This window comes from Arachis hypogaea, chromosome 16 (genome assembly GCF_003086295.3).
Source record: "Arachis hypogaea cultivar Tifrunner chromosome 16, arahy.Tifrunner.gnm2.J5K5, whole genome shotgun sequence".
Taxonomy (NCBI): Eukaryota; Viridiplantae; Streptophyta; class Magnoliopsida; order Fabales; family Fabaceae; genus Arachis; species Arachis hypogaea.
Genome location: NC_092051.1, coordinates 136020979 through 136092692, shown reverse-complemented (window position 1 = coordinate 136092692; position 71714 = coordinate 136020979). Strand labels below are relative to the sequence as shown.

The 71714-nt window shown below is 35.9% G+C and overlaps 6 protein-coding genes across 8 annotated transcripts; 3 read left to right on the top strand and 3 right to left on the bottom strand.

The window, feature by feature from the left end:
- The first annotated feature begins 1432 nt into the window (after positions 1-1432).
- Positions 1433-8385, top strand: LOC112755165 (uncharacterized membrane protein At3g27390). Its single transcript, XM_025803086.3, has 10 exons — positions 1433-2060; positions 2642-2750; positions 2850-3045; positions 3136-3272; positions 5776-6064; positions 6585-6691; positions 6784-6925; positions 7021-7216; positions 7297-7537; positions 7636-8385. Exons 1-10 carry the CDS (start codon positions 1967-1969, stop codon positions 7868-7870), a joined length of 1746 nt encoding a protein of 581 aa, XP_025658871.1. The 5' UTR covers positions 1433-1966; the 3' UTR covers positions 7871-8385.
- Positions 8386-19630: 11245 nt separating this feature from the next.
- LOC112755166 (ubiquitin-like protein 5) lies at positions 19631-23666 on the top strand. 2 transcript variants are annotated; one of them, XR_011874577.1, is made up of 7 exons: positions 19631-20007; positions 20089-20408; positions 20635-21231; positions 21753-22093; positions 22189-22389; positions 22550-22759; positions 22865-23666. XR_011874577.1 is itself a non-coding variant. In XM_072221276.1 (3 exons), exon 2 carries the CDS (start codon positions 20172-20174, stop codon positions 20391-20393), a length of 222 nt encoding a protein of 73 aa, XP_072077377.1. In that variant the 5' UTR covers positions 19659-20007; positions 20089-20171; the 3' UTR covers positions 20394-20408; positions 20635-20832. The 2 variants fall into 2 exon arrangements, 1 of the variants encoding a protein (XP_072077377.1); XM_072221276.1 differs by lacking the exons at positions 21753-22093; positions 22189-22389; positions 22550-22759; positions 22865-23666 and having other exon boundaries at positions 19659-20007; positions 20635-20832.
- A 598-nt stretch (positions 23667-24264) lies between these two features.
- On the bottom strand, positions 24265-27122 carry LOC112755164 (uncharacterized). Its single transcript, XM_025803085.3, has one exon. It carries the CDS (start codon positions 26877-26879, stop codon positions 24483-24485), a length of 2397 nt encoding a protein of 798 aa, XP_025658870.1. The 5' UTR covers positions 26880-27122; the 3' UTR covers positions 24265-24482.
- Positions 27123-38220: 11098 nt separating this feature from the next.
- LOC140180266 (uncharacterized) lies at positions 38221-40856 on the bottom strand. The gene is made up of 2 exons (XM_072220721.1): positions 39475-40856; positions 38221-39391 (listed from the first exon to the last, which is right to left on the bottom strand). Exons 1-2 carry the CDS (start codon positions 40854-40856, stop codon positions 38221-38223), a joined length of 2553 nt encoding a protein of 850 aa, XP_072076822.1.
- Positions 40857-43013: 2157 nt separating this feature from the next.
- Positions 43014-49860, bottom strand: LOC112755162 (NAD kinase 2, chloroplastic). 2 transcript variants are annotated; one of them, XM_025803082.3, is made up of 8 exons: positions 49331-49860; positions 46185-48140; positions 45632-45753; positions 45377-45518; positions 45062-45286; positions 44856-44930; positions 44432-44543; positions 43014-43454 (listed from the first exon to the last, which is right to left on the bottom strand). In XM_025803082.3, the coding sequence occupies exons 1-7, from the start codon at positions 49541-49543 to the stop codon at positions 44472-44474; spliced, it is 2805 nt and encodes a 934-aa protein (XP_025658867.1). In that variant the 5' UTR covers positions 49544-49860; the 3' UTR covers positions 43014-43454; positions 44432-44471. The 2 variants fall into 2 exon arrangements, with proteins under 2 accessions (XP_025658867.1, XP_025658866.1); XM_025803081.3 differs by having other exon boundaries at positions 44432-44533.
- An 11399-nt stretch (positions 49861-61259) lies between these two features.
- On the top strand, positions 61260-63061 carry LOC112757634 (protein FAR1-RELATED SEQUENCE 5-like). Its single transcript, XM_025806189.1, has 3 exons — positions 61260-61954; positions 62060-62151; positions 62598-63061. The coding sequence occupies exons 1-3, from the start codon at positions 61260-61262 to the stop codon at positions 63059-63061; spliced, it is 1251 nt and encodes a 416-aa protein (XP_025661974.1).
- Positions 63062-71714: the final 8653 nt, after the last annotated feature.

The following is a 71714-nucleotide window of genomic DNA, read 5'->3' as shown; positions in this document are numbered from 1 at the left end:
GGCCTCCAAACTCCACATTCTTACATCATGTCCACTTTTAACCACGTGGTGTATCTGGTTTCAACCCCATTGCTCGACTTTCCTCAAATCATCAAACCCTCAACTTCGATTAATTCCCATCGTAGTCGAAGGTGGATCTCGCTATAGCCAAATATTCGAGCCATTAATTGTATTTTGACCTCCTATGAATCGTAGTTGAATTTTTTCATAGGTCAAAATTCGTACTAACAGTTATAATTTAGGGTTCAGCAATAACGAGAATTTGTTATTTGGTATCTAGGATATATAGATTTGTTATGAAAGTTTAATTTTTAAAGTTTATTTGGTATTTTTCTAAAGTTTAAAGTAATATTAAGGGTGGGTGTGCGGTCGAAGTGGCCGACTGTTCGGGAGGAAAGGGACAGGCAGGCAGCTGAGGGTGCCCTGCGTCCAGGGGGTTCGGGGGCTCCCGTGGTTCGTGGAGGCCGTCCATCAAGAAAAAAGGATGGGTGGGCTGCCAAGAGAGCCGATCGTCCCATGGATAGGAAAGGGGCGGGTGTGTGACCAAGGTTGTTGTTCGTATGAGGAAAAGGGGTAGGCAGGTGGTTGAAGGGGCCGTTCGTCTGAGAGGGAAGGGCAGGTGGACTGTCAAGGGAGCCGAATGTCCTGAGGGAGGGAGGGGTGAGGCGACAGGGCGGACAGGCATGCAGTCGAGTTTGCCGTCCGTTCAGGGGTGGGAGAGGGAGTGAATTGGCAACCAAGTGGGCTGTCCGTTTGGAGGGGAGGGGACATGGAGGAAGATCTTCATTTTAAAGAAGATAAATATTGATAAAATTACAAATTTACCTTTGGATTAATAAAAAAAATAAAATATTTAAACACATTAACGTAATTTTATTCTGTTATGATTTTCTCTCTTCTAATTTTTTTCTTCATCCAAATAAAAAAAATCACTCTATTTTTTTTTAATTTTTTCTTTATCCACACAACACATAAAAAAAAAATCTACTTTTCGTTTTATTTTTTTTCATTTTCTTTTCTTTTATTCAACAATAATATTATTTTTATTTTGTAAATACAATTTTTAATTAATTATTCATATTATCAACAAGAATTTAATACGGTTGAACTTTTATTTATTTTTTATTTGGGTCATAGTAAATGTTTTATATTATAAGAAAAGAATTAAAACATTTTTTGTTGAACATTTTAAAATTTCTAAGATCTTATGTATATATTTATTATTCTGTTTGTTATAAATTTACTTATTAATATTGTCGACAGTTTTAAGTTTATTAACATTTTTTATATTATCTTTTATATTTTTCATTTTATTATAATTTTATATATATTTACTTAATTATTACTTGATCAAACAATTTGACCAATAATCTGACAATTGAACCTCTAATCTAAATATCTAATAAATTTAACTTTTAAAATTTTAACAAATGGCTCACACGTGACTGGAAATTCCGGACAGCGCAACTCCGCTCTTTTTCTTCAACTCTTATTTGCTTTCGCTCTAAGCACAAAAAGAATAATAATTATGGTTTTTTTCCTTTTAATAAGTCCCTGAAGCAATGGCTAGGAGTTCGTTATGAGGATTAGGCTAAGCATATTATGAGATACTGATTCCTACAATAAGTTTTCTGTTCATATTCCTCTTGTACTTTTCAGGTCCAAACCGCTATTTCCACAGTACCAGAATAACTACAATAATAGTATAATAATAATACAACTCCTTTGTGCACCCTTCAAGTTATAATAAAGATTGCAGATTCAACTACACGCCTGTTGTTCTATCTTTACTGCAAAAGAGTGGTTTCTTGATTCTCGGTTTTCAGTTTTCAACTTCTTTTACTGCCACTGAAGGGAAATAGTTCGGAGTTTTGGATTTCCTTTTAGCAGAGTTGAATAACAAATTAGCAAGATGAGGGCCAGTTTGTGAGTGTTCTGGTTTTTTCTTTTCGAGATCTGGGTTAAAATGGAACCTCCTACGGGATTCTGTGCTACTTTGTGGAGCTTCATTCGGTTTCTTCCTTTCTTCATTGGGCTTTTGCTTCTTGGCACCATCAAAGGTGAATCAATCTAATCACACTTGTTATTGTCTTCTTACTTTTTTATATTTAATAGGTTATATTTGTTCCCTTAATCCCTTTTGTCTTTTTGTTTTATGACAAATTGTTATTAAATTAATGGGAATCAAGCATAATACTGTGAATGAGCACAAGAGATAATTGAATAGAAACACATTGTTTTACTAGAAGAATAATTTCGTCATAGTAGAAGTGAAATTAAGGGTTCGAATCTTAATCTTAGTAAAAGACTAAGAATAATGATTGACAAACATGTATCTAATGTTTCTGGATCAAATTATTTAATATTTCAGGGTTAGTTTTTACATTCTCTGTTGAGCAAAGCTAAGGAATCTTAATCTGAGTTTAATTTCTATGTAGTGTTACATTGACGTCCTGTTAAGTGCTGCCATGAATGCAAAAGTAGTTTTGTTTTCATATCTTAACATCTTGTTTGCTTGATTCATTCCACAAGTAACTGTATGTGCAAAAAGCTACTTCCATGATGTATTAGGAAAGAATCGAGTGAAGAATATGATTGTAAGTTGTAAGCCTTACTTACCAATGCTTGAACTGAACTTCAGGAATCCTTCTCTGCCCATTGATATGTCTACTAATGACAGTTGGGAACTCTGCTATCATTCTTGGACTCTGGCCAGCACATCTTGTTTGGACATATTACTGTGTTGTGAGGTGCTTTTCTTGGTTGCCACTTTTTCAAACTCTTTCCATTGATATACCTATTATATGTAATTTTAATAATTTTCTGATACTGATTTCCCTGATGGACAGTGCTAAACAATTAGGGGCTGTTCTGAAGCTTGTTATTTGTATATCTGTGCTACCGGTGCTGCTTATTTCATGGCCAATTGTTGGAATTGTTGGAAGTTTTGTAGCTGGAACAGCCTATGGATTTCTTTCGCCAATATTCGCTACCTTTGAAGCTGTAGATGAAGGAAAAGAGGACAAACTTTTCCATTGTTTTGTTGTATGTTTTGTCCTTTCCCTGTAAAAGCTGTTTTGTTGTGAAGACTGTGATCTTGTTATCAATTATGAATACTTCATGCTACGTTCCCAGGATGGTACGTGGAGCACTATTACAAGAAGTTGCATGGTTGTCAAGGATGTAAAAGATGTTTGTTTCCATTCTTATTTCTCGGTTATGGACGACCTACAACAAAAGGGACCACCAGATGTAAAATACTATGAGATCAGGTTTGGTCATTGTATCCACTCTATCTGTTTACATTTTTGTTATTATGTCTCAGATTTTTTCTGAATCATTGTACTTCTACACACATCTGAGCCCTGCTCTTGGCTGCACGATGAATGTAAGACATCTTGATATAGATCTGTTTTTAGTTTATAGAGAAATCTTTTGCATTTAACTAGTTTATTTAATGTTAATCTAGCCTAGAGGTAGCCCCTTCCATGGCACCGACAACCAGGCTCTTATACCATTGTTAAGTATCAAAGGAAAGTGGGAAACCACACCTTAAAAGCTAGCTGTTAAGGAGGAAGAAGAAGTGAAGAACCACTTTCTTTAAATACAACATCAAGCATCCCGTATTACCCGATGTGGTACTTTGCACACCCCATAATACCCAAATTCCTAACACTCTTGAAGGGAGATTTTGCTTGTAGGCCGCTCTTAAAACTTCCCAGTATCTTATATTTTCAAATTTAGTATTGTTTGGGACTTGGGTATTATGGGGTGCCCAAAGTCCCACATCAAATACTATGGGATGCTTAATGTTGTATTTAAGAGTGGTCTGTCCCCTTTAAAGGCTAGTTTTTAAGGTGCGGTCCTCACTTTCCTTAGATTCTTAATAAGGGTATCATAGCTAGGTTGTTGGCAGCACAGAAAAGACTACCTGTAGACTGGATTAAGGTAAATAATGAATATTGATAACCAATAGGTGATTGGATATCTCCAGGTCGAATTTGGATCCTCTAAATTTTGGATTTCACTTGAGAGAGTAAAGTGTGATCTTACCCGTTGAATGTTTTCTCTTGGATTTCACTTGAGGGAGTAAAGTGTGATCTCTTACCCATTGAATGTTTTCTCTTGGTCCCACCTATGGAATAAATGGTGAGAGATCACACTTTACCCTCTAAAGTGAAATTCAAAATTTAGAGGATCCAAATCCCTCTTGGCCAATGTCGATAGAATGAAGCCACCATGGACGTAGGCCCTCTAGGGCCAGTGTCAGTGTCTTCTTAGGGACTTGTGGTATTAAGGGACGCCCAAAATCCTATGCTTGATATTGAATTTAGGAAGAGTGGTTCTTCCTCCTTAATAGCTAGCTTTTAAGGTGTAATTCCCACTTTTCTTGCGTACTTAAAAATGAAAATAGAGTGGGACCAGCTGATGTAACAAATAGGACAGCTGGAAAAGTTAGCGGGAACAGCCTGAGTGAGAGATGAATTCTCTTATAAGAGAGAGGATTGTAAATGTATATTCTCCAATGCTACCTTGTTCTCTACCTCAGTATTTGGTCCTTAAATTAATTCATCAAAGACTTGGAAGAGTATCACCCTAATATCTTTGAGCTCCTCTGTTTCTCATCCACTCTCTCTTCTATAATTCTTCTTAAATTTCCTATTCTTTCTCTTTTGTTACTGCCTAGTCTTACATGTAGATATAAGCAACTGGTGTCCAATAGGTATAAGAATATGTGTAAAATCGATGTAGGATTAGAAAGAATGCCAATGTAGTGCTTTTCCTCTTGCTGTATGTGTATTTCTGCATAAACTGTTTGAAAAATGAAAGAATAACACTTTGAATATTTGAGGTACCCACAACCCTCTCCTAATTTGGTTCTATTCCAACTCCCTGAGATGTTCCTGTCACTATCTGTTCCAGTGCCCTTTATAATTCCCAGCTCCTCTGGTCACAGAATTCTCTCTCACTTGCCAGCTGGATAGGCTAGTTACAGAACCCATCCTAGTCTATGATTCATTCAGCTACAACTAAGTCCCCTTGTTATTATAGTTGAATAAGTTCCTAACAGCACACAAGTTGATTTTGAGTTAAAAAGGCTGTAAATTAAATTTAAAACCAACTAAAATTGCTTTCACTTGATCCTCGAAAGGAACAACTACCCTATCCACTATCTTGTTCTTGAAATATACGTTATCCCTTATCCACTATCTACCTTGAAAAGACACAGTAGTTTGCCCTTAGTTTAGCTGCATTGGTCTGGTGATATTTTAATATGGATCATTTGCATGCCAAAATTATAACAAAGCTGCAGCAGATTTTCAAAGAAGATACCCATATAGGACGTGGTTCGCAAATGGCAGATTTTGGGTGTAGGATACCTTCTGTTTCAGTTGAAGTTCCAATAAGCAAGAAAAAACCAAAGTATTGAAACTTTTACAGCCAAAATTATTCTTTCAATTAATTATTACCATTTTTACCCAACATGGCAAACCAGTGAGACTTCATTCTCCACTATTCTTTGCATTTTGTGTGTCAGTCATATCTTTAGTATATGATATATTTTACATGAGGTTATTTGATGATACCAGATTTAACATGAGCTTTTTGACCATCCCTCTTCAAAAGCAAATAAGTTATCTGTATTGGTGGATTCTAGGTACTTATTAAAGCATAACAAACTTGTGAATTCTATTGAAAACAGGTAGAACGAATCTAGTATTGTTCCACACAGACTAGTATGTATTCTTTATTTTGAAATTTCATGTTGTGCAGGCTGCTTTATCTTCCTGGTGCTGCAGTAGCTGCAGCTATTGGAATCATAGTTGATGTGCCAGTTATATCAGTTGTTGCTCTATGCAAAGGCCCTTTCATGCTTATTAAGGGTTGGCACCGATTGTTTCATGACCTCGTTGGCCGTGAAGGTCCTTTTTTGGAGACAATATGTGTACCTTTTGCTGGCCTTGCTATCCTTCTATGGCCATTGGCAGTTGCTGGGGCAGTTCTGGCATCCATGATGGCAAGTTTCTTTCTTGGTGCATATGCAGGTGTTATTGCATATCAGGTGAATGTTCATATCCACTTCCTGTGTACTATAGGCATAAACAATTATGTTATACTTGAGTCAAAATTACAACTTTGTTGCAATTTAGTGGTAACCTTATTTAGTTGGTTCTGGACTGATAAACTAGTGTTGTGATTGTACGGTAAAAACTAAATTGTGGAAGCAAAAATTGTGGATTGGAAGGCATAGCATTTGTTGTTTTATACATCACAGCGTCTAATTTTGAGACTGTGTTGTTCCCCTTCCCTTATATAGTACATGATAAAAATAACTTGCAAACCCAAAATGCTTAAATATGTTAGCTATGGCGGGTTGTCTTTTGTACCATCACATGATAAAAACAAAACTAACATAGCAATATTTTAAACCTTGGTGCAATGAAGCTTTACAAATTCCTTCCAAAATTGTATCTTTAAGATGATAATGCCTAGTGAAACATCCTCAAGGCATACATAAAAATCATCATAAAGTTTCATTTATGTTGAGATGAAGTACATTCATTTGTTCTTTGACAAAACAGGAGTCTTCTTTCGTGTTGGGCCTTCGATTCATCGTTGCAGCTATGGCCCTTTATGATGAATACAGCAATGATATTCTTGACATGCCAGAAGGATCCTGCTTTCCTAGGTTTTATTCCACTCCCCTTCTATTTGTCAATGTGACTAGCTTGCTAAAGCTCTTGTCTTGAGTTTTTCCACAAGTGATACTTGATTTGATAGGCCTCAATATCGGAAAATGGTTGAGTCATCAAAGAGAACTGCACATTCAAATTCCTTCTCAAGACACAGCGGCTCCTTACGAAGGGCGCCTTCTCGTTCATCATCAATAAAAAATAATATTGTTGAGTTGAAATCACTTGAGGTACGCTTTGTCTTATTTCGTATCCTTTCCAACGATGCACAAATTAAATATTCGCCTGTTTGAGGGTCTCTACTAATGAATCGTCATGTGTGTAGCTGTTGGATGGCTTATTTAAGGAATGTCGCCATGTTGGAGAAAAATTGGTTTCCGAAGGTCTAATAACACCTAAAGACATTGAAGAAGCTAAGACTAGTAAAGGGAGTCGAGTTATAAGTATCGGCTTACCTGCATATTGCCTTCTCCAGGGGCTGTTGCGCTCTGCAAAAGCTAATGCCACGGGTATATTGATAAGTAAGTGGAAATCTGAACTCATGCGAAGAATATTTTGTTATAACCAAGTTGAAGAAATTTTGTTTGCTTCCTCATTGTAGATGATAGTACCGAACTGACTACCACAAACAGACCAAGGGAGAAATTTTTTGAATGGTTTCTTAATCCTCTTTTGATAATTAAAGAACAAATCAGAGCAGAACAACTTTCTCCCCTAGAAGAGGATTACCTATGCAAACTAGTACTTCTGAGTGGGGATTCAGAGAGGTTGAAAAATTCCAGTACTGCTCCAGCCCCTGAATCTGAGGTCAAACGTGCTGAGCTTGATGCATTGGCTAGAAGGTACTTATCACGCAAAAGATCAGTTACTTTTATTTTCCTGATGATCCATTAAACAAGGCTTTGTTTATTTGTTTCTTTTTCTTTTTTCACATATTTAGACTTCAAGGGATCACCAAATCTATGACAAGGTTTCCAACCTACAAGCGCCGCTTCGATGATCTTGTAAAACAATTGTCGGATGACTTTGCTGAGAAGCATGGAGTGAAAACAATGACCAGATCAAAGAGCGCATTTGCTCGGATGGTTAGCTTCAAATCCTTAAGGGGACCAAGAAATAATGGTTCCAATCAAGGTTCGGAAGATGTAAAAGATGTAGAAATAGAAGGCCCTTGATTGAGAATTCCATGCTATTATCATTAACCCAAAGAAACAAATTAGGTTATTGCTCACTTTAGTCCCTGTAGGTACATGATTGTATTATTTTGGTTCCTGTAGGATTTAACGAGTCAAGATAGTTCTGTTGGATAGCAAACATGAGTGAAGTTAGTTCCATTAAAGGACTAATTTAAATCATGTTTGTTCCACAATTACTATTTTGATTCATTAAAATCTATAGAAACCAAATGATTCACACGTGTATTTGTAGAGACCAAAGTGAACACAAACTCAAAGAAACAAAATATCATGCCGCAGGTGTACAGTAGTCTTCAACTCCATGTTGGATAGAAGACTGAAGTGTAATTGATACACTTGTTCATGTTACTGAAACGTATTTCAGCATGAGTGATGATGCTTTCATGTTGAAAAATGAAAAGTATAGGAATGTACCAATTGATTGATCATGTATTCATGTTTTTTTAGACCATATGGCTGTGATCCAAAAGTCAATGTATAACAGTTTTGTAGCATATATTGTCGCTAGTAGGATAATGCAAACTGAATCACACGAGTCCCTTTAGCAGCGTAATCATTTTTCATTATGTCTGCCTATGAACTGCTTGCGGTGAAAGCTAAGGGAGCGTTCTATAATAGTTTTTTCCTTTTCTTTCTTCTCCTTTATTTATTTATTTATTTATTTTTTTGTGGACTGGTATGTTCCAATTGTGTTACGTTGTTTCTAGCTCATGCTTGGAAATTTTTTATTTTTTTCATAAGTAGATGCAGCCATTCTTCAATGTGTATGTTGTGTATGTTTATAGGGTTTTGATTTCCAAGTAAATAATAATAATAAAAGGCCCAGGTACAAATAAAAGGCCCAATCCGAAGGGTTGAGCCTCACCTAGCACCGACCTTCCTCCTACGAAGTCGGTTCTTATCACGACTTACCCTAAAGAAGTCGGGGACGAGGGTTAGCTGGCAGATAATCACTCGTTTAAGTGAGTAACTGCCCCTAGAATCTCTCTAACCACTTCCAGGAGCCATATCTCAACCTCCTTAAGATAAAGGGACGGTTATCACCCTAAAAAAGTGGCACTACTTCAACGGTGGTTATTGGTTTACCATTATAAATACACTGACACCTCTCAGGTATCGCTAAGTCCCAATACTCTCTAGACCTGCTCACACCCTTGCTGACTTAGGCATCGGAGTGTCTTTGTAGGTACCACCCCCATCTCTTGGAACTCACAACTCAGAGGCGGCTCCCAAACGTAAACCAAGTCGTAAGACCACACTCCTCCTGCGCTTGGGCCTCCCAAACAAGCCCAACCACTGTCCAATTCTAGGTAAGCCCCGGAACAAAATTGATCTTGAGTCTTACAATATTTTTTAGCTATTACAACATGTACTACAAATAACACTAAACAAATATTGTCTTTACTAATTAAAGACAACACTTAGGGTCGCTCTACTGTACAAATGCAATTTTGTACAGATTTACAGATATACCATCTCCTTGTGTCTTCTGTCGACACGTGTTGTCTCCCTTGTGCGCCGCTGGAGCAGGCTTTCAGCGAGGCGTGGCTGTGTGGGTGCTCAGTTGCTCACGGGTGGGCCGAGTGAGCCGAGGTAGTTGCGTGAAATGGAACGGGGTTTGTGTGCGCCGGATTCCGTTGGTAAGACATTTGCGTTTTGGGCTTAAGTGGACGCAAAAAAAAAAAAAACAATGGATGAAGAAAAGGCAACTAGGGTCTTCACCTCACGCCTCTCCTCTCAGCAGAGCAAAACCTAGCTCCGTCTACGAGGGTCGCCGCCACTGGTCTGCTCGCTATCGCTGCTGGTGGCGCTTGGGATCTGCGTGTGTTCGTCGTGGTGAAGCTCGCTTCCTAGTTCGCAAATCGCCAGTTGCTTCGTTGCAGCGGTGGAGTCGTTGTCCCCCGGCCCTTCACCCTGGTCATTGGCGTTATCTCCGCAGTTGCTTGTCATTTATGTTCAGTTATTCTTTCCGTAAATGATTAGCAGACGCATCTTCATGAGATCAAAACAATTTTTTCGCTTATGTCATTCTAGGTTTGCTAGAGTAGAAATACATAATAAGCATAGTATTTTTTCGAACATAATTGATTTCTTGTTCTTGGTTATGTCATTGTTTATATGTGAATAAATAGTTGATGTAAGATTAGTTAAGAACTTAAGATAACCAATCTTTTACTGTTGAAGTCGTAATTGTGGGATCAAACTGTAGGAGTAATTTTTTTTTTTTTTTTTTGCAGGAAAAATATGAGTGAAAAGGCAAAGAATTGAAAGAATAAGCACTGTAATTACAACATGGACAACTATAGAGAATTTAATTTTAACATGTGTATGATGATGCTGGGTTTTAAAAGGTCTTATTGCTATGGGTACTGCTAGCAAGGTAGGCATGATAAATGAATATATAGATGTTGAGATGGCACTTCCTGGTATTGCCCATGTAGGTTTTTGTCATCTTTTAGTATGCACTTTGATGGTTCATATGTTCTCCATGGAAATTGATTTAAGCTGTTAGTTCCATGTGTTGCATTGTAAATTGCTTGGTTTATTCAGAAAGGAATGTTCTATGCTTGATTGCCTCTGAATATTAGAGTTGTTGTAGAGTTAAAGACTTGTTGCACTCTACTAAGCATGGGTAACTTCAAAGATAGTAGACACATGGATATGGTAAATCCAAAATTTTGTTTCATAGGGGACAGGCCATATATGTAAATTATAATGAAGCTTGTGAATGAATTATAATTAGATATTAATTTGTTGTTGATATTATAATAGACATAATTTTTTTTTCTTTTTTAATTTCTGTGATTAAAATCTAAAAAGGATTTTTACTCTCATGTTAACAATTGTGCTGAGAACTTTGTTGTGCCTAATATGATGTATAGGCTATTAGTTTCTGTTTTTAAGTTAGTGAAGAAAAGTTAAAATTGGTGAGTTTTGTTAAGGAAAGGAATACATTGGGTAACCTTTATTTTCACTCAAAATATCCTGAAGACCAACTGCCAACTGTTTTCTGATTTTACTTCTACTCGTCACCAATACTATTTTTACATAAGAGGCATACTCACATCTACACTAATCAAAGTAACATTTTCTATTGCCTTCTTTTAATTAGAAATAATACTTAGAATACAAAAAAAATGTCATCTGAACACTCCACATCAGATTAGGGGTTTAACATTCAGTAATTATAACGTCAACCAGTAACGGATATAGAAAAATTTTTGACTTTTGGACAAAAATAAAATACGAAAATATTAAAATATTTAATCTTAATGTATTTATATTTTTGAATCTTCACATATATTAGTTAGACAATAATATAATAAATAACTGTAATTAATACATCTAAAGTATATTAACTTACAAATATTTTTTTATTGTAATTTTTGGGCAAAATATGTCATACATCTATTATTAATACTACAGTGCATAATTGCATATTTAATATTAGTTAAATCACATTTACTATATTAACTTAAAAATATTTTTTCTGGTCACATTTGCTATATTCATTTGGGTGATATACTCTTTCATTTTTTGTTCAGGAGTCATAAACTTTTCAATGATATATTCCTCCTACATCATGGTTTTCACTATCCATAATAACACAACCGAGGCCTTATGTGAAATTTTTTGGTCTCCCGGCCCAAGCACTGCAACAGCATGCTTGGCTCCAACTATCCGTTTTGACATTTCCGAAAAAAAAATAAATAAAAACCCAACGGAGCCATCCACCCTTCCAGCTTCAGCAGCTCGGCTCCGTACCGTTCTACACAGACTACCACGCTGCTCCCAGTTGCATTCCTCTTGGACACGTGTCATTTCTGATTTCTTCCAATTCGAATATCTGTAAATCTTTATATAATGAAATCTGTACACTATAATTATCCCAACACTTAATATTTGTTACATAGAGACAAAGCTGTTATAATTTTTTTTAATAACACACTATAAATATTTTCTTTGATCAATTAAGGTACATATAAAAAATGTTATTTTTGTAAATTAAACAAACAACATTTATGATATTTATATATTGTTTTTAAATTTTTAATAAATTTTTCGTTATAAATATTGTCAAAAATAAATTAAATTTTTTTTTTTAAAATTTTGACCTTCTCTCCAAATACTTTAAGAAAAAATACTTTTTCTTTCTTTTAAGTTAGCACAAAATACATCCTTATAGTTTAGGAAAATTTTCACATATACCAGCCACTTTATTAATACAGCCGTATACCATGTACGATTCGGTGGCCAGTAAAATTTTTGTCCTCTTGCATAATATGTATTGACGAAAAAATCCACAAAAGGGCAGAAAAAAGACACCAAAGGGTAATAAATTTATGGCTAAATGATGATTTGTATTGGTAAGTCACTGCATTAGAATAAACTTTGGAAGGTTGAGAGCTGATCGGCTATGTAAATTAAATCAGGTGTGTATGTACATGGAGTTTATTGGTTTGTAAATGAAAAAATAATTAAATAATAAAGTAGGCTGAGTTATTTTTTACTAATATTGATGCATGCTTAAAAAAATAGATAATTTTTTAATTAGTATTCTAATACGTTATAATGACCCAGAAAAATACATAGGTTATAAACAATAAATTGAGAATAATATAGTAAATTCGTTTTTTAAATTTTTTGGTCGAAAAGTTTAATTTTCAACAAATTTTAATTATTAAATTAGTTACTAAACGTATTACACAAATTAATTTTCATGTTAAATTCTACAAAAAATAGACAAATCAACCTTTATTATTATTTAAAGAAATATTAGAAAGTCATAAAAATTTATTATTTTTTACCATCATTTAATTATCTGTTCAATTTTTTAGTTTAATTTTTTTAATCTAATAACCGAACAATATACTTTTAAATATTAATGACTAAATAATGACAAAAAAAATAAATTTTGATAGCTTTTTAGTATTTTTTTATTATTTAATAAAAATATGAACATCTATATAGACAAATAATTTAATATAAAAACTAATTTTTCTAACAAAATAAAACTTTAAAGAATGATTTGCTAATTAAAATTTATTAGAAAATTAAAATAATGTTTCATAAAAATTTCCTTAAATATCGATTCAGTCAAAAGTTAATTAGCACTAACTTACTATGACCAAGACTAGTAATTTTGTTCAATCTAAGGTATGATGACGAATAATTTTGCATCCCAAATAAAACTAGTTTAATAAAATTTTGTTAAATCAACTGTTATGTTTCATGTAAAGTGAATTTGCTTCTATGATCATAAACATGTACAATGTTTACTTGTTTTTGTCAAAGGCAAGTTTTTTATTTTTTGTTATTAGGATCTCTATAGGAAGCACCGATACGACACGCGATACGGACACGACACGACACGGATACGCCGACACGTTCTTTTTATAAAAAATTAGATACGACACATTTAGGATACGTTGTGAATTAAAATTTAAATAATATATTAAATTAATAAAATATCATATTATAAATATAAGAGAAAATATAATTGCATAAAAAAGTCTAAAAATTATGCAATTATTAAAAAAAAATAAAAAATTTCAATCTACTCTTGCCATCTCGCTAACAGGAAATGTATCAATTTCTTCTCCTCCAAGTCCATCATCCGCAAATACCACAGCTTCTATGTTTGGTTCATCTAAAGATAAATACAAAACTTCACTCAGATCTGGACTGTTGTCATCAACTCTGACGTCCCACATGTTGGTATCTCCTTTTTTATAATCTTCACTCATTTTAGATAAAAGTCAGAGATTAGTATGAACATATACCAAATCTTCAGCTCTAGAAGGATTCAATTTGTTTCTCCTCTTAGAATGAATGAATGAATATGTGCTCCAATTTCTTTCAGAGCATGATGAAGAACTAGGTTGAACAAGAAGTTTTAATGCAATTATTTGAAGAAGAGGGGCAGAAGATCCATAATTAGACCACCAGGATTGTGGGTCTAACTCCCATCTATTTGCAATTGAGTCAAAACTAGAAAATACTCCTCCAAACATAGAGAATTTAGAGAACTCAAGAGCAACCTTCTTCCTATCCTCAATATCAGGAAAGTATCTTCTTAGACACTTATTTCTCTCCATAGAAATTTCTTCATCTTGATGAGGAGCAACTCTATTTGGAGCTTCTTGAAGCCAGTGTGGACTATAATACCTATACAAAAGAAAATAAATATATAACAAAATCGGATCGGACTCGTTCGGATTCGTGTCGGACTCGTTCGGATTCGTGACAGCTTTACCAAAATTTTGCACCGCAAAAAGACACGCTACCGATACGCTCGTTTCAAGTATCCGTCGAGTATCGGTATCGGATTTGTGTCCGACACGGATACGCCGACACCATAGGAGAATCCGTGCTTCCTAAGTCTTCCACCGCTTAGTGGAATAGATACATTGGTAATGAATTAGTCATGATATTAATAATAGTAAAAATTCAACGATAATAATAACTCACATTATAATAATTAGACTAAAATCTGCAAGATACACAAAAAAAAATTTATAATATAAATTTAAAAATATCATATTATCTATAAATTGATTAAATAATATATAAATTAATATTAAATTTAAAAATATTATATAAAGTATTAATTTTATGATTTGTATATATAATTCAATATAGTTATTCAAATAGAAGAAAATATGAAGTGAAATATTATGTATTTAAAAAAATATAGGTATTTAATATTATAATCATACAAAATTACATATTCATTTTTTATTTTTATTTTTATATTATTTATAATTAACAGACTTATTAATCTTCTTATATTGTGTTCGCTTTCAGGCATCATTAATAAGAGGGCTTCTTAACAATAACTTTAAAAAATTACTTTTTAATTATAACTTACAACTAAGGTTTTAAAAATTGGTTTGAACCGACTTATCGAACCGTAAATCGATAGAAAAAAATGAATTGGTCAAATATCAAAACTAAAAAAAAAATAAAAAATAAAAAATCATCATTTAACTGTTGAATTGGCTAGAACTAGTCGGTTGAACTGAATCGTGAATCGACCAGTTCTTAAAAACGACGTCGTTTTGGATGGCTTTAAAAAAAATAAAAACTAACACGTCAGTGCATTACTCCCTTGCTGTTTATTAATTTTTGTTGTTGATTGTTCTTGATTTCTGGTTCTATTCAGTCTGTTGTGCTGTTGGTAATAGTATTTTTTATTTCACTTATGGTCTTATGGATAATTATTTGATTTCTGGCTGTGCTGCTACTGTTTTTAACTTTATGAATGATTTATTGATTTCAATTATTGATAATAGTATTAATCAAAAAGTAATTGCTGATGATAATAATACATCTGTGAATAATAATATGTCTGTCAATCCTTCTATTTCGAATGATGTTGCTAATCCTATTTAGATATTTTTTTGTACTATCTAACTTTTGAGTTTGTATTTTGATAAGATCATATGGATTTGGTTGATGATATTTCATGTACTCTTTAAATTTTAAAAATATTTTAAGATTTATGTTACATTATAATTATATTTTAAGATGTTTATTTATTATTTTATTTTAAAATGATTTGTTCGGTTGAATTATGGTTAGACCAGTAAATTAATAAACCAATAAATAGAGCAGTTTGATGACCGGTCTGGTTTTCAGAACCTTGCCTACAACCGATTGTGTTACCCTCTTTTTCGTTTACTTGTGTTACTCTTTTGCAGATTTTTAGCAAATCTAGGTAGTTTGATATATAGTGATCTGGGAGCCAAACTTATTCCTCTTATACTTATCAATTTTTTGAAAGTGCATCAAAGATTCTTTTAATTGATTAAAATGACAAAGAAAAATTTGAAAAGTAAAAAAAAATAACTTTAAAAAATAAAATAACTGAAAATGAACGAGATGACATTTAATTAAAAAAAAAAGCAAGAAACTATCTTCAATAAAATTGAAGGACTTTAAAATCAAATACAAAGTACAAAATTAAAAAAAAAAAATAAAAGAACAAACTTGTTGAAAAGATAAATTTGCAAAAAGATAAAGGTTATAATAAATTGAAAGTAAATGTAAAAGACATGGAAGGAACCTTAAAAAAAAAGTTCTTAGCAAACTCAAAAGTTCATTAGAAATATGAGAGTGCGAGAGTGTTTTCTGAAATAAGATTTCAATCTCTGTTCCTTCCAATCTTCATCTATTTATAAGACTCTTCGACAAATTTAGTTCAAATATATTTTCAACGTGCATTAATCTTTAGATAATCGCGCTTTGAATGATATGAATAACTGCTATCAATTATCTTCACTCATCAATCTTTTTTTATAAGACTTGTCGATCAACCTTACCTCTCTCTTCGATGAATCCCTTTAGATGAAAGAACCTATCAAAGATACTTCTATTTGTTTTATATTTTACTAACTGCTACCTTTTTTTTTTTGGTATTTAGTTACCTTTCTATTTTGTATGGCATGTTACCCTATTTTTTCAGAAAATGCTATGTGTCTTTTAAAATTTAGCCTTCAATCAACTTTTTAATTCAAATAATATTATTTAATTAAATTTTGATTAAAACACATTTTTAATTTGTAGATAAACATGTTAGTAATTAGTCACAAAAAAAAACATATTAGTAATTAAAATTAATTTAAATTTTAAATATTAGAATTTCTCTAACTTTTTACCCATTTTATAGAGTAGTTATTTTACCATTTTTCCATTTTCTTTGTATGTTTTTCCTCTCTCTTGTAAATTCTCTTCTTCTTCTCTTTCACGTTCTTTACAAAAATCTTTAGAGAAGAATATTACTCCTCTACAGGTAAATTTACTGGTTTATATTTAAATTTTTTTTATTATTATTATATGATTTGTTCCTATTTCGAATAACTTGCATGCTAACTCAAAACTCATTCATCATCATTGTCGAATGAAATTTTAATAAGATTATATCAACATTTGAATTAAACGATAAATGAATTATCAGTCTATGCATCAATATTCTTTTCTTCTTCTTTACTTTATTTTCATTCTTTCTTTTATTTTTTTAATCTTTATCTATAAAATGATTAGAGAAGACCACCAATATAAAATAATTAGACCGAATTAAAGATAAATAAAGGAGCAATTGCAGATATTCGGGAGAAAAAAAGATAACAAATAAAAATTTAAGAGTAATTACCCAAATCAGTCCCCGAGAATTTTAGAATTGGACATTTTAGTCCTCAAGAAAAATTAATACATATATCAATCCCCAAGATTTTACTCCGGCAGACAAATCAGTCCCCAGTTCATTTTCGGGCAGAGTAATTACCCAGATCAGTCCCCAAAGATTTTAAAAATGGACATTTTAGTCCCCAAAAAAACTAATGTACAAATCAATCCCCAACGTTTCTCTCTGTTAGACATAATAGTCTTCCGTCCAAAAATAAAATAAAATAAAATTATTATCATTATTATTAATTGCACAATAATATTATACTATATTTTTTGTATTTTTTGGACATAAATAATGATAAATTTATTCATTAAATTCTTATATATATATATATATATATATATATATAGCCACTCAATAATAATAATAATAATAATAATAATAATAATAATAATAATAATAATAATAATAATCAATAAAATTATTAGAGATTATTTTATAAGAAATTCAAGGTTAAAACCATTTGATATTTTTATATTTAATATAATCAAAAGATGTTCTATTTTAAAAAATATGTTTATATTAAAAAAATATGTATTCAATATAAATCTAAATTAAAATATTTTCTTTTAATATATATTTTTTAATACAAACATATATTTTTTTTACATATGATATCTTTTGATTATATTAAATACAAAAATATCAAATGATTTTAACCTTGAATTTCTTGTAAAATAATCTCTAATAATTTATTATTATTATTATTGAGTTACTATATATATATATAAGAATTTAATGAATAAATTTATGATTATTTTTGTCCAAAAAATACAAAAAATATAGTACAATATTATTGTGCAATTAATAATAATAATTATTTTATTTTATTTTATTTTTGGACGGAGGACTATTATATCTAACAGAGAGAAACGTTAGAGATTGATTTGTACATTAATTTTTCTTAGGGACTAAAATGTCCATTTTTAAAATCTTTAGGGACTAATCTGAGTAATTACTCTGTCAAAAAATGAACTGCAGACTGATTTGTCTGCCGGAATAAAACCTTGAGGATTGATCTGTGTATTAATTTTTTTTGGGGACTAAAATGTCCGATTCTAAAATCTTTGGGGACTAATTTGGGTAATTACTCAAAATTTAATAAAGGTTTATAGTTTTTAACAATTTTTTTATTGTTAATTGGATTTTGTCATTACTTATTTAAACATTAACGCTTTTAAAATTATTAAAATGTATGTTCGTAAAAATTATTTTTTTCAATTGTAACAGATCTAAAATTATTAAGTTATAAAGAAAATATTTTTGAAACACATCCAATATCATAAATCTAAAATTTAAATTTAAACATTAAAAATAAAATTAATTTTTTATATCTTATTCGATAAAAACTCATCTAATATTTCTCTTTTTTAATAGTTAGATTTTTTCGTTACTTTTTTTTAATATTAACGATTTTAAAATTATTAAAATGTAAGTTCCTACAAATTCGTTTTTGTTTTTAATTATAACACATCTAAAATTATTAATTTATACACAAAATATTTTTGAAACACATCTAAAGTCATAAATTAAAAATTTAAATTTAAACATTAATTATAAAATTAATTTTTTATATTTTATTCGATAAAAACTCATCTAATATTTCTTATTTTTTTATTATTTGTTGGATTTTATCGTTACTTATTTGAACATTAACGCTTTTAAAATTATTAAAATATATGTTTGTAAAAGTTGGTTATTTTTTCAATTATTACACATCTAAAATTATTGACTTATATACAAAATATGTTTGAAACACATCCAAAATCATAAATCTAAAATTTAAATTTAATCATTAAAAATAAAACTATTTTTTTATATCTTATTCGATAAAAACACCTCTAATATTTCTTATTTTTTATTAACATTTTTAAAATTATTAAAATGAATAATTAAGCTAAATTTTTTAGATCTTATTCAATAAAAGTATATCTAATATATTTAAAATATTATCTCTTTTAGGAATTTTAGATGTGTGTTTTGATAATTAAAACCCTTAAAATTTTTTAAAATTAAAATCTTCAATTTTACTGAATTTAATTTTTGAATGTGTATTTTAAATGATAATCTTTTAATAATTAAAAATGCTAAAACTGAAACAGAAATTTAAATTTTAAATTTTAATTTTATTTAGTTTGTATTTTAAATATATATTTAATTTTAAAAAGACATTAAATCTATTTAAATGTATTTGTTTTAAATTTTTTTAATTATTATAATAAAAAACTGAATAAAAAATTACTTTTAAAAGATATCTAGTCAATCTGTATTTTTTCTTGACCCACATTTTTTACTTTTACACTGGGTTTAGCCCACACAATTCGACAAAAATATGGGCCCATTATTTCCATAGGCTGCAAGTCCCAGCCTACAAATTTTCTCTCAAGCTTAACTAAGGAAAAGGACAAAAATCAATGCAATTGTCTATAAAGTCATTCTCATAAACATAAAACGGGTTAAGGAAATGACCTGTGCTAGAATCTACCTACACTCTCTGTTTCAATGGTCTACCGCATTACTTAATCACACATCTCCATCATCTGAATATTATATTATAAATCTCAACGTCTCTGCACACTGGTATAGCAATAAGGCAATAAAGTACAATGGCATATGTGAAAACCTATCTATAGTTTATATATAATTTACTGATTCAAATCTTTATCGAGTTCAAAACAAAATTCCAAGCCTTATTTTCAATTAGAAACTCTAAAGTCACCCAAAAAAAAATTAGAAACCCTAATCCCATCCATTTCGAAATCCTCATCGTTGCTTGTGAAGCTGTGTTCCTCTCTGCTCGCGTCGCCGTCGTGCTCGTCGCTGCTCGCATTGACGTCGTACTCGTCGCTGCTCGCATCTCCTCATCGTTGCTTCTGAAGTTGTGCTCCTCTCTGCTCGCGTCGCCGTCGTGCTCGTCTCTTTCAGAGTAAGAAGTTTAAAAATTTTATCTTTTAAAAAGTTTTTTCAATCAAAGCTATAATCAACCCTTCTTTCTCTCTACTCACAGACTCAAACACAAAGGCGGGGAAGAAGGCATTGGGGATTAGGGTTTCTTCCGAGTTCCTGGGAACGATTAACCAAGAGAAGAAGATGATCGAGGTGGTTCTGAACGATCGATTGGGGAAGAAGGTCCGCGTGAAATGCAACGATGACGACACCATCGGAGACCTGAAGAAGCTGGTTGCAGCTCAGACAGGAACGAGGGCCGACAAGATTCGCATCCAGAAGTGGTACACCATCTACAAGGATCACATCACCCTCAAAGATTACGAGATCCACGACGGCATGGGTCTCGAGCTCTACTACAACTAAAATCCCTCTTCAAAGGTCTCTTCTTTAGGTCCCCCATGATTTTGCCTTTATTTAACAATTGGCTTGTTAGAATTTACCTTTGCTGAACATTGTGGATTCATAATTTTGTTCATCACTAGTAAAGGCTATTTCTTTGAGGAATTGCCCAATTTATGTGCTCATGTTATTGTTTCTGTGCATGCTGCTTCCTTGAACGGTATAATAGTACTTGAGACTGATCTTTTGCTGTTGTTTGTTTCAGGTGCTATTAATGGCGTAATATATAGTATGTGCTGGGAACTGGATAAATGTGTCAAATGTAATTTTTGACTTGCAAAAGACCCCTTTGATTGGAATAATGTACATACCCGAATGATATTGGATTTAATTTGCTGTTGGAACAATCTGTTACTTTGTTATATAATATATATTTGACATGTTCTTGTTTGATTCGTATTAATTGAAACCTCCCCTTTTTGTCTTCCCTGCATAGTGTGCTTAATTACAATTTTTGTTTGATTAGACAATCTTTTGAGGTATTGTTCTTCTAACTTTTATCTAGAACAAGAACATACTTCATAACTGAGAAAGAAATGATGGTTCTGTGGCCTGTAAATAATCCGTAGTTTCTTATTCAATGGTTGCTTCCCGATATATGGTTCTGTTGTGCATGCTTTAAATTGTTATGTAGTAAGGTTTTCTGTTGATGCTGCTGTGGGGTTCGTTGCTGAGCATGTATGTCTGAGATTTTGTTGGCCTTGCTATCCTTCTATGGCCATTGGCAGTTGCTGGGGCAGTTCTGGCATCCATGATGGCAAGTTACTTTCTTGGTGCATATGTAGGTGTTATTGCTTATCAGGTGAATGTTCATATCCACTTCCTGTGTACTATAGGCATAAACAATTATGTTATACTTGAGTCAAAATTACAACTTTGTAGCAATTTAGTGGTACACTTAATTTAGTTGGTTCCGGACTGATAAACTAGTGTTGTGATTGTACGGTAAAACTAAACTGTGGAAGCAAAAATTGTGGATAGGAAGGCATAGCATTTGTTGTTTTATACATCACAGCGTCCAATTTTGAGACTGTGTTGTTCCCCTTCCCTTTTACAGTACATGATAAAAATAACTTGCAAACCCAAAATGCTTAAATATGTTAGCTATGGCGGGTTGTCTTTTGTACCCATCACATGATAAAAACAAAACTAATATAGCAATATTTTAAACCTTGGTGCAAGGAAACTTTACAAATTCCTTCCAAATTTGTACCTTTATGGTGATAATCCCAAGTGAAACATCCTCAAGGCATACATAAAAATCATCATAAAGTTTCATTTATGTTGAGATGAAGTACATTCATTTGTTCTTTGGAAAAACAGGAGTCTTCTTTCGTGTTGGGCCTTCGATTCATCATTGCAGCTTTGGCCCTCTATGATGAATACAGCAATGATATTCTTGACATGCCAGAAGGATCCTGCTTTCCTAGCTTTTATTCTACTCCCCTTCTATTTGTCAATGTGACTAGCTTGCTAAAGCTCTTGTCTTGGGTTTTTCCACAAGTGATACTTGATTCAATAGGCCTCAATATCGGAAAATGGTTGACTCAACAAAGAAAACTGCACATTCAAATTCCTTCTCAAGACACAGAGGCTCCTTACGAAGGGTGCCTTCTCATTCATCATCAATAAAAAATAATATTGTTGAGTTGAAATCACTTGAGGTACGCTTTGTATTATTTCGTATCCTTTCCAATGATGCACAAATTAAATATTCCCCTGTTTGAGGGTCTCTACTAATGAATCGTCATGTGTGTAGCTGTTGGATGGCTTATTTAGGGAATGTCGCCATGTTGGAGAAAAAATGGTTTCCAAAGGTCTAATAACACCTAAAGACATTAAAGAAGCTAAGTCTAGTAAAGGGAGTCGAGTTATAAGTATCGGTTTACCTGCATGCATATTGCCTTCTCCAGGGGGTTGTTGCGCCCTGCAAAAGCTAATGCCACCGGTATATTGATAAGTAAGTGGAAATCTGAACTCTTGGCAGCCTTTGGTTTTCTCTTCTCTCTCTTCCACCTTTTGTTTTAACTCGTGAAGATTATTTTGCTATAACCAAGTTGAAGAAATTTTGTTTGCTTCCTCATTGTAAATGATAATACCGAACTGACTACCACAAACAGACCAAGGGAGAAATTTTTGGAATGGTTTCTTAATCTTCTTTTGATAATTAAAGAACAATTCAGAGCGGAACAACTTTCTCCCCCAGAAGAGGATTACCTATGCAAACTAGTACTTCTGAGTGGGGATTCAGAGAGGTTGAAAAATTCCAGTACTGCGCCAGCCCCTGTATCTGAGGTCAAACGTGCCGAGCTTGATGCATTGGCTAGAAGGTACTTATCACGCAAAAGATAGTTACTTTAATTTTCCTGATGATCCATTAAACAAGGCTTTGTTTATTTGTTTCTTTTTCTTTTTTCACATATTTAAACTTCAAGGGATCACCAAATCTATGACAAGGTTTCCAACCTACAAGCGCCGCTTCGATGATCTTGTAAAATAATTGTCGGATGACTTTGCTGAGAAGCATGGAGTGAAAACAATGACCAGATCAAAGAGCGGATTTGCTCGGATGGTTAGCTTCAAATCCTTAAAGGGACCAAGAAATAATGGTTCCAATCAAGGTTCGGAAGATGTAAAAGATGTAGAATCAAAAGGCCCTTGATTGAGAATTCCAAGCTATTATCATTAACCCAAAGAAACAAATTAGGTTATTGCTCACTTTAGTCCCTGTAGGTACATGATTGTATTATTTTGGTTCCTGTAGGATTTAACGAGTCAAGATAGTTCTGTTGGATAGCAAACATGAGTGAAGTTAGTTCCATTAAAGGACTAATTTAAATCATGTTTGTTCCACAATTACTATTTTGATTCATTAAAATCTATAGAAACCAAATGATTCACACGTGTATTTGTAGAGACCAAAGTGAACACAAACTCAAAGAAACAAAATATCATGCCGCAGGTGTACAGTAGTCTTCAACTCCATGTTGGATAGAAGACTGAAGTGTAATTGATACACTTGTTCATGTTACTGAAACGTATTTCAGCATGAGTGGTGATGCTTTCATATTGAAAAAATGAAAAGTATAGGAATGTACCAATTGATTGATCATGTATTCATGTTTTTTTAGACCATATGGCTGTGATCCAAAAGTCAATGTATAACAGTTTTGTAGCATATATTGTCGCTAGTAGGATAATGCAAACTGAATCACACGAGTTCCTTTAGCAGCGTAATCATTTTTCATTATGTCTGCCTATGAACTGCTTGCGGTGAAAGCTAAGGGAGCGTTCTATAATAGCTTTTTCCTTTTCTTTCTTCTCCTTTTTTTTGTTTATTTTTTTTTGTGGACTGGTATGTTCCACTTGTGTTCCATTGTTTTTAACTCATGCTAGGAAATTTTTTATTTTATTCGTAAGTAGATGCAGCCATTCTTCAATGTGTATGTTGTGTATGTTTGTAGGGTTTTGATTTTGAAATAATAATAATAATAATAAGAATAAGAATAATAATAATTTCTGAATTAAATTTTGGGGGGAAAAAAGAAAACTACCATCACATCATACATGGTCCTTAAATATGTAGTTAACTGATAAATTCACAACATTAGTTTTAGAATATTTGGTTTCTATCCCTTGCCATATCTTCATTTTCTTAAGTGAGGGAGAATAAGATTCTTAGGCACAGTGAGATCAGTGAAGATATCAATGTTATTCTTTGATATTTTAATCATGACAAGTGTACTACTCAAGGATAACGTGTTTTGGCAGCATATTTAAACAATCATTTTGATTATAATGCCAACTAAAAGAAAAACTAGGACAGAAACAAAAATTTCTCTAAAGGAATGTACTTATCTTGCAACTAAACATTTGATTATGATTTGAGCCATAATTTCACAGAATGTGCTGACTTCCAGATTTTGCTCACATATGGAGAAGAAATATTACAATTCTTTCCCCTTTACCCTCTGAGAATAGAAAAAGCTCAAACAACAACAAAGCCGAATATACAAAGGTCGTAAAATATCTGATTATCCTATTCTGTACTAACTAATTCAATTCTTGTGACTGTGTGTAAGAAATTTCACTTTTATCAAATGGTTTACTTCTCCCGGAAACATCAGCCAAGTTGTAGAATTCTTTCATTGCTTTTCTAATTTGCACCTTCCTCTTTTTATCGAGTGGACGTGGTCCTAAAGAACTTAGATTGATGGTAGCACCATAAGCCTCAGAGGATTGCACAACCAAGTCATAAGCTTTTGAAGAAAGGATAAGGCCTTCACCTTGAGCTCTCATATACAACTCATATGCCAGCCTAGGCTTTCCATCATTCGAAAGTGCCTCAATCAACATTTCATAAGTGATCTCATTGGGAGAGATGTTTTGAACTTTCATCCGGTGAAACCATTCATATGCTGCACTACTCATACCATTTCGTGCGCAACCACTAATAATTGCATTATATGTAACTACTGTTATCTCAATTCCCAATGTTACCATCTCTCGGATGATTGCATCTACTCTACTAAAATTTCCTTGTGCAGTATAAATTGATGCCATGATTGTGTAGGCATATGCATTTGGTTCAACCCTAACTTTGATCATATGGTCCCACACACGGAGAGCCTCGTCGTAGAGTTTTCCTTTCTCAAGAGCACTCAACAAAGCCCCGTACGAAATCACAGTCGGTTTTTCACCATTTTCCACCATCCTCTTAAATATTTGCACAGCAGCAGTAGTTTCTGCAGCCTTCGAACAGGCCATAAGAACTGAATTCCATTCCCTACTTCCCGGTTTTAGGCCTTTATCTTCCATCTTGTTAATCAGCCTCACACCCCATCTCCAAATTCCTTTTTTCTTGGCTGCACTGAGAAGGACATTGAAGTGAGAGGTTATCAATTCATATGACAAGTTATTTGGCTTTGGTCCTTTGTCCAATAAGTCTTCATATATCTCCAAAGCAGCCCACCACTTTTTTGCCTTCCCCATCAACCAAATTACATGATTGCAGACAGACAAGCTGATCTTATCATACCTTTCCCTTATCCTTGTGTATACCTCTCTGATAACAATATAGTGGTCTTCACGAGTACAAGCCCATGCAAGTCGCTCAAGGTCAGCACGCCCCAGTGGAATTCCAGCATTGTCCATATCAATGAGAAGCTTCAATACATTGTTGCTCGAATTATCATGACTGACAAGCCAACGACGCATTACTTGATAGCAAACACGGATTGTAAACTTCTCAAGCTTTATTAACTCACTCTCCCAATCTTCACCATCATCATCTCTCCCTATTCCACCTTGTCGATATTTTTCTTTGAAGTCAACAAAAAAGTTTAGAGCTCCATTCCCATCTTCCATTCTTCGATATGCCAGCAAAGCTTGAGAATAGGATACTGGAGACGGGATAAGGCCATTTCTATGAATTTCCTCAAGCATATCGAGCGCTTTGCCAGCTTCCCCTTTCTCAATGTAAATAGCCATCAAAGTATTATATGTCACAACATTATAGGCGATTCCATCTCGTGCCATTTCATTTAAAATGGTCTCCATTTCATCAAATTGTTCAGACTGTTTAACAACACCTAACACGGCATTATATATGTAAAGATTGGGGCCAAAAGAACCATTAGTTTCTATCTTCCTCCTCTTCATCCAATAAAAAAGAATCAACGCAGAATCCATTTTCTTGTCTTGACCAAAACCCTTTATTATGGTTGAATACACCTGAAGGGGCAACTCCCCCTTGTCCTTAAGAATATCCTCCACGTCCTCAACCGTCTTAGCGGACTGCAAGGTTGTTGCAAGTGCTCTCACATCAACCTTAACATCACTCTCTTCTCTTCCATCCTCCCCAGCATTGTTATCACTCTGAATCTCTTGTTCATAGTTGATACCTTCGCTTTGATCCGAATTCGAAGAGTACACACCCTCTGACTCACTGCTAACTGAGGAACCATCAGCAGAAACTGCCTCCTCCTCAAACAACTCAGTTCCACTGCATTCACCACCATGCATCTCTTGCTGACAGTTAATACCTTCACTTTGATCCGAATTCGAAGAGTTTGCCCCCTCAGACTCGCCACTAACAGATGAACTGTCAATAGAATTAGTCCGCCCCTCCACCAATTCATTACCAATAATACCCTGATCCTCCAGCGTCCACGCCATAGGTGTAACAAAATTCACTTTAGAGTATCCAAACAAAAACCCTAATCTAAAATCAAAATTTGGGTTCCCAGTACATGATACAATACTGTAACCACTTGAAAAGCTTTTTGAGCATCGAATATCACCAATACATGTTCTACGAGACAGAGAAAACACAAAACCAAGCTTCACCATTCTTCTCCTATTGGGAGAAGGACTAGATTCAAATCCCGCAAAAGGAGAAGGAACCAACGAGTGGTTACCTTTAGAAGGAAAAGGGCTTAAAGCGTGCATATTCTAGGTGAAATTTAGAGGTTGAAATAAATGATTATGAAATGAAATTGATTGAGGAAGCAGCATTAGATGATGGTTTCATAGTCGTACCTTCAAATGAGGCTGGTCCGAATCAAAGGAAGAATTGCAGTGTTTCCAGCAATGCTGGCTTCTTCTTAGCCATTTGTTTCAAAGGGATAAATTCGAATAGAGAAAGCCCCAGCAAAAGCAATTTAAGCAAGTATGGACTATTTTAAATTTTTATCGAACAATTTTTGGATATTAAATCCTCTAAATATATTAAAATAAATATTAAAATAGTCCATACCATCTTTAATGTTGTATATTAAAATTATCTATTAAAGTTAACTAACAGTATAAAATAAATATTAAAATATAATTATATAAATATATAATAAAAATAAATTAAATCACATATATATTTATATATAAATATATTAATAATTAATTTTAGTAATTAATTTTAATATATAAATAATATTTTTAATAAAAAATATATTTATATTTTATTGTTTTTCTAAATCATTTATTATAAACTTCAAATATTAAGATCTGACAACAGTGTATTTATTATGGAAACACTTTAAAATAGAATTTTAAATTGAGAAAATATAGTCACAAAAAAAAAATTGAAAAAGTATGAAAAGCCAATAAACTTAGTGTATAATATGTACAATAAATTTAAAAAAAAAGGTATTTTAAAAATTAAAAATCAAATTCTTAATTAATTATTTAATAATTATTTAAATTCAGATTTTGAAATTTAAAAAATTAGGATTAATAATTAAATTCATTCACACTATGTGTAGTAATTCTAATCTCATAATAACCGTCGAATATCCCCTTCTTTTCGTGCCACCGCACCTTCACTTTTGCCATTTCACCCTGTCCACGCCGACCGTGCCGCCAGAGGAGACTGCCGACACCACCGAAACCAGGCCTCATGCACTTGTTCATCCGTAGCGGAGACGGATCCATCCGCAGCCACATCCTTTTGCCGCTGCAACACCCGTCGGACATGCCGTTGCTACTACAACCACGTGCCAACTCTCGTCGGAGTGATGGTATCGGGATTCATGACAGACCTGATCGGGATTCACTCGATCTTCGGCGCTTTCGTGTTTGGATTGATAATTCCGAAGGGAGGGAATTTCGCGGAGAGGCTGATAGAAAGGATCGAGGATTTCGTGTCTGAGTTGTTGTTTTAGATGCTGGAAGTTCAATTTACTAGGTTTTTAAATGGTTATTTTAATTCTTACCTGGATGGTTATTTTATTTGATTTAGTTTAAGTATATACAGTTAACAAATGCTGGATGGTCATTTCAATAGGTAGTTAAATGATTATTTTAATAACTATATAGATGGTTGTTTGATGTCCGGTGAAAAAGTTTTTAACACCGAAGAGGTAGGATGATTAATGAGAATAGGATAACAGACAGTTGGAGGAACAGAAGAGGGTGTGGGTAAATTTTATTGGTAAATTAAAGTTGGCATGATTAATTTTTTTAAAATAATTGTTTGAATTTTTTTTCTTGTATTAAATCAAATTTAAAACTCATTGTACACATTATCAAGATTTTTCATTATCTCCCTAACAAAATTCTTTTAAATTATCAACCCATTTCACAAGCTATGAAAATCTGAAAATTTAATTTCTACACCTCAAAAGCAAGATATATCTTTAAGACTTTAGAAAAACATTCAAACCGACGAATATCTTTTGGCTACAAAACATGAATATGTTGAATAATTTTTCATTTGAAATAAAAAAAATTCATTCTATTACTGCCAATACAAGACATTTTACTATATATTTATATTAAAAGCATTGTATTAGTGAAAAAAATATACACTTCTTGCATTTGTAAGGAATCAACTTTTCGGCGAAGAAAAAAAAATCGAATATCATTGTCATACTCTCACTATATATACAAATCAAGGAATCCTAAACAGAATTTAAAAAATTGAAATCTTACGCCAATGGAGAAGAGAGTTATTCCAATAGGAGTTGGAATTTGTCCATTAACTGCATGAGAGGTTAAGGCCAGTGAAGTTATCAAATGGTAGAGAGGATAATGTGGTTTGGAAGTTTGATAGTAAATGTGTTTTTTTTACTAACTCTTTTATGCAGGTCCTACAAACGGAGACTCTGTCAGATGAGATAACGAGCTACAGTTTCACAAGTTCAATTTGGAGAGGAGACGTACTTCCGAGAATTGAGCTTTTTGGATGGTTTGTGCTTGTTGGTAGAGTTAATACCAAAGAGAGGCTGAGTAGATTAGGCGTTATTATTCACAGTGATAATACATGTGTATTATGCAAGAAGGAGATAGAATCTGTTCAGCATTTATTTCTCCTGTGTGAACTAACATGGCAGGTGTGGTGCATTTGGTTGAGGTCTTTTGATAGAGATTGGGCTATTTCTGGAACCATAAGAGAACTGTTTGAGTGTTGGATTGGCATGCATAATCAAAAACAGGAGCAGAAGACGTGGCTGACTGGATTCTTTGCAGTGATTTGGAACATCTGGTTGGAACGTAATGCTAGGATTTTTAATAACAAGGAAGCAGGTGTTGAGATCATACAAAGGAAGACATTTTTGAGTTACAAAGAATGGACTGGCAGTGATCCTTTGAATTGTTGATGGCAATGCCGGAGATGACAGGAAATTTATGAATTTGTATGCAGTACTGTGTTGCCCGGTTTGTTTTGCTCCACTCTAATGTGTTGAGCTTTCTTTGCTTCAAAAAAAATATCTTTCTTTTTAATTGTTCGTCTTAAGTTTTGTTTATTTTCTTTCACTAGTTGTACACTTTTCATATCTTAGAATACTTGTTTTTAAGTTGTTTATGATTTAGATTATATTTTGTAATTTTGTAATATGTAATAATAGATTAGAAAATACAATCTGAGGAATTGTTACACTTGATAATATTTTGGAATGAGAATCTCAAATATTATGAGTATATCTTATACACAATTTCATTCTTTGTAATATAATTATTAGAAACCATTTTGATGGTTTTCAGTGGCTAAGAGAAGGGGGTTGAATCTTAGTCCTTTTTCACTTGATAACACTTGCTGATCTTTGAAACAACTTCTGGAGACTTTTTGTCTTTTTGTCTCGTAACCAGCCACGAGATTTTTTCTTTTGTTTCGTACCCAACCACGAGACTTTTCTTTTTGTCTCGTCAAACAGCACGAGATATTTTTCAGTTTTATCTCCTGTGTAGCAGAAACAGAAATGGAGTAGAAGAGAGAGAAAATTACACCCAGATATATCCTGGTTCAGCTGCTAAGTGCAGTGCAGCCTACATCCAGTCTCCATAAAAAAGATGATGAAATTTCACTATAATCATTCTTGATTACAAACACCAATTCTCCCTAAGAACTACCCTTCCTATCCAGGACAAGTCCAGAATCTAAATCCAATCCTGAACTTGACTTGGTTATTGCCAAGCTTTTACTGCAAAGTGCTAACCCAACTTGTAAGGGGATTCCCACAGAATCATGAAACACAACACAGATGTACAAAAGACCTCTAAGGACATCTATGGCTTTTTCTTTTAATTTTGTATGCTCTGCCTTTTTTCGCTCTATGGCTTTTTCTTACAAACCTCTCTGTATGCCTTTTTCTATGAGACTCAAGACAGACAAAATTAAACAGAAAATTACAAAACAGAAAATATTGAAGGAGAAGAACTTCTGTTAACTTAGGTAGCTATGAGAACTCTGTGCTTTGCACTCTCACTCTTTCTCCTTGAATCAAACCCTGATTGTTCACCTTTACTTATAGGGAGAAACCTCTAAGGTTGAAACCAAACAAACCAAGCCAATCTTCTTCTTCTTCAAACAGAACTGGTTCTGCCAGAGAGAGAGAAGAGATAACCCATGCAAAACCCAACATGCAATTACCTCTTGTCCTTCCTTGGTCACCAATCTTCATCAATCCAAGCCCTCCATCCTTGCCTTGTTCTCCAAGGTGAACTCCTGGCCCTTGATGCTTCATCTGCTCCAATCTCTGCCTCTTCCATCACGTAGCCATTGTAGCTACCTCCTGTGGCGGTTGAGTAGAATCAGAGACAAGCCATCCCTCCAAGGATCTTCTTCTCTGACCGAAATCTTCTCTTCTATTTTTGGTATGGAGAAGTCAAGATCTCTTCACCAAATCTTACCACAAGTGATGAGAATCTTAGCCACAGCATACTTTTAATTTTCTTTTTCTTGCCATCATTGTGATGGTCTTGTAGCGTGCATCTTCTTCTCTTCGGTGGCTAGCTTTAGCTTCCATGGTTTGCTGTGTAATGACCGAAAAGAGAAGAAAGAAATGAGAGAGAGAGGAAAGAGAAATTATGAACAATAATTAATGAAACAAAGAAAGAGAATAAAAGTGAACTAATTTTCCACTCCCTTTGCTGAGTAGCGTGTAGCTTGATGATGTCCATCAAATCAAAGACCAATTCTCTCTCATGTTTCCAATGCATGTATTAACTTCACTTTAATAAAATTTGAATTCCACTACATGATAGAAATGGATTCCGTTGGAAGCTAGAAGCAATACATTTGCTTTCTCTCAAAATAGGTTTCGGACCAAGCATTGGATAATTTATCAAAGATTATATTTGGGCTTATAGCAACAAAATTCAATCTCACCCAATTTCCTTTTTATTTCGGACCAACTTTAATGGTCTAGTAACAAGTATTTAAATTGGGTCTGTATCACAAATTCTGACCCAAATAACACAGCAACTATTCAGCCATAGGATCAAATTAATTTTGTATCAATGCTGAATGTGTTTTCAATATGATTGGGCTTGCAACACTTTTCTTTTATTTTCGGCCCAAACAGAACCTGCATAGCAAAAATTAATTTAATCAACATATTTGAATTGAAATTAAATTAATATTTTCGTAATTAATCAAATTAATAATGTTTAGTCATCACAAATGTTATCTTAGAATTTTTCAAACTCATCACATTTTTTATATTTTATTTGGATCCGCTCGTTAAGACAGACTAAACCGTAATTCTCAAATTTTACAAATTTCAGTCGCAAAAAGGTCAAAAAATTATTTGAAGAGAAAAATCAGATTCTTACACAAAAAAGTTCGAAAAATGATTTTACGAAAAATCATATTCTTATATTCTACCCTTCTTAGAAATTTTGAGGAGAAATTTTGTCCTCAAAATTTCTGCTTTGAATAAGGAGTTACAGAAACATTTAAGTCATACAGTATAGTTAAGGTTCTTTGTTTTTTTTAATACAAAACAGAAAAAAAAGGCAAGAACAACAAAAAAAGTAAAAAGGCATAAAAAAGTGTCGCAATAAAAAGAAAAGAAGAAAAATGAAAATAACGTAACAAGAGGTAAAACATGAAGCCTGAAAATGAACTATGTGATTCAGGTGCATATTTGTGTGAATCATTTTGATCTAACTAATTACTTATTAGACCAACTTGACTTTACTTAGTGGTTCGTCCGAACACTAGGGAGGCCGAGCTTAAGTGCTTCCGAGTGAGTTAACACCGAAGAGGAAGAGCTTTGCGTCGGCCGGAAGTCAAACACTGCGGCGGGAATACCTGCACAAGATATTCTGATGCTCAAGTCAGTAATGATTCTCAGTGAGTGAGTTAAGAGTAAAGAGTGGAAAAGTGAGAGTGATAGAACCTGAGACCTAGCCGAGCATATTAGCTAGGTTTTATAGGAGTTGGTTTTTACCCGTTGGTGGATAAGTCCTAGTTTGTAGGTTGGTTGAGATATTCTATTTTGGTGCTATAAACCAGCTGAGCACGTTTCTTATTTTCAGTTGGGTGATTCAGCTTCGGTCCTGGTCATGTGCCGAGATTTTCGGACGGCTGATGCGGGACCGAGCTTTATTATGCACGTGTCTTTTTATTCGAATGGGTGAGGCCGAGCTTATCAGCTGACGTGCCGAGCTTGTTTGATGTGACATCAGCCTCAGATATTTGTGTGCCGAGAATTCCGGGAGACCGAGGATGTGGGTGACGTATCATAGCCCCCAAGCTTGCCTTGGTTTGGACAAGACTAAGGCGAGCTTTGTACACTTCGGATGGCAAAATCCTCGGTCGCTTTATTTGTTATGTGTGTCCCTTACAGCCCCCAAGCTTGTCTTAGTTTTGGCGCATTTTGTGTTTTGAAACGGTTTGTATCATTAATTTCCGGCGTCGTTCTTCGTGCGTTTAATGAATGATTGATTTGATTGTGCTGCGCATTCCAACGAACCCCTGACCGTCTGATTTGCAGAGTGTTGATCGTGGGTTTTTTGATGGCTTTGATTAGAGGTTAACGTTTCGTTTCTAACTGCTCCTTTTTCTGTAATAAACGAGGCTTTTTTTTCCTTTAGTTTTTGATGTTGGGAGCTTCTGCATTTTGGAGAAAAAATGAGCCAGAAAGGTGAGTGTGGATTTTGAGTTTTTATTTCTTTCCTCCTGCCTTAATTTTAGTTTTCTCTGCCGTATTTTATGGAAGAGGGAAATTCTGGTGTGGGTAAGGGCGATATGTATGGATGGGTTGATTCAAAGGTCAAGGAATATGTGTCTCAATTTAGTGATAAGGAGGCAGTTGACATGTTAGGCTCTAATGTCTGGGTTAGGAGTGGGAGTGGGGTAAGGATAAAGATACTTCCCTGTGATGCCAATGACCGGGTCTTCCATTGTCGCGACGATTGGGCTTATTTCTATATGTATAGTTGCCTGTTTATTGAGTTGGGGGTTAGGGTTCCGTTTACTGATTTTGAGTGTAGCGTTCTTTATTGGTTAAACTGTGCTCCTAGTCAACTTCATCCGAATTCCTGGGGGTTCGTTAGAGCTTTCGAAGTGTTGATGGATTTTCTTGAACAGCCGCCTTCTCTCCGTTTGTTCTTTTCTTTATTTCAGGTGAAAGGGGTTGATCGGGGTGTTTGGGTTAATCTAAGTAGTTATCCTCGTCGTGCGATTTTTGGTCTTTACAAGTCTTCTTTTAAGGACTTCAAAACTATGTATGTTAAAGTGAGGAGTGTACCCGAGGAGTTTCCTTTCTACCTTAATGAGTACCTTGTTGAGAGGTTCCCTTTATTTTGGTGTTCTGAACCTATGCAAGCTTTAGATGCGGATAGGTCGATTGATGATCAGCTTATGATGGAATTTTTGTTTGAAAAGTTGGGCCCAAAGGGATTGTTATCCGTGTCGGAGTTGTTGAAATGGGACACAGATAGGGTGGCTGTTCTGAAGTATTTAGGTAATTTAATTGTTTTTGGATGTATTGTTGTTTTCTTCTCGCTCGTTCTTATTGCTTTTGTTTTCTGAATAGGTGAGAAGGCGCCGACGATCACTACTGCTGGTCTGAAGTTGTTCTTCAGTCAGCGAAAAAAGGCTGAAAAGGAGGGTTCGACCACCAATGCTGAGAAAGACTTTGTTGTTCATCCTGAATCTGCTCTTAAGGTTAAGCGCAAGAGAGGTCATGTGAAAGAGAGAGTTGTTGAGGCTTTCTTGGAGAAAGGGGAGTCTTCCATCGAACTCCGAAGGGTGGAGTCAGTGTATGAGTCTCAGAAGAAGTTGCATGGTTATTCGGAAGATATACATAGTCGGTCCTTATGGGGTAAGTTATACCCTTTTTCTGTTATGGCGGATGAACTTTGTTGTTTTCCGGAAGACATGAAAATGATTGAGGATATCGGACATGTGGGAGTGAGTCGCTTTCTGCAGGTAAGTGTTATAATTTCTATTTTCGTATCTTCTTGCTTTGGTGTAGTTTTAATATGTTTTTTTCTTGTCTTAGGTGATTGGTGCGCGTATCGTGGCTGATGGGCGTGCTCAAGAGCTCGCCATTGAGAAGGAGAATAAATCTGCCTTGGATGTCGCTAAGTTATCCTTGGCTTTGGAGGAGAAAGAGAAAACCATCTCTGAGCTGTCTTCTGAGCTGTCTGAGGAGAAGCGCCTTCGGCTTACTTCTGCGGAAGAGGTAAGGACTACTAAGGTTGAGAATGATCGCTTGGGGTCAAGGGTTAAGGAGTTGCAGACTGAAGTCTACGAGGCCTTTGCACAAGGGTTTGAACGTGCTGTTTCTCAAGTGCGGGTGCTGTTTCCTGAGTCGGATGTGGATAAGCTTGATGCGACGAAGGTGGTTGTGGGTGGGCAGCTTGTGGAAGACGAACCTGTTGTTGCTGATGAAGGTGAAGGATCCAGCATTGGTGACAAAGTCGAGTAGGCTCTTAGTTAAAATTTGTGAGCTTCGTATGTAGTGTTGTGGTTCTTTTAGAACTTTTTTGCTTTTTTTTTTTGGGTAACTCCGAATATTGTTATCGGTAGTGATACTTTTGTTTCCGAGCATATAGCTCGGCTTAATTATGAAAAAAGGTTGATGTTTTGGATGAATTTATGATTATGTGTTGGAAACAGTCGTATGTATGTATTGAAGATGGCCTAAGCCATTCTTTGTTTAAGTGAACTTGTCAAAAATGTGAATAGATGTTCTAATGTAGTACTTGTCTTTTTGAATGGAAGCGCTTTAAGATTTGTTTGATGATAATGTTTGTTTGTACTTCTCCCGAGCATTATGCTCGGTATGCGCGTGTTGTTTTCCGAGTATGAAGCTCGGATTAGTTTGTTAATTGGAAACACGTTGACTTATTTTTATGGTGAAAGTTTTCCGAGGAATATGTGATGCTAGGGTTCCGAGGATAATGCTCGGATAATTTGGAGCGTTTATCAACTGAAATGTATGCTGACTGTCAGGATGAAAACTGTTTTGATTTCACAGTAAGTTGTATTTGTACAATGATTTGTTGCGTCCGGCCTCATTAAAACCCTTTCCGAGTAAAACCCTTGTGTTTTTGGGAAAAAACCTTCGGAGGGAAAAAGAGTACCATTATTCGCTATTATACAGGCTGTGTCATGACTGATATTCCCTTAGGGAGGAGACGTTCCATGTTCCTGGGAATTGTTCTCCTCTAAGGGTTTCTAATTTGTAAGCCCCCTTTCCGAGGTTTTGGAGGACTCGGAAAGGTCCTTCCCAATTTGCCGCTAATTTGCCATGTGATGACGGTTTTCGAGCATCCTCTGTTCGTCTGAGTATGAGGTCTCCATTGTTGAAGGATCTGTGTACTACTCTTTTGTTGTGTCTTAGCTCTAGATATTATTTTCTGGCTCGTTGTTTTATGGCGGAAATGTCCCTTTCTTCTTCTACAAGGTCCAATTCGGCTGTCCGAGCTTGTTGATTATTTGGTTGATTATATAGCTCGGTTCTTAATGTTGGGATGCTGACCTCTACTGGAATGAACGCTTCTGCGCCATATACCAATTTGAAGGGAGTTTTTCCTGTGGCAGATTGAATGCTAGTGTTGTAACTCCATAGAATTTCTGGAATGAGGTCGGCCCACTCTCCTTTAGCTTCCCCGAGCTTTTTCTTTAATCCCTGCAAGATAATTCTGTTAGCTGATTCAACTTGTCCGTTAGTCTGTGGGTGCTCTACTGAGCTGAAGTGATGTTTGATGTTAAAATTTGTTAGAAAGGTGGCGAGCTTATGGTCTGTAAATTGTCTTCCGTTATCCGAGATTATTTCTCTTGGGATACCGAATCTGCATATGATATTTTTCCATAGAAAAGATCGCACTTTTTCTGCTGTTATGTGCACTAGTGGTTGTGCTTCTATCCATTTAGAGAAATAGTCGATTGATACTAAGAGGAACTTTACCTGGCCTGGCGCTTTCGGAAAAGGTCTGAGGATATCCAACCCCCACCTATCGAAAGGCCAGCTTACCTCTATGGTATGAAGCTCCTCGGCTGGGGTCTCTGAGAGGGTGGCGTGCTTTTGACAATTATCACATGCTTTGACCTTAGTGATGCAGTCCCGTTTTATCGTCGGCCAATAGTATCCTGTTCGCAAGATCTTTGCTGCTAATGCTCGGCCGCCGATATGGTTGCCACAGACTCCTTCATGCGTTTCAGCCATAACTTCCTCGGCTTCCTTATTGCTGATGCACTTGAGTAGTGGTTGTGAATGTCCTCGCCTGTATAGGGTATTTCCGAGCACTGTATAGAAGCTTGCTCTTCTTCGGAAGAGCGGCAAGTTTGGTTCGTCATTTGGCATAGTGCCTGTGTTGATGTAATCGAGAAAAGGTGTCCGCCAATCTGGGACCTGTGTAATGCTCAAAATTGTATCCTGTTCAAAACTTGGTTTGTCAAGTGTTAGCTGGGACAGTGCCGATGTGTTTTCGGCTTGCCGAGTTGTGGCTAACTTAGATAACACGTCGGCCCTGGTGTTTTGTTCTCGGTTTACATGAATAATATCGAATTCTTTAAATTTTGAAATTAGATCCTTTGTTATGAGCCAATATTTCTCTAACAAAGGATCTTTTACCTGGAATTCGCCCTTTATTTGATGTACCACTAACGAAGAGTCGCAGTAGGCTGTTATTCAAGGTATTTGTAGTTGTAGGGCGAGCTTTAGTCCGGCGAGTAGGGCCTCATATTCTGCCTGATTGTTGCTTGCGTTGAAGCGGAACTGTAGTGACTGCTCGGCCACCACTTTGTCTCCTTCTTTTAGTAGTATCCTTGCTCCACTGCCTTCTTTGTTTGATGCTCCATCCACATGTATGCTCCAACTGACCTCTGTATTATGTGTGTCATTGGTCATCTCCGATATAAAGTCGGCTAGAACCTGTGACTTCAGTGTTTTCCTTGATTCGTACTGAATGTCGAACTCGGAGAGCTCGACCGACCACTTTATCAATCTGCCAGCGAGCTCGGGTCTGGTTAATATCTGCCTTAGCGGTTGGTCTGTTCGTACTATGATTGTGTGGCTCTGGAAATAGTGCCGCAGTCTTCTTGCTGTGGTGATTAGTGCTAGCGCCAGTTGTTCTATCTTCGGGTACCGTGTTTCTGTTGGTTGTAGTACCCTGCTGATGAAGTATACTGGGCTTTGCTTTCTTCCTGTTTCTGTTACTAAAACCGAGCTTATAGCATGGTTAGATACTGATAGGTATAAGTACAGTGGGTTACCTGTCTCTGGTTTTTGGAGGATTGGTGGTGATGTCAAGTGTTGTTTAAGTTCGGTAAAAGCGTTTTTGCATTCGTCTGTCCAGTTGAACTTCCTGCCTTTAGAGAATGTATGGAAAAGTGATAAGATCGGTTTGCCACTGCAGGTAGGAAATGTGACAGGGCGGCTATTCGTCCTGCAAGTTGCTGGACTTCCTTTACCGTTTTTGGGCTTGTCATGTTCAGTATGGCCTTGCACTTTTCTGGGTTGGCCTCGATGCCTCGAGATGTTAACATGAATCCCAGGAACTTCCCTCCATGTACCCCGAACGCGCATTTGTCTGGATTGAGTCTCATGTTATATGCTCAGAGTTGCTTGAAGATTTCTACTAAATCGTCACAGTGTGATCCCTGCATAGGTGTTTTGGCTACCATGTCATCTACATAGACCTCCATATTGCGGCCTATCTGCTGCTGGAATACTTTGTCCATTAGCCTTTGGTATGTCGCACCTGCATTCTTTAGGCCAAAGGGCATTACCTTGTAACAAAAATTCCCATGTTCTGTTATAAAAGCTGTTTTGCTTTGGTCTTCTGGGTGCATTAGAATCTGGTTATAGCCAGAGTATGCATCCATAAAACTCAAAGTTTTGAAACCAGAGGCGTTATCAACTAACTTATCAATACAAGGCAATGGGTATGCATCTTTAGGACAAGCTTTGTTTAAGTTTGTAAAGTCGATGCACATGCGCCATTTACCTGAGTTTTTCCTTACCATTACCACGTTGGACAACCATGTGGTGAAGCGAATTTCTCTGATGAAACCTGCATTGAGGAGCTTCTGGGTTTCTTCGAGTGCTGCTTGTTTTTTCTCTTCTCCGAGGTTCCTTTTCTTCTGTGCAACTGGTCGGATTGTTTTGTCGATTGCTAGCTTATGGCAGATGACTTCTGGGTTGATTCCGGGCATGTCATCTGGCGTCCATGCAAAAAGGTCGGCGTTCTGACTCAGTATGTGAATGAGTTTTGCTCGGTCTGCCCCTTCTAATGCTTCTCCAACATATGTGCATTGTTTGTCGTCTGATGTCAGTGTTACTTGTTGAAGATTGTCCATTGGTCGAGGTCTTTCGCCGAGGTCTTCTCTTGGGTCGAGGTCGGCTAGTGTCGCTGTGTTGGCGGACGTGTGGATTGCTTGAACCTGGGGCCGAGCTTCCTGTTTTGTTTGTACTGGTTTTAGACCAGCGTTATAGCATTGCCGAGCTTCTTGATGGTCGGCATACACCGTAGCGATCTTGTTTTCATGCACTGGAAACTTGACACACAGATGTAATGTGGACACCACTGCCCTGAATATATTCAGGGCGGGTCTCCCAAGTATAATATTGTAAGGGCTGTAACAGGTTACTATTAGGTATTGAATATCGATCGACTTGACATAGGGATTTCTCCCATTGTGGTCTTTAGCCATATGTGTCCTATGATGGGGACTCTCTCTCCGGAGAACCCAATTAGCTCTCCGGAGGAGAGTTGTATCAATTTTTCTGATAATTTCATTTTTGTAAAAGTAGAGTAAAATAAAACATCAACACTACTACCTGGATCTAACAATGTTTTTCTTACCAACAGTTCTCCGACCTGGATTGAAATTACCACGGGATCGTCGAGGTTAGGGCTTGCCGATTTGAAGTCTGCTTGGTTGAAGGATATTGTGACATATGGTTCTTTGTCCTTCTTTGGTTGTATAGTTCCTTCGATTGCCAGCATTGCTCTATAGCTTCGTTTCTTGGCCGAGCTTGTTTCTCCTCCGCCTGCGAATCCCCCTGATATGTGGTTGATGACTCCTCTTGGTGGATCAGGAGTCGTTCTCTCTTTTTTGTCGTCGGCGATTGCTTGCTTATGTTCTACCCTGTCCGAGTTTCCTCCTCTGCCTTTCTGGGTCTCGATGTATTTTTCCAGGAGCCCTTGGCGTGCTAGCCTTTCCAGGAGGTCCTTCGCAACGATGCAGTCATCCGTAGTATGACCGAACTTCCGGTGGAAGGCACAATGCTTTGTCTTGTCCACGAACCGTTGATCATGGTAGTTCCCTGCTCGGGCTGGTGGCTTTATGATTTTGGCGTTGAGGATTTCTCTGATGATGTTCTCTCTTCTAGTGTTGAATCTGGTGTATGTGTTGTACTTTGACGCGGGATTAGAAGGTTTCTTAGTGTCCCTGTTGCTTGGCGATCTGAAAGTCCTTTCTTCGTCTCTCCGATGTGGTTGTTTGTCCGACTTCTGGGCTTTTCGGAGTTCTTCGATCTCCATTTGACCTGCCGCCCTTTCTCGGAATTCCTCTAGCATCTTCGGCTTTGTTATTGCAATGGTCTCCCAAAATTTGCCAGGCCTAAGGCCGGCCTTGAGAGCGTGCAGGTGAACGGCCGGGTCCAAGTCTTGGATCTCCATAGTGGCGTCAGCGAATCTGGTCATGTAGTCTTTCAGGCTCTCGTGCTGACCTTGTTTGATGGTGCCGAGATAGTCTGAGCCATGTACGTAGATTCTTGATGCAGCAAAATAATCAATGAATGATCTGGCGAGGTCTTCAAAGGAGGAAATCGAACCTGCAGAAAGTTTAGAAAACCAGAGTAACGCAGCACCGTCTAGGTACGTGGGGAATGCTCGGCAGAGGACGGGCTCATTGTTAGGGCCGTTGAAAAACATCATTGATTGGAACTTCTTCACATGGGCCCGAGGGTCGCCGAACCCCTTGTATGGTTCTAGCGCGGTAGGCAGCGTAAAGTTTTTCGGCATTTGGTAGTTTGTGATCTCCTCGGAGAAAGGGTTGTCAAGGGTGAGCTTCTCCTTTGGCGGAACGATGTTTAAAGGGTCCGCCGCACTTTGAGTCGAGCCTTTGGAGTTCTCTCCATTGTTATGTGTTGAGAGCTCGGCTATTCTTCGTACCTCCGCCTGAAGCTCAGCGATTTGAGCCAGGAGGTCGTCCTGTGAGAGTTGTGGAATTTTCTTGTCAGCCATGTCCGAGGATCGGGAATCCTGCAAAATAAAGTAGAAGACTAAACGAAGGAAAAAATGGGGTTATATGTACTCCTGCCCCACGGTGGGCGCCAAGTGGTTCGTCCGAACACTAGGGAGGTCGAGCTTAAGTGCTTCCGAGTGAGTTAACACCGAAGAGGAAGAGCTTTGCGTCGGCCGGAAGTCAAACACCGCGGCGGGAATACCTGCACAAGATACTCCGACGCTCAAGTCAGTAATGATTCTCAGTGAGTGAGTTAAGAGTAAAGAGTGGAAAAGTGAGAGTGATAGAACCTAAGACCTAGCCGAGCATATTAGCTAGGTTTTATAGGAGTTAGTTTTTACCCGTTGGTGGATAAGTCCTAGTTTGTAGGTTGGTTGAGATATTCTATTTTGGTGCTATAAACCAGCTGAGCACGTTTCTTATTTTCAGTTGGGTGATTCAGCTTCGGTCCTGATCATGTGCCGAGATTTTCGGACGGCTGATGCGGAACCGAACTTTATGATGCACGTGTCTTTTTATTCGAATGGGTGAGGCCGAGCTTATCAGCTGACGTGCCGAGCTTATTTGATGTAACATCAGCCTCAGATATTTGTGTGCCGAAAATTCCGGGAGACCGAGGATGTGGGTGACGTATCACTTAGTTTAAATAAAAATTATTGTTAGATAAACAAAAGAAGAAAAATACATCATTTTTATGACAAACAGAAATTTAGAATATAAACACAGAGAAAAATTAGTGGAAATAGAAGCATAAAAAATACTTAGACAAATAGTACATGAATTTTTGAAAAAAAACACAGAAATTTGTGAATGAAAACATATAATTTCTGTCTTTAGAAAGAGGATGAGCATAGTTATTAATATAACAATTATTTTTTTCCTATATACTTTTTTGATGCTCTATTGTTTTTTTGGTTCTTCTCTTTCTTCTCTTCGTTTTTTCTTATCTTTGTTTTGTTTGTTTTTAATACGAAATAGAGAAGAAAAAAGAAGCAAAAATATCAAAGAAAAAGGAAAAAAAAAAGAACATAAAAAAACCTCAACAAAAGAAGAAAAAATGAGAAAAACGCAACTAAAAATAAAAATGAAGTGAGTTTGAACGATGTAATTTACTCACATTTGTGTGAATAATTTGTCTCACTAATTTATTATTAGGCCGATTTAATTAGATTTGGTTTAGAAAAACATTATTCATGGTGTAGTATGGCTAATTAAAAAATAGTTCTGGTGCATAACATGTTTAAGCAAGAGTAATTATCCAAATCAATTTCTAACAATTTTAAAAGCAGATATTTTAGTTTTTAAGAAAAATTAGTACACAGATTAATCTCAAAATTTTATTCTGACAGACAAATCAGTTCTCATTTTATATTTTGGCAGAGTAATTACCAAAATCAGTCCTCAAGAATTTAAAAGTGAACGTTTTAGCCTCCAAAAAAAATTAATACACAAATCAATCCCAACGTTTTGCTCTGTTAGACATAACAATCTTCGGTCCATTCTACTTTTACTATATGTCAACCTTTATTATTATTAATTTATTTGTGCATGTGAGACGATGATAATAGCATATTAATTTACTCATTTCATTAGAAACAAGTAAGGTGAATAATGATAGTTTGAAATTCAAATTAAAATGTTTTTTTTAATTCAAACATTTTTTAAAATAGGACATCTTTTGATTACGTTAAATATAAAAATATCAAATGGTTTTAACTTTTGTGTAGAATAATCTCTAATAATTTTATTGAACATTATTATTATTATTATTCTTATTGTTGTTGTTGAGTGACTATATATATATATATATATATAAGAATTTAATAAATAAATTTATCATTATTTTTAACTAAAAAATATAAAAATTATAGTACAATGTTATTGTACAAATAATAATTATTTTACTTTTTTTTTAAGATGGAAGATTGTTATGTTTGTCGGAATAAAATCTTTGATATGTTTTTATGTATTATTTTTTTTTGGATTAAAATATTCACTTTTAAAATTCTTGGAGACTGATGTGGATAATTATTCTTTAAAATATGTACAAAAGGACACATGTAACATTTTAAACCAATAATCAACACAGAACCAAAATAAAACATCTCCTTCCACTTACACAGATGAAGTATAGCAAAAAGTTATAAACATTCAGATGGAATAAAGAGCCCCTAATAAGATTAGCAATTTAATGTACCACATTTGTCTAAAGTGTATGTATACACCAGTATCTAGCAATTATCACATGTGAAAAATCATTGGCTAAACCCTACCTTAACAATGAATGCCAATGGAAGCAACTGGACGTATATGCTATATTTATGTTCTATAGTCTGAATGTACAATCTGTACAGTAATTACACAACCCTGTCAGTGCATGACTTTCACACGCATCATAGGGCCTTCTGATCGAGCCTTTCGTTCCAGTTCAGGCACCGAACGAGGCTGCTGAACCAATCACCTGTTTGGTCAAACTTATTAACAGTTGGAAGCGGATGCTCACTCATAGATATTCGGACAGAATCTCCCCTTGAAAGTTGCTGCCTTCTCTTTCCATCAAATGAAACCCAGGCATTACTTCTTGCATCTTCTGGAATCTGTTATTAATAAAACCTACGTAAGGTACATACCAAATTCTCAATTATAAAATACTAAATTATTTGCCACAAATGCCAAACAAGTAATTAGCATATCCCACAGTAATAAATAAGCATATCTACTAAGTACCACAAAAAAGACAAACAACCATGATGAACACCATTCAGCAATCAACTACACGTATAATAACCCACACATATGCATTTATAATCAATTTTATAAAAAAATCACAAAATATAATCAAAGTTCATAAATAATATAGTCACAATAGCTTTATACTTATAATCAAAATACGAAATAAAGTACAAAAATAGTGATGGTTGATTTGTTGTGTTTATGAAATATTTGATTATTCTTAAAGTTGATTATTTTGTTAAAAAAATAAATGAACAATGATAAAGAATCATCAGAATTTATAATTTTTTGCTATCGGTTTAGCTATAAAGTATATTGTTGAATTATTATACTAAAGAAATTGAGTTGATAACTAAGTCATGACTAAAACCAATAAATTCTGATGGCCTAGTATTACTTAAAATAAAAAAGAATTTATAAGACAATACATATAAATATAGATAAAGACGTGGTGGCTGAATTTTAGTGTTGCATTTGGTGTCTTTCGACCCCCTTCCCCATTTTTCGGTATCCTTGCGTTAGGATTGACTTTCATAGATACCTTATTATTATTGTTATTATTATTATTATTATTATTTAGAAAAAAAAAATACTTTCCCTAGAATCGTTAGTAAATAAGCTGTTCTAGCAAAAACCGATCTACTTCTTTTAAGAAAAAGTACCTCCATAATATTGTGTGTATATTTGGATACAACTTTTATAAGAAACACCTTTTTTATTTATATTTTTTTTCTAAAAAAACTAATTTATCCGATTTTAGATGATTAACAATACTCAGCTTTGAAAAAATGCAGAAGCAAAATCTGTTTTTAATAAAAATATTTTCCAAAAATATGCTCACCTTTAGTTCAAGTCGAGCAGAATCTGGAAGTACAACCGGTCTAAATGAGAGCGAGTGTGGACAGATCGGGGTAAACAGCATGCAGGGAACGTTTGGATGGACCTGCAGTTTTCTTATCACATGATTCACATCAGATCAGTTAAATTCACAGTGCAAAAAGCAATGAATTATAATGTCATGCTGACAATGTACAGCTCAAAATTTTATAATTCTAACATGAAACTAGAACATGAAGGAATGATCGTCTGGGGTCTTGAAACCATATTAGATTTGAGATTAAATGAACATAACTAAACTCCAACAACTAGCTCAAGAAGTAAGTGATGTCACTTATAAACTATCTAAAAATCTTAACCCTGAGAGATATAGGACTGGTAATAATCTAAATAACTCAATAATGAGTCAAACACTAACTCAAGCTTACCATGGAACCTCCAGCAGCTGTAGAATAAGCTGTGCTTCCCGTTGGAGTGGCTACAATGACTCCATCACCTTGTACCTGAAAGACACGACACTTGTCTCAATATATTCCACTGCCTCATGAAAATGTTAAAAATTCATTTTTCTCAATATGGAATACAATGAATGCATATATCTGTTGACAGTAACTCAGTTAGAGAACAAACTTACTTTGGTTATAAGACGATTATGTTCATAACATTCGATCTTTGAAAGATATGGATTTGAACCCCGGTCGACAACAACTTCGTTGAGAATATCAAATACCTTCCCTGGCATTGCTTTACCCTTGCGAAAAATTTCACATCTCAGACGCATTCTAAGAGTAATGTATACACCGTCCCGCATATTATTTCCATGGATGACTTGTCGAAGGTCGCGCTTATAGTCCTCGAACTACATACAGATAACAGAATGGAAATCAAACAATAAGAAAGAAGCTATTCATATCCTTTTACGATAAAATAATGGAGTTGGTTAGCTTACACTATGAGAAGTCAGAAAGCCAAGAGAGCCAAGGTTAAAGGACACAATCGGGGGAACAGCTCCTCCAAACAGATTTGAAGCATGCAGTATGACACCATCTCCACCCAAGCAAGCCACAAAATCTACTTTATCATGTAGATCACTGGATCAAAGGCATTGAAATATTAAGATATCGTTAAATGAAAGCACAGGTTTATGCAAATGAAGGGAAAAAAGATTCAAGTCAATTCATATAGATATAGAAACTCAAGATACCTGGTATCCTGATTATAAAATGTCTGAACAAAGCCAAAGCCTGGAATTCTAGCAAATATATCATGTACATCTGGTTCGACCAGAACATTCATTTTCTCTTGGTGATACAAGAAAGAAGCAACCTACAGAATAGATATAGAAGTTGTAAATTAGTTATACACTTCACAACAATGACAGCCATGATTTCCTTAAGAACAAAAAATTGACCAAAGTTCTCTTGGTATAACATTCAAAACCCAAAAAAGTTTTGATCCCTAAATTCAACTCCTTTATTAAACAAGGACATTCAGATGTCACTGTTCCATTTTCAGTACTGATAATCTAGATCCAACTGTCCATATATCAACTTTTCTGCGCTATATTTTCAGCATTTTCTATCTAAATGTAAGACATCTTGCCATAACAATATTTATTTGGCCATCCAGTTTCCATATTAGAAAAACATTAAAATACTAGAAGAAATACAAACACAAAGTGTTTAGCAAATAACTTTTTCAAAGATGCCAATTTTATAATGATATATAGAGTAAAAAGAAAATCAAGGAAGTAATACGTCTTTTGCTTCTTCCATTAGTTCTTCCCCCAGCTTTTTCAACAATAACACTGTCTTTGGCATTGATTTCCACATAAGCATCTGTTGTTGGGTGCTAGGATGAGAGAAGGCCAAAGAAGATTCAGTCACTTTTTCCCTGGTACAAGAAAACCCATCTGTTCGAACAAGAAACATCTCTGCTTTCTTTCTTGATTGCAGTCTTACAACTCCTGTCGAAGACGCACACATATCTCCCTCGATGGATCCTAAGTCTTCATAATCTGATGCTGACCCAGGCTTAACCACACGATCTTTAACCCTTTGAGAGTTGGTTGTTCCATTATTGAAGTCATTGTTCGCAATGGAAGAGACATTGGCATTAGACATGTATTGCCTTTTTCCTTCACTAATTCCATGCACAGTTTTCCTCGAAGAATGAGATGTACTCCCATTAACTAACTTCCAGTTGTCACCAAGTGTATTCTGGGGCTCTCCAATTGGATAATCTAGATGAGCTGAACCGTTGGAACTTTCTGGACCCACCGTTTTAGGAGCAGGATTATCACCATTGGTGTTAACCACATCCCGAGATAGTCCTCCGACATGCTTGTTCTCCGATTTGGGTAAGCATTCCAACCTTTCAATCTGATAATTCATGTAATAGGGAGGTGTTACCTTCTTGCTTCTGAAAAATTCAGACATTTTCCTTCTGGAAAAGACATCACAAGGAGGAACTTGAGCTTCTAAAGGATTTATTTTGCCAAAGAAACTTGGATAAGATCTGTCCGCAATAGTCCCGTTGTATTCTGAAATTTTCTTATTCTCAGGAGTACTTCCACTTGTAGCCCCAGCTTGTGATTTCTCATAACTAGAGTCACTTTTGTCAAATGTTCCAAAAGAACTATGTGTTGCCCCCAAACACTCTTGTAATGAATTGATATCTTTTCCCCTGGACAATTGCTCTGCAGTCATTAAAGAGTCCTGCAGTTTCTCAGATCCATTTGAATAAAATGGTAACATGTCATTCGAAGCAACTGATTGATTAGAAACAATCTGTGATGCAGAGCGAGTCATGTACTGCTTCCATCGCGAAACCATGGCAGATGTTCGCCAAACTCCTTCTTTGCTGTGAAGATAGATAGGCCTTTTCCTGCAATCTGAGACATAGGATGCAAATCTTACAACTTGTTCCATTGTAGGAGCAGTCCTAACTTCAACTGGGATTTTTACCAAATCAACTCTTCCAGATGAAATAGCTTCATTGACAGCCAATTCATAGAGGTTATCTTTCACGGTTTCTGCTCTGAGATCTATAATAGTCTTATAACCTCTATCCAGTAACCACTTCAGGCCCTCTTCTGTTACGTGACCACCTGCCCAAAAAGCAGCATCTGAGTCTTTGGACTCTGTGTTGCCTTTAGAAGTAGATAAATACACAGGAGTCCAATTTGCAAATAGTGTATGACAAGGATAACCCTCCTCACGAGGAAAACCAGGATCGTAGCAAACATTCTTTAATCTCTGAAGTTTTCTCCAAACATTTAAGATTCTATCATCACCAGCTATTAAATAGTTTTCAAGAGCAACATGCAAGCTTTCACAACACCTTTTCATCTCACTCCTAAAAACAGCAAGTGGGGGTTCGTCCATTGCACTAAGATCTCCACCACGAAAAGAATTCATAATCGAGGATCTTCCGGAAATAACATCCTCCCTGCCTTTGTTGACAAGGGATACCATACATCCAAGAACAGAAACTATTTTATCTTCAAGATGAGGTTTCTCATCTGGTGGAACCTCATATGAGACACTACATTCCCCAGTAAAAGGGTTACATAAAGCATCCATTAACGCAGAATGAAGCCTTTCAGAATTCCTGAAGATCCTACAATATGCCTCAACTTCTGCAATATCACCTGGGACAGGACCCATCCATGACGAAGTTGTTTGATCATTGGATTGGAAGGAACTTGGGTTCTAAAACGTACAAAGGAAAAAGAACATTGAAAATGAATGTCAATAGATGACATGAAACTTTGCTATTCATTAATCCATTTAAACCAAATTTTAAAAAATTATTATCTATTATGTAAACAGAGAAAGAAGGTGAGGAGAAAGAAGCTGAGCAAATTATATGTATATCACAAATGAAATTCATTCAAAGTTAGTTCGGTTTTGCATTTTGCATCAGCATAAAACAAGAACACAACCAGAATTCACTAAGATGTAACATACAAATATAGAATCAAAATTTAGGAAAATGTTATTTCTACATATTTGTATAACTATATAGTGAGTTAGACAAGACACCCTATCGAGATCTAGTTGATGCCATTCAAATAAACGTGGACTTCATTATATAGGTGTTGAAGGTGATGATAATTAAAAATGGGATTTACACTATCCACGACCACAAGTGAATATATCCCAAAAGCATAACCATACTAGTGACAATGGTTTCATAGCCATATCACAGTACACCCTAGCAACAAATAAAGAGATTCAATTTTGATTTTACTGCATCAGTTTTACACTATTAGACTAGTGCATTCAAATTTCATCCACTCATAGTGTTTTTTACATTGTTAGTTCATAGAAAGTAATTTTTAAATAATATTATTATGCAAAGAATTTCAAGCTTTGAGCAACCACTAAAGTTTTCTCTCTAACTTGAGGGTCACAGTCCAAACTGTACAGTTAGCCATCGACGCTTCTGTCAAGATAGACAGCCTACAATCCACAAACTGCTGCCATTACTCAGACCCTCCTCGGTAAAATGCAAGCTTGTAGATTGAACTACCCTTTCTATTATTTGCAAAACATTTCATATTGGATTTAAATTCTATGTATGGTCACTATTCTAGTAAGAAAGGTTTTGATACAAAAATCTAATTATGTATTACCATATCAGTAATAGTAACTATTTCTTGCATTTACTTGATGAAGGTCATAGAAACAATGCAGACAAGAAAACTAAACGCTCTCATTTCTCTTTAAGAATAAAAAATAAAAAAAATAATATATATATATATATAAACTAAGTTTTTTCTGCTAACTAGAAACATGAACGATTGACTTCCTAACTTGTACACGGCACATATTTCAACTTCAAGTTAGGACATATAGATGTGTATAACAGATGATAAGAAGACGAGATATATAGGTACCGAAGAGTCGAGTCCAAAATTGAAGGAGAAGGAGTTGGAAAGTTGGGCGCTAACGAAAAAGTTGAAGGGTCTACGGAGCCGTCCACTCTTATTCTTCCTTTGAAACACGAAGTCGAAGCGGAAGATTCCAGCATTGGCCAGTGGCGGAGGAGAAGGCTTGAAGAAGCACAGATACGAAGGCCAGAAGGCTCCGGCCGCCAGACGCGGGTTCATCACGACGAAGAACACCACGTGTCACTTGTAGATACATTACATGTTACCATAGGGAGTGTGAGGGAGACTACGGTAATACGAAACGAACGATCACCCAAGATATAATTTTTTATTATTTGTTTTATGTTTTATATTTATATTTTTATGTGCTTTACCCTGTTCAGTTATACGTTGTTGGTGTTTGCCTGTCTGTTTGGGATGGATTTACACAAAAGATGTGTGGTTGGATGATGGCGGGGAATATCGTATTGCAATCAATAACAACAATAATAATAACAACAAAATGATTTTTGTGGTGGAGGCAAACTGTCCTGCCTGCTAGTGGATATTTCATATTTCATATTTATATTTGTTGCTATTATTTTGTGATGTGATACTTATGGATTTTCTTTTATTTTTCTTCGCATTATCCGATCCTCTTTTTTAACCTTTTTTATAATATGATTGGGCCACGACAACATTATATATTCTAGGAGATTATAAGACACAATCCTTTAAGTTAAAGGGCAAACTAGTATTCATTGGGTGCTTGAGGAATAAATACTAGATAAGTAATATAAATAGTGTGTATGACCAAAAAAGAAAAAAGTAATATAAATAGTGTGAGAAAATAGAAATTACATGCGCGGGAATGAAATGAGATCATTGTAATTGTGGTCTCATGCTTAATTTATGGTGGATGGCTGGATGCAATGGAGTAAGTAGTAACTTCACATAAGCAGGAGCATGTAAAGTGTTTACTGTGCAAGTTGAATTGTTTAAAAGTAGGTGTATTGTGTGATGCTTTTTACTGTTTTATTTTGAACTTTGGCTGTTTTGTAATCTGAGCTTTGATTTTAATGGCAGTATTGAAGGTGTATTGAAAATCTTCAGAAACTTTCTGCTCTCCTTTTTGGGTCAAATTATAAATCAACGATCTAAAAAAATTGAACGGGTTTACAGTAAGTCTATAAAACTAAAAATGAAAGTTAAAACTCTAAAGCTTATACAAGATAAAAACAATTGTGAACTATGATAATGTATTTTTAAAAATTATTTTGTCCCTATACTATATTTTTTAATTCAATAAATCAATCATGTGTATATCTTTTTGTGTTTAATTTTGATGCATTGACGGTGTAAAATTTACACAGTCATCCAATCACGCGATCAATAAAAATAATAGTTACTTTGGATGATGTGACATTACGTGATTAATGTATGTATAAAACTGCTTTATACTGACCGTACATCAAAATTAAATTTATATTTTTTATTGCAAATTATATAAAAATATTAATATTAATTAAAAGAAATTTCGTGTATATATGATACCAATTATTACATTTATTATTTGAAAGAAAGAAAGAAAGAAATCAGAATACGATATAAGATCATTTATATACTATATATAATAAATTGCATATTATAATATATTTTAAGGTAAATGCTATCATACCCTGTATAAAATAAAAGGTAAATTATTCTTTGTGATATATATAGTATTTATAATTACAATTAAGTTGAATGTTAACTATAACAATTAAGTATATATTTTTTATTTTTCTTTTTCTCTCTTGTGATTTTTTAAATTTAGTTTAGTACCACCAGTCTATGGTAGTGGTGGTGGGAGCCATTGTTGGAGAAATTTTTTTGTAATGAACTCATAAACCCATCAACAAGGTGCAAGTACGTATTCAACATGCATGACAACATTTGTGCTACCGAAGTACGGAGAATCTCTGCTACATAGGTTCCCAACTTCACCGTACACCCACTACGCCTCCTCCATCTTCTTCTGTATGATGATAACATCTTCGGAGTTCACTATCCGCAAAACTTTTGTTCCCTGAAAGTGATTAAATTCTTGTGCATAATTGTCACCTCGTCTTACAAATCCTATTGTCTACAATTGAATTCGACTTGATCTCCACCTCATCGACAATGTCTTTAACCTCATGAGGATTCGAATTTACCATCCCTTGAAACTTGTATTTGACATCATCAACAACAATGTCTTTAACTGTGTTTATGACTTGAAGATTTAAAGAATCTTTCTAAATGTTTTTATGACTTCTATTATCACGGACCATAAGAGAGCCAAACTCTCCTCTACCTTTAAATATATCAATTGCATTCATAAAGATCTCTTCGACTTCATAGAACTCATATGGTGAATCACTTTTAATATATATATATCACAAGAGGTAATTTATCCTTTATTTTAGAGAGGGTATGGTAGAATTCACATTTTTTTTAATGTATTTCAGCTAATTTTTAATCTAAACTCTTAGATCAATCAGTATTTGGCAAATTAAATCTAACATGGGCTAAAAGAGTAAAATCTATCATAATCCATAAATTGATCTATATAAAATTTGATAATATATAAAATTTGATAAATTTTAACTTTAAGAATCAGTTTGCATATTCATGGAAAAAAATTGGGCAAGTTACCTAAATAAATAAATTGGAGAAAATATTTACCAGAATGTGCAAAACTGTTTCTTGTTACCTGCATGTGCAAAATGGCATTTTTATGTAAACCGTGGCAACCCACCACGGTTTCTAATCGTACATAAACCGTGGAGACCCATAGCGGATTAGGGTTTAGGAAAATTGAACGTAAACCGTGGTAGGTCACCACGGTTTACTAACGAAAATTTGCATGCATAAACCGTGGAGGGTCACCACGGTTTATGAAGGAATGCATTTGCACGTAAAACCCTGTGGGTCACCACGGTTTACGTGTGTGTGGCTATATAAGTAATCCGTGGAAGGTTAGGACGGATCATTTGGTAAGGAAAAAAAAAAAAGGAAGTTGTTGTGTTGAGAGGATTTGGGAAACTTTGGAGGTTTGAAGGAGAAGTGGGTGGTGGAGCCAATGGAGGGTGAGGATCGCTTGTACCGACTAAATGGCGTCGCTCACGTGGCAGGATATATCGACGAAGAGGTTAGTTACTGTTTCTGTCGTTATTATTGTTATTAAAATTCATACTAATGTAGCAATTGATATTATTAGGGATATTGTTAGTAAAAATATTTTATTATGTTTATTTGTATTGTTATTCTGATTAATGTTATTTACATAAATATTGATATTATTATGGTTACTGTCAATCCAAATGTGAGGCATTTATTAATATTGTCTACTGAATAATGCATATTTTATTATGCTTATTTATCTTGTAAGTCTGGTTAATAGTATTTTTCTAAAATATTTTGTTATAAATGTAAATATTTTATTGAATAATATTTTTTTTCTGTATTTATATTGTTATAATGAGTGCATAGTATTCGTAGCTTGACGGTGTATTACACACTAAGAGAATCAATGAATTTAATGTGACGAGTCTAATAATTTTTACGAAAATTATGTTTGGTGTTGTTTGTAATTGTTTTATGTTAAGGGATTTTGTTACCCACGTTTTGCAGCCTAGTAGGGTTATTAGCGCCGTTAGGAGGCAGCAGAATATGCCCTTACATGACCGGATTATACCGTATCTGGAGACTGCCGGCTTGTATCATCTGACTAGGCTAAACAGTCAGTGGTTCTGGGTTGATGAGTCTCTCCTTAGCGCATTTATTGAGCGGTGGCGTCCGGAGACCCACACGTTCCATATGCCGTTTGGTGAGTGCACCATTACTTTACAGGATGTTGCGTATCAGCTGGGTTTGCCGATTGATGGTGTGCCCGTTAGTGGGTGCTTGAATGAGTTTGAGAATCTGATGGAACACGGTAGACCGGCATGGGTGTGGTTTCGAGAGTTGTTCGGGGAGTTACCTCCACAGAGTAAAATCAAGCAGATGACAGTGTGCTACACATGGTTCCACGAGAGGTTCCGGGTTCTCCCTGCAGATGCTACTGATGAGACCGTGCGTGTATACGCACGCGCTTATATCCTGATGTTGTTGTCGTCTCAGCTGTTTGCGGACAAGAACGCAAACAGGGTTCACCTTCGCTGGTTGCCTTATTTGGCATCGTTGGACGAGTTGGGCAGATATAGCTGGGGCTCCGCTGCACTGGCCTGGTTGTATAGGTGTCTTTGTCGTGGAACAAACAGGAACGTCGTTAACTTGGCTGGGCCGCTACAGCTACTACAGTCTTGGATTTTCTGGAGGTTTCCCACTCTGAGGCCCACTGGTTTTGACCGGTTCGGGTTTCCTCTTGCTTCCAGGTAGGGTTTAGTATTATCCGTTAATAAATATTAAATACATCATGTGTTATGGTTTGTTTTGACATCATTTCAATTAAAATTGTAGGTGGGCTGAGTTTGTGCCGAGGAACGATGCAGGGGCACAGAGATTACTTTCCGCACGCCTTGCACTGGATCGGCTGAGTCCCCACGATGTGAGTCATTTATTTATTACTGATACCTGTACTAGTTTTTGTTAAATGTCACTGTCTCAGCAAACTCTTACTGTTTCTATGCAGTTTGTGTGGGAGCCTTATTCTTCTGTTGATGTTGGTGCTGTCATTCATCCGGAGATACTAGCTGACGAGCACCGACGGCTATGGACGGCCGTGACTAGCCTGATATATTTTGCTGCGATCGAGTGGCACCTGGTCGATAGGGTTCTACCCCAGTTCGGGGGTGTTCAGCATCTCCCAGAGCCAGCACTGAACATAGATTGGCTACATGCGAAGGACGGTAGGGGTGGGGACCGGTGGTTTCCTTCATATTATCAGGAGTGGCACCAGCATTGGGAGGACAGGCTTCGGTCAGTCATATGGGTCGATCGAGTCATGGACCCTGGTCCATCAGCAGAGTACTTGGACTGGTGGTGCCGTGTGGCGCACAGGTTCCTATCCCCAGATGTAGCATTTCAGGATCCGAGGCCGATTGTGCTGACTGAGGAGGCGCGCCACAGAGGGTCGTCGCAAGCACCTCCTAGAGTGCACGTTTATGACAGACCAGATAACAGACGAGTCGATCGGCGTCGCCGTATAGGGACCTGTACCACCGATCGCGAGTGGAGGGAGTTTGCGGACCGTTTAGAGGAGGATGTTCCTGATGCTGAGCCTGCGGATGCAGTGGACTACCGTGTTCCTCGACGTAGAGGCAGACGGCCACCTGCGAGGCCTATCCGTCGAGGTGCGCCTGATAGAAGACCATCGGAGCAGGGGGACGGCAGTCATCACGTGCCCGGTGAGGAGGTAGTTGGATCACCATCAGCTATGGATCGGCCGACGTTCGAGGTGGGTTCTAGCTCTCAGCTCTTTGGACACGTTAGCCCACATGCTTTTGCCGAGTTTACTACCGCGGCTGTCGGGATGGACATTGATGATCCTGTTACTCAGTCCGAGTTCTACATGGACATAGCAGACATGCTTAGGGAGGATGATACTCATTATAGGCCACAGATGCCTGAGGAGCATGCCCAGTTTGCTGAGCAGCAGCCCAGGATTGACGATGTTCAGGCTCAGTTGCCAGTGGACCTCAACGAGCCTGCAGTTTCTCCGTCTGACCCATGGTTTGCGTTAGGAGGGACACCTGCCTCTGCTTTCAGCGCCGTTCCCGCACAGCCCTCAGCACCAGAGGCAGATCAGAGACCTAGGCGTGTGAGGCGTCCTCCTTTGTGTGGTACCGGAGGTCACCTGCTTGGCCAGTTCGACGATGATGACAGTGACACCATTGAGGGTTCTGATTAGTTATATTATATGTAACTGTCCGTTAGGGACTTTGTTAATTTATGTATTGAGCATGCTACTTAGTGTTTATCGCTTTCAGACTTATGTTAAATGTTATTTTTCTTTTGACCAATCAGTTTGATCTGCTATCAGCTGCTTTGATATTTAGCTCTACGGTTTACATTATAATGAACGATACATTAATAGGTAAAATAACAGGAATTATTACATATGAAATTTTTGCATTAGATAAACATGTTGACAGTCACAGACTTAACCAAACATACATTACTAACATTATCTAGACCCTGATGCAACTGAAACATCATAGACTGCATGTTACAGGACATGAGATCTACGCATCCCCTCCACCACTCTGGCTTCGCTGGTGACAGTTCCTCCACGTATGCCCCGGCTGACGGCATAGTCCACATCGCTTCGGCTGGTTCTCCTGAGACTGATCCATACTTCCACGGATCCTGGTTACCCTTGGACGACCTTCCTTTGCACGCCGCAGATTAGGGTCAGGAATGATGGTAGGCCCAGCATATGGAGGCCATAGTCCTTCAGGGATAGGTGGGAGAAACCCCTCCTTGTAGACGTTGAACACCTCACTCATACGATACACCTCGTGAACATATGACGCCCAATTTAGCCGGGAGTAGGCGCAACACGCAATGGCGTGGCAACAAGGATAATGCAGCGCCTGAAAGTGGCCACAGTCGCATCGGTGATCTTTAAGGGAGACTCTATAGCTGCCCAGGGAGAACTTGCCGGTTGGTGTTGTCTCCGCGACGGTGTACTCGGACTGCTGCCTGTCATATAATGTCACAGTGAAGCACCTCGAGTCTCTTAGGTTCCGATCAATAGACTTTACCAACGCCTGACAGAATTCATGCCCAGAACCTAGTTGTGCGGCTGCTGTCTGTCCCCGAACCACAAATAGCTGAGCAAGCCTCCCGTAGGTTGACTTAACCAAAGATGTGACCGGCAGGTTGCGAGTTCCCTTTAGCACGGAGTTCACACATTCACTGATGTTTGTGGTCATGTGCCCGAACCGTCGACCAGCATCCTGATGTTGGGTCCATTTGTCATACTCCATCCGGTTGGCCCAGTCACACATTGCCGGATTCTCAGTCCGCATGATGTCAAACCAGTAGTAAAACTCAGCCTCAGTCTTTGCGTAGGCAGCATTCACCAACAGCCTCCTGGAGTCCTTACCTTTGAATGTTAGGGCGAAATTCGCAGCCACATGCCTAATACAGTAAGCCCGGAACGCCCGAGGAGGCAGCCACCCAGTCTCAGGTGCCTCAAGCGCTGCCTTGATGCCATTATGCCTGTCAGAGATAACAAGGATACCCTCCTGAGGAGTCACATGCTCTCGGAGATTGGACAAGAAGAATGACCACGACTCTGCATTTTCGCCCTCCACAAGGGCAAATTCTATCGGGAGGATGTTCGAGTTCCCGTCCTGAGCTATCGCCAACAGCAGCGTCCCTCCATACTTCCCATACAAGTGGGTACCATCAATACTGACGAGGGGCTTGCAATGCCGGAATGCCTCGATACAGGGTGAAAATGTCCAGAATAGCCGGTGAAAGTACTCGGTGGACTCATCAACCCCACCACCAATCCGAACAGGAGACGTCTTCAGCACCGTGATTGTTCCCGGCATTGTCGCCTGGATCCCAAGAATCCAACGTGGCAACTCCGCATAAGACTCTTCCCAATCTCCATATATTTCTGCCACTGCCTTCTGCTTAGCCATCCAAACCTTCCTGTAACTAGGCCTGAAACCGTAATCAGCTTCTGTCGCTTGTTGAAGTACCTTTACCGTAACCGCAGCATCTGCCCTAACCATAGGAAGAATCCTAGCACAGATAACGTGGTAATCCAGCTGACGGTGATCACTTGAAATAGAAGTTGCGAGGCATGTGTGTGGCCCGTTGTACCTCCTAACCTCCCAAGTCCCCTTTCGTGCACGAAGCGCTACACGAATCAACCAAGTACAACCCTTGCCGAATTCCTTGCATTTTCCATGATACTTCAAATGATCCGATTCGACGACTCTGTACTCAACACCTCGCCGGATGCTATAGTCTTTTACACTCAGCACAGCTTCATCTTTACTCTGGAATGATTGCCCAATCTGAAATTCTGCAGAAGATCCCCCCACTCTATTACCGCTGTCTTCCTGTTGACCAAGAGCTTCCAAGTTTAGTGTCGAGAAGTGTGGAGGGTAGTGATGAGAACCAGAACTTCCTGGCCTATGCTGCGCATGTGGATCGCCTCGTCTGTCATCGTCGCTGTCACCATCAATATCAACAGGCTCCTGGTCAGACTCTTCGTCACGCATTGCATTTTCTACTTGATCAGGTCCACCAAAGTCTTCGATATAAGGTACGAGGCCACCACCGGTGCCCACAACGTGCGGAGGCTCAATAACTGCTGCATTCTCCAAAGGTATAGAACCAACAACCTCTGTTGGGTCTAAATCAGCCGCAAACGAAGGTGATTGAACCGGCGGAACATACGGTCTGACCGCAGGCATCGAACTAGATGCACCACCCGCGGCAGCTGGGCAGGGAACTGGCGCGGATGCCCCAGAACTATCGACACCAACCTCCAACTTCGCGAACAACTCATGGATTCTGATCTCCGGAAAACTCCGTACACAGTAGAACAGAACCCTAATATCTTCATCAGCCTTAACCGCAAAGGTTTCATACTGAACACCGGTCGATACAACCGCCATGGGAATCTTGTAGAATAGTTTCTTCACCCACTTGCTACCCAACACGCCAAGCTTCTCCAAGATGCTGTTCTTCAGATCTGACAAAGTCATCGACGACCTGATGAAAACACTTAGTGGTTCTCTGTCGGTAAACTTCACACCTTTGCTTTTGCTTTTTTTTATTTTCCCAGAGCAATGCACTAAGGCAAGAAAACTCTCTTCCTCACTAGCCATTGTGAAAATGATCTCTTATGGAGCTTCATTCACCAACATATATATAGACTTCCTGTCAACGTAAACCGTGGTGACCCACAGGGTTTTACGTGCAAATGCATTCCTTCATAAACCGTGGTGACCCTCCACGGTTTATGCATGCAAATTTTCGTTAGTAAACCGTGGTGACCTACCACGGTTTACGTTCAATTTTCCTAAACCCTAATCCGCTATGGGTCTCCACGGTTTATGTACGATTAGAAACCGTGGTGGGTTGCCACGGTTTACATAAAAATGCCATTTTGCACATGCAGGTAACAAGAAACCGTTTTGCACATTCAGGTAAATTTCTTCTCCAATTTATTTATTTAAGTAACTTGCCCAAAAAAATTTATCTATATAAAATTTGATAAATTTTAACTATTATATCAAATGTTTAGTATGTTATTATAATATATATCAAATGTTTAGTTTGTTAGTATGATAAATTTGATAAATTGATCGATTGATGAAGGTGAGAGTGAACATGGACGTGACAAAACAGCTGAAGCAAACAATCAAAATAGCATGCCCAGGTGAAAGTGTTGCGGAGGTGCTTTTGAAGTATGAACGTTTAGGATTATATTGCTGTTTTTGTGGATTCATAGGTCATGATTCCAAAAACTGCAGCATAATCATGGAAGGCACACATGAAGATTAAAACTTGGAGGCAAGATGGAGGGCAAATCTAAATGCGAGCTTTGTCGGGTGGAAAATAGAAGAGATGAAGGAGAATCAGCACCCAAATAAAAGAAGATAGGAATATGGTTTGGCACAGGTAGCAAGACGACCAACACCAGTTAGTCTCATTAAAAGTTTTGAGAAAAACTCTGTTTCAAATAGAAACAGGAACGAAGATAAAGGGGATTCGGATGAAAATAGAAGTCCAGGAATACTACAAATCTCTCAATTCAACACAACAGTGGCGAGGCAAAGTGAAGATATCGAAGATATCAGAATGATGAAAGAGAACTCAGCTCAGAGAATCGAGGGAGAACTTGAGAATTCGGGTTCATTCCAAGTTGGGAAAAACTCAAAAATTCTGATGAGTAGAAATAAGAAGCTGAAACTAAAGCACTTAGCTCGAAAAACATCGTTCGGAGAGCTTAATCCAATTATTGGGTTGAAGAGGGGAGCCGTGGAGGTAGAGGAGAATGCTGAGATGGTGGGTCATAGAATGGAGGAGAGAAGGAAGTCTGACGGGAGGAGGGTGCCTACCCAAAAATATTTAAACAATTCACGAAGATGAAGAAAATATTAGAAAAAGGAATGAACCAATTGTGACTAACACAAAGCATATAGGAATAGGAAAAAGTTTGGTAACCAAAACTTTTTTGTCGTAATTAGCTAAAATTTTTCATAATTTATTTCATTTATATCACTTAATAATAGTGTTATTTTTTATCCCAGTCTATTAGCATTTCACTTATCATATTCTTATCAAATCTATTTATTAATGATATTAATTATGAAATCATATCCCTTTTTATTAGGTATTTTTGTAATTAATACTTAATATTCTTTTTTATAATTTGTTTTTTATATTAAAAAATACAATAAAAATTAATAATAGTTATAATTAAGAACGGTAATTATGATATCAATTACATTAAATAATTGTAATTGATTCTTTGTCCGTTATGGTATTTATCATCAATTATTAGAGATATAAAACATGTAACCTACCCTAATATATACCTTATGTTAATTCAATCATCTTCATTCAAAAATCATAAGAATAACACCATTGTAAGCATAATAGTGTATAAGCCAAGAAATTTTACAAGAAATCGTCTTTATCATTGTAATTTGTATGGCAATTGATTTCAACCTTAATACAGTACCTATGGCAGAAGGTGCTGAAGAATTTGAACAACAGACAGATTCACCCGACGAGATTGTTATCAGTCAATCAATTTCTGAGAATATGAAAAACTACACTAGTTCTGATGAGATATGGTAATAATCCGGATTATTTTTTGTGTATTTTTTAGCACTTTAGTTATATGCATAATATTCTTAATCATTATTTTTTAGCACTTTAGTTATATGCACTTTAGTTATTTATGTAAAGAAAAATAATTTTTTTATTTTTGTTATATTTTTTAATTTTTAAAAATATTTTTATCATATTGATCTCTAAAATAAGAAGTATTTTTTGTTTGAGTATTTAATTTTTTTGGTAATTAGTATTTAAATTTTTTTATTTTTCTCACTAATTTTTTTTTGATTAAATAGAAAAAAGAAACAAATAAGACAACAGGAAAGAAAGACTAGGCACTATAATTTATTATTCTAAAATCCTGTCGATTATGGCCTTTTGGTCTATGCTGTATTTTTTTTTGTGCAAATGTGGACGAAAGAAATAATATTTATTTAAATAAATACCTATGTTATTTTTGATATAATTAAACATGCTTTTAATTCCTTCTTCTTATAATTAATTAGTTATCAAGTTATGGATTTTTTTATTTTAATTTCCTTAATAACAGTAATTTTTTTAGAAAATTCAAAATAAATAAATATATAAAAGTTATTTTATATTAACGAGCTCATTAATCCATAAAAAAAACTATAAAATTTTTATATTATCTTTTTAAAAGATTGGAACATTTTATTTTATTTATCGACAAATTTTTATTAGACAAAAAAAAAATCAAAATAGACATATTATGTTTTTATGTCTATATATGAAGTATTATTTCTATTGTTATTATTATTTCAAGAACCAGAACAGTCATACAATATTCACTGTATCGAGTATGGTACTAATTGTATCCTCAATTATAATTATATTGAACTATTTAGTGAACTGTCAATTTTGACACTTTAGTTATATGCATAACATTCCTGTAAAGTTCATGTTTTATGCAATCAATAAGTTCATATGAATAACATCCATAATTATACGAAGTTAACATCCACGTTAACATACATAATAAAACGAAATTAGCACCTAAAATTACAGTAGTGTATTTTATTTGTTATACTCGATAGTGAAATTAGCCACTTTTGTATAGTTAACTATTAGGTAGAATTTCATTTATTTATTTTTTCTTTTTTTTTTCCAGGTCATAAATCAAGCCATTGGTGATGAGGAGCTATAGCTCGAGGAGGGAATGTGCTTTGGCACATTAGAAGATGCGCGTACATATTATTACCGATATGCGGCTAGGACTGGTTTTGTCGTCAAAATAAGAACCACTGGTTGGGAGACTAGAAACGGTCAGAGAGTGGTTATTAATCAGGCTTTGCATTGTAACATAGATGGATACCGCACATCCCGTGTAAAGGCACCCAAGAGAAGGAAAACGGTGGCCTCAACAAACTGCAAAGTCCGTTGCTATTTGGCATTAGATAAGATGACAGAACAGTGGAGAATTTCTCGAGTAGAGGTATCCCACTCACACCCGCTTAATCTGAAGCTATCTGGAATGTTTTCAGCAAACCATCAGCTAAGTATGCATGTGAAGGACCTGATACAGCAAAACGACCAAGTTGGTATTAGACCGAGTAAGACATACCAGACACTATTCAATGCCGCCAGTGGCCCTGCCAACTTCACCTTTACGGAGAAGGATGTTAGAAATTACATTAGTCGTCACTTACGCATTTCCGGGGATGAGACGGATCCAAAAGAGTTACTTAAGCACTTCTCACTGATGAAGGAGCTCAATCCAAACTTTTTCTTTGAAATAGATGTGGACGAAAACCATAGCATTAGAAATGTGTTTTGGGCCGATGCTCGATGTAGAGCTGCATGGGAATATTTTGGTGATGTTGTGACGTTTGACACTACTTACAAGACTAATAGGTACCAAATTATTATTTTTTTGTTCGACTTAATTAGATTTTTTTTTCAGCTAAGGCATTTGGAGTTTACACCTATGTTACATGTTTTTATATTTCCATTGTTTAGGTACGACATGCCGTTTGGGTCTTTCGTAGGTGTCAACCACCATGGGATATCTACGCTTCTTGGGTGCGCATTATTGCGGAATGAGGACACTCGTACATTCCAATGGCTTTTTTGTACTTGGTTGAAGTGCATGGGTAAGGCCCCATATGTGTTATAACAGATCAATCCCTGCAGATGCGTTCTGCGTTAGAGACCCCATTACCACACACACGCCATAGATGGTGCATATAGCATATCCTAAATAAGATATCAAACAAGCTGGTAGGTTACCGTCGTTTCGATCAGCTCAACACGTGCATGAAGAGGATTGTCTTTGAATCCAAATCTAAGGACTCATTTGAGAGAGATTGGTACAATTTTATTAAAGAGTATGACCTCCACAACTCTAGGTGGCTAAATGGTAGTATAATCTTCCGGTTTATTACTGCCTCTGTGTGGCTTCTTTATATATGTTATTTTATAGTCAATATGGATGTTGCACTTAAGGGTTAACGTACGCTATTTTTTTGCATTTTGTGTTTTCCCTATTCATTGGCAGATATGTTTGCTGACCGACACATGTGGGTGCCAGTATTTTTCAAGGACGAATTCTGGGCTGGCATGAGGAGCACACAGTGTAGCGAGAGCATGCATTCAGTTTTCGATAAGTACTTAAACAGTAAGAGCTCTTTGTTGCAATTTGTTCGCCAATACCAAAAATGTGTTATAGATAAGGAGCAAAATGAGCTTGAGTGTGACGCTGCTGATTTAAGGGGGATTATCTCTTGTGTTTCCAGCTCACCAATAGAGAAGCAGTTCCAGAGAGAATATACAAACTCCATGTTTCGAGACGTTCAGGATCAATTTTTAAAAAAGACCGATTGTGACATCTCCTCAATCAACCGTCATGGCACAAGTATAGTTTGTGAAGTTGACCAACAAAATATGGTGTTTGACATGTTAGTGTATAGCAGATACCAAGTCGTGTATTGCTCGCAGTCATCAGAAGTTCAATGTGATTGATTTATGTTCCAATCGAATGGTATTCTGTGCTGCCACAGTCTTGCTGTTCTTTTATATTTTCGTGTAACAGTAGTATCCTTACAATACATTCTATCCCGATGGAGTAAGAATGTTAGTTGGAAACACACATACATCAGGAGTAGCATTGACATGGACCGTTCTGATGAAAGCATGACCATTTTTAGGGAATTGTGTTCTGATTTTTACAACGTCGCTCAGGATTTCGTAGCTACTCCGAGGTTGCTGCTATATTGCATGATGTCATGGACAGTGCTCGGCACAAGCTCAAAGAACACAAGGAATCCGAGCATCAAGCTGTACATGTACCAAGTGCAATTAAGTCACATACGCGTGATGAGTGTTCCGTTGGCATGGATGAGCTACAGGGCCCACGTCGTGTTCCTACGCGAGGTTGTCCAATGTCCACCAGACTTGGGACAGATCTAGAAAAATCTATTAAAAAGAGGGCACGCAAACACAAGAACACTCACAATCACAACAAAGTACACATGAGATCTACCCTTTTTTCACGTCATTTGTTTATTTTAAGTGTGTTGAATGGATGATAAGTTATGATGTTATTTTTCAATATGATTTGTGTTAAGGGACCTAATGCTAATGCACAACCATCTCCTACCAATGTGGCATCTTCCTACAAAGATACGCAATGGGCTTGTTCAGAAATTACAGACAATTTGGCTATACATTCTGGTTCCTTCATATCACTATTGAATTCATTCCATAACGCCGAACAATTGTGTATGTGTACCTAGTGTATTTTCTATAGCATTAATGTCATGTCCATTTATTTATTGTTTCCTCTTTGTTTTGTTTTTAAATTTTTTGTCACAGGAAGTATTTTTGGAGGATTCAAAGTTTAACAGCACTACATATCATAAGCATTAGAGTTTAGCAACTACGTACTTTGTACTTTGCCCATGCTTCAACGTTATTTTCCTGTATAATGATTTGGTGGTCTATTGGGTTTGTTTTATATATTTTAATATACTCAACTTTATTTTACCTTACTACAACTTCATATACCATTATTAAACAAAATATAATAACATACTTGGGCAACTAATATACCATTTTTTATTCCTTTACTCTTTTTACTGTTATTATTTCTTACTAATATCTAAAAGAATAAATGTTCAGTTGATAATTTGATCATTATGATAATTTGGTGCATTACATGAAGTTTAAACTTGAATTGTAAAAGTATTCGTACACAATAAGGTCTTTATTTTATTATTTAAAAAATTAGACATCAAAAAGTCATATCTAGGCATGTATTTTGTTTACATCCAATAAAATCCTCTAATTTATTAGAATAACAACGACGATCGAGCATTTATTGCTTGGACATAGATATTTTTAGCTGGCTGTTAAGTATGGATAATTTCATAGTTCAATTAAAATTTTTTTATTGGATATATGAAAGAAAGGTCAAACTTCAATCAATGTGTTCTCTATCTGAGCAAAAACAAGCCAAACACATATAAAAAAATAAACTAAGAATTTAAAAACAATTTTTTTCATACATAATTATTTACTGTGATATTGAATTCTTGTGTTTTTTTTTTCAGCCCAAATCCAAAAACATTCGCAAGTATTTCATGATAAAATCCAATAAATCTTGCAACCATATTAACCGTAAATACACACAGTAACTCTAGTCCTAATTAATTGTTTGTAGATATATTTATCCTGCTGTCCAGTATAGGTAACCCTTTAAAAAAGATGCACCCGGTTTTGGTTTAAATCCAATAACATCCATCTGTATTCCATGATAACATCCATTAATTTCTAAAATCAAATTAACATAAAACACACACAGACCAACTCTAAAAGGGATTTATGGCTTAAAGTTCCGTTTAGCTTTCTTAGCCCGTTCCGCCCTTCGAACCAGTGATCTTGTCCTTAGATTCGTCCAAGGGTCTTCAATATTTTTCTTCTTTCCCCTATCCTCCACATGGTGACATGGCACATTGAGTACACCCTCTACCTCACTCCTGGAGATGTTGTCTTTGCAAATTGGTATGTCAGTTACAATTTCTTTCCAAATTTGTTGCAGCTGGGCCTGTGGTGACAAACAGATGTATTTGTGTTTGGTATAAAATACTTTGAAGAAGCAAATATAAATCCAGCCATTATAAGTAGAATTCATCAAAAAAGAGTTATTTATCAATTATTAAATACGCAAATAAGCATCAGCATATGTTTTGGATTTCACTAACCGTCGTCCAAATAGGCATATTCAAATCATCTTCTGCCAAGCTCTTTGGATCCCACATTTCCATCCATTTAATGACACATACACCACAGTCCCACCTATGCATCACAAACAACAAAAAGTCATGCCAACATATTAAAAAATTTTTGTGTGGGTTGATTTTTTTAACCCTTTTTCATTTTCATCTCTAGACTTACCCATTTGATTGTTTTTGGAGCCTTGTTTCATAGAAACACTCATAGCCCTCAGTTGTGAATACTACATTCGGGTCTACAGTTGCTGCCAACTCTTGGAGAAGAAAGCCATTCGACAAGCCAGATAGAAAAAATTAGGGTGGAAAATATAAAAAAAAAGTACATGGAAGGTAACACCTAACACCCGAAAAAATATGCATCATCAAATCTATTCTCACTTACTATATATTTATCTATTTTCTCTCGGCACTCGGAGTGTGGGCCATTGTGCATGGAGTCTAATATCCATCGGTTATTAGTCTACCGGTGGAGTACATATAGCCACTAGTGATCATCTCGACACACTGGAACAAACCACTTCATCATTGAATAAAGCATGTTAGCATACAATTATTTTTTCTTCGCATTCTTGTAATAAAAAATAGATTTTGTGTGTGGATAGGTAAGTACGTGAATTACTTACATATTTAACTTGTTTCACCTTCCCCGCATCGAACCAGTGCTGCCCGCGGCCCATGAAGCTGCTAAGAACAGGGACAAAACCAGTGTTCGTGCCGGCACATCGTTCAATATTGTCATCAGTCAATATTAGGGCCTGCAAACCCATTTTGTATTAGTTAAACACCTAATGAAATAATTTAGAGTATCCTTCACCGAGGCAATTATAGGTATTAATTAATATTAAGTGGGTAAGGACAGATTGCAATAACCATTAGTCTCGGCGGAATACAGTAAAAATCCGTGCAGAACCTTGCGTTGCTCGAAGCGTTGAATATAGCACAACAGTAATCAACCATCTGAATAGAATAAACGCATTGCATTTCATAGCTCTTTAATGCAGAACACATACTCAGCAATTGATTATATTTTTTTTGTTTGGTCTTACCGTATCGCTTACTCTTCTACGCCATCTCAGTGATTGAAGGTCCGCTCGCTGCAGCTGAACATCATCACCATTGCGAATCCACGCGAGCGTGGCATTCTTTGCACCCCTACGATCTATCACCTACTTGTATATCCTGTTCATGTCATCACCTGTAGGCCTTGCAGCACCCCCAGATGGCATTAGTGTATCCACCACAACTTTTGTTTTTCTTATGTTTTCTGGTGCTTCAAGTTCCAGAGTTGCATTTCCTTCAGTTGTTACCGGAGATCCTGACGTTGAGTCCGGTATGTGCATCTGAGTGATGCCAAGCGAGAATGACGGGATTGGAAAGTCAACTTGAGATGGGTCCTCTGGCGCAACATACACTACCATTGCAAGTTCTCCGGATTCCCTGCACATTCATTAACATTTAAGTGCTCTTAACTGAGTGCTCTTAAAAATTAAGTGCTCTTAATTGAGCGCGAAGTAAAATAAAGTAAGTTGTGTAACCAGCATAAGATTAGATGGATAACTTCTATTATTGATTAAACATTCCACCTCAAAAGCAGTAAAGAGTCAGAGATAAAAAATCATGCACCTACTATAATTATCAATACTTCGTATTATTGTTAAATTCATCTAACTTGCCTTTTTCTTTAAAGGTCCTTCATTAATATTATCATCTGTTCCGTTTTCAACAGGTGTGTCAGGCATTGTCTCATCCCCTGTGGGCGTTTCAGCAGATGTCTTCTTCATACTCACAGTATTCCCCCTAATGGACCTGTTTTTGGACTCTTGACTATAGTTTCTGTTTAAATAAATTATAAGTTGAACAGCTATATGTGATAATAACAAAAGACACCTGATAAAAATTTGATCAGATCAAGTAAATATAGTACGCTTAAATGTGTAAATGATGTTAATTCGAAAGTTTACCCAAAGCTTCTTTGTGCAGAATACAGTAAAAAATGGATAGTAACATCCGCAGTGCCAACCATTTATCAACCATAATGCCACACAGATAACATCGGGTATGAGGCATGCATAACATCCGAATTTAAATGATAAATATTAGCTATTCAAATTCCTATTCAAGATAAAACCACAAGTTACAACTCTTAGCGTTGCCATCCTCCTCAACTAAGCACAATATTATACGTAGGTAACGTATATTAAAATTACTTGATAGATGGTAGAATTTTATATACAAACAAATGTAATGATTAATTATGTCAACACAGATGTCCAAACAAAAAAAAATTTATACTAGTGTACTATTAAAATGAGGCAAATTAGAGCATTAAAAATTCATACTATAACTGAAAAATCAGTAACTTGCCTTTCCTCGGAAGGCCCTTCATTAACATTATCATCTGCTGCATTTACCATTGGCGTGTCAGCCAATGTCTTCTCCCCTGTGGGCGTTTTCATACATGTCTTGTTCGTACACACTTTATCCCCTCAATGCATTCGTTTTGTGAATCTTGGCTACAATTTCTGTTTAAATAAATTTGAGGATGAACAACTATAATTAATAATAAAAAAGGTCACCTAGCACAAATATAACCCGATCAAGTAAATCTAGTACACCCAAATATATAAATGAGTTTAATTCAAAATTTTATCCAAGGCTGCTTCGTGCCGAGTATAGTATAGAATGGACAATAACATCCGTAATTCCAATCAGTTAACATCCATAAGGCCACACGGATAACATCATGTGTCAGGGATACATAACATCCAAACTAATAAGACAAAAATTAGCTATTCGAAATACTATTTAAAGTAAGGAGTATTGACATTTCTTAGATCTTTATTTAATTGGAATAACGCTCATCAAACTGTCATCCATGTTGCACATTAAAACCAAAGCAGCTTAGTAAAGGGTATTTAGCTATGCACATAAGGAAGATGACACATAGTTTTCAAAGTTATTATGTTATGAAGTGAATGCTAAAACACAAAAAGATGTATTTACATATGTCAAGTCTATTACATGCTCAAGATAAGTAGCTCCAACAGTTTTTTAAAGATAGATTTACAAGTTACAGCATCAATATCACACTTCTAAAATTAGATAAATAATTAATTACTCAATACATGGTAAAACTTTATATACGATTAAAAAGATGCAAAATCTGAAAAATATTTATACTAGAATACTATTAAAAAAACGCAAGTTAGAGCAATAAAATTTTATAACAAAACTGAAAAATTATTGAATTGCCTTTTTTGGAAGGATGTTCATCAGATTTAGTAGGTGATGCATGACCAGCCGGTATGTCGGTCTCATTTTCATCTACCGTGGGAGCTTCTTTACGAGTCTTTCTATTAGACTTTTTTTTTTTCCTAATGCAACCTCTCTTTGATACATGGTTGTGCTTTTTCCGTAACCCAGACATCTTCCCAATTAAATTTAGAAGCTCCTACAGTGGACAAAGTATAAGTTTTATTTTCATCAGAGCTTAAGAGAAGTGATCCGATTAATATATCTTTTACAGTTATCACTATTAAAAGATTATATATCTATCATATGCCTCACCGAGTGAGATGTACTTTCCTCTTCATCCATCTTCTTCAGATTAGCAAGCGACCAGTCTCTAATCCACGGTTCTCTCTCATTATATCTTCCTAAATCTCCATTCTTGTTAGCATGGAGATATATAATCTGAAAGTTATAGTAATTGCTATAAACAAGGTATACTATAGAATAACAAACAACAAATCAAAGGTTAGGGATATACAGCTCACCAGTAATGCGAACATACATCCATCCATTGTCTTCTTTCCCACATCCTGAAACCTCAGAACTCCCTCAATTTGAAAATCATAAATGTACCTCGCCCAATATATCTTCCTTGGGTTAGATACATCAATGGCAGCCCGTATATGTATGTCTGAAATGGTGGCCTTCGGCGAGGGAAAGAACAAACACTTCGCTATCAACATGAAGAACTGTCTCCAGAAGTTGATTCTATCGGCATCGGACTGCATCGAGCATGTGATAACATTCCTTTTCAGATCTGCTTGTGTCTTTCATGTGAAGCCATTAACAAGTTGGTGCTCTGCTGGTGTTTCTGGAATTTTGAAACTATTCCCTGCCAAATATAAAATGAGTCGATGCAGTCCAAATCTTTAATGGCTAATTTTACCGAAAACATATACTCAACAAGATTATTGTGGATAATTTTTTTCCTTTTATTCCTATTTTATTTGGAGGATTTCTTACCATGGTTCGGTAGTCCGAAACACCGCGCAATAGATTGAACTGATATGGGGATTTTTCTTGTTCCGACGATCAAAGAATTCTCTTCCCGACTATATGAAGATGCTAATGCCACCATCGTATCTTGGTTGACAGCCCATTCAGACACATATTACAGCCAGCCAAATCCCATGTTCTGCACCTCCATTATTTTCTCTCTGCCCGCGTCTGAACCTAATTGCTTCATAACTGAAGCCACGCAACATGGCGAGCACCTAGATACCAGTGTTTTCTACACAAACATTCATAATCAATACAAAGTGACAACGAAGGAGAATGTCAGTTTTAATATTTACTATTAAAACACAATATCCTGAGTTTATAGTTAATTCACCGCTAACCATTCAACGTACCTTTTTTGGTCCATCAGTTTTTTTTTTGCGGTCTTCTTTCGGGAGTGTTATTTTTATGTGTCTCTTTTTTGCTCCTGGTACGAGCCATGCCTACTTATTGTTTTTTGAACACCTGTTTACAAACAATTGCTATATATACTCAAATAACCCACTTTAATTAATCATAACATACCAACATGTTTATCAATAGCATAGATACGCTAACAACTTTGCTTAGTATAACATCTATGATTGAAACATATCTTGCTCTATCATTATACTATCACAATGGCCCCTCAAAATACCATTTACATGTCTAATTTTTTGAGAGTTCTTGTTAATCTCTATAAAATTTTAAATTCGATATCCACCTAATCTAACAACTTTGCTTGCAAATAACTTTGAACAAAAAGTATGACATCAAAAGATTGCATATGAAATTATGATCCTCCCTCATATCTGATTCTCTATTTCTACCGTGATTGTTGTGATAACCATACTAATTAGGTTGGTTCAATACAAAAATCATGATTATTTACTATGTATCCATCATTCTCATAATCATTTCACTAAAGTAACTCTCCAAAATTGAGTGAATTAATTTGTTTAACTATATACCATTATTTAAAATATTCATATATGTCTTTATGTTCAGTTCTTATCAAACACCAATAAAGATAAAGCAATTCACACTAAAAAAATTCAATGCAAAATTCCAACGCAACCTTTCATAAAGATAAAGCAATTCACACTAAAAAAATATCAAGGCATAACATCTTTATTGCATCCGTATCTAGCAGGATTTTTTTTCTTTACATGAATAAAAACAAAAATCTAAAAAAAAAATAATTTGCCACTAACCTTAAGTACTCCTAATGTACTCCCACTATAGTTAACTACCATAATCAGTCAACTATTAAAAAATACATAATCTTAGTGACACACATGAAAAAATACTTTATTCATATTTTTTTTCTGTCTCATAGTAGAATTGAGAAAGAGAACAAAAAAATGAAAGGTACTGAAGCAGCTAGAATGAAAGCGATTTCGCTCTTTCTCTACTCCTTCGTCTCAACTTTATCATCTAGAGACACAATCGCGACTTTTTCAGTGGAGACCTTCGAAGTATGGAGGCAAGAAATGGCTATTTACATTTGTCACACAGTTAATAACTTGAAAGAAAGCACAACACCAAGCACGCAAAATAGCAAATCAATCCACGGTTGAACAGATAAAAAATTAGTGGAACCGTAACATCGCAGAAAAATCATGGATGCTTATCAAAATTAAAAAAAAAAAAAAACCCATTTTTGATGCCTTCCCTTCATCTCCACCCCAAAATAAAATCTTTGCAAGTTTTTCCTTTTCCCAAACCCATCAATGTGAGATAAAGACCAAAACTTTCATAATTAATATCGATTCCAGCAGCATACAACAACTGATAATGGGGCCCCAATATGCCAATTAATCGAAACATGAAACTATATAACATACCTATAGGAGTCAGAGATAAGGCTATGCGATGCTCAGCTTTTACAGTGGTGACCTTCGAAATATGGAGGTAACTTGAACGAAATGACTGCTTCAAGTTTGTCACATTATTAACTACTTGAAAGAAAGCACAACACCAAGCACACAAAATAGCAATTCAAACCACCGTTGAACAGATCAGAAATCAGGGGAACCGTAACACACCAAGAAAAATCATGGCTACTTATGAAAATGAAAAAAAAAAACCCTCTTTTGATGACTTTCCTTCAT

Excerpts from the sequence above, each read along its gene's own strand:
- LOC112755165 (XM_025803086.3), top strand. The coding sequence starts at position 1,967 with ATGGAACCTCCTACGGGATTCTGTGCTACTTTGTGGAGCTTCATTCGG. Across the intron at positions 2,061-2,641 it reads GCTTCTTGGCACCATCAAAG|GAATCCTTCTCTGCCCATTG; the intron begins GTGAATCAATCT and ends ACTGAACTTCAG. Across the intron at positions 6,926-7,020 it reads TTGAGTTGAAATCACTTGAG|CTGTTGGATGGCTTATTTAA; the intron begins GTACGCTTTGTC and ends TCATGTGTGTAG.
- LOC112755166 (XM_072221276.1), top strand. The coding sequence starts at position 20,172 with ATGATCGAGGTGGTTCTGAACGATCGATTGGGGAAGAAGGTCCGCGTG.
- LOC112755164 (XM_025803085.3), bottom strand. The coding sequence starts at position 26,879 with ATGCACGCTTTAAGCCCTTTTCCTTCTAAAGGTAACCACTCGTTGGTT.
- LOC140180266 (XM_072220721.1), bottom strand. The coding sequence starts at position 40,856 with ATGGCTGACAAGAAAATTCCACAACTCTCACAGGACGACCTCCTGGCT. Across the intron at positions 39,392-39,474 it reads TCAATCCAGGTCGGAGAACT|AAAAATTGATACAACTCTCC; the intron begins GTTGGTAAGAAA and ends TGAAATTATCAG.
- LOC112755162 (XM_025803081.3), bottom strand. The coding sequence starts at position 49,543 with ATGAACCCGCGTCTGGCGGCCGGAGCCTTCTGGCCTTCGTATCTGTGC. Across the intron at positions 45,754-46,184 it reads TAATGGAAGAAGCAAAAGAC|GTTGCTTCTTTCTTGTATCA; the intron begins GTATTACTTCCT and ends TCTATTCTGTAG. Across the intron at positions 43,455-44,431 it reads CTGCTCGACTTGAACTAAAG|ATTCCAGAAGATGCAAGAAG; the intron begins GTGAGCATATTT and ends TATTAATAACAG.
- LOC112757634 (XM_025806189.1), top strand. The coding sequence starts at position 61,260 with ATGTGCTTTGGCACATTAGAAGATGCGCGTACATATTATTACCGATAT. Across the intron at positions 61,955-62,059 it reads ACTACTTACAAGACTAATAG|GTACGACATGCCGTTTGGGT; the intron begins GTACCAAATTAT and ends TCCATTGTTTAG. Across the intron at positions 62,152-62,597 it reads ATTGCGGAATGAGGACACTC|ATATGTTTGCTGACCGACAC; the intron begins GTACATTCCAAT and ends ATTCATTGGCAG.